The following is a 72,089-nucleotide window of genomic DNA, read 5'->3' as shown; positions in this document are numbered from 1 at the left end:
GTGTAACTTTGCTGTCCCCTCAAATGAACTCAACACATAGCCATTAATATCTAAACCACTGGCAAAACTGAGTACACCCCTTAGTGAAAATGTCCAAATTGGGCCCAAAGTGTCAATATTTTGTGTGACCACCATTATTTTCCAGCACTGCCTTAACCCTCTTGGACATGGAGTTCATCAGAGCTTCACAGATTGCCACTGGAGTCCTCTTCCACTCCTCCATGAAGCCATCACAGAGCTGGTGGATGTTAGAGCCCTTGCGCTCCTCCACCTTCCATTTGAGGATGCCCCACAGATGTTCAATAGGTTTTAGGTCTGGAGACATGCTTGGCCAGTGCATCACCTTTACCCTCAGCTTCTTCAGCAAGGCAGTGGTCATCTTGGAGGTGTGTGTATGGGGTCATTATCATGTTGGAATACTGCCCTGTGGCCCAGTCTCCAAAGGAAGGGGATCATGCTCTGCTTCAGTATGTTACAGTACATGTTGGCATTCATGGTTCCCTCAATGAAATGTAGCTCCCCAGTGCCGGCAGCACTCATGCAGCCCCAGACCATAACACTCCCAGTCAACACTGGTTGACTGTAGGCAAGACACACTTGCCTTTGTACACCTCAATAGGTTGCTGCCACACACGCTTGACACCACCTGAACCAAATACATTTATCTTAGTCTCATCAGACCACAGGATCCAGTAATTCATGTCCTTAGTCTGCTTGTCTTCAGAAAACTGTTTGCAGGCTCTCCTTTGCATCATCTTTAGACGAGGCTTTCTTCTGGGACGACAGCCATGCAGACCAATTTGATGCAGTGTGTAGCATATGGTTTGAGCAGTGACAGGCTGACCCCTCCACCCCAACATCTGCAGCAATGCTGGCAGCACTCATGTCTATTTCCAAAATACAACCTCTGGATATGAAGCTGGGCACATGCATTCAACTTCTTTGGTCGACCACGATGAGGCCTGTTCTGAGTGAAACATGTCCTGTTAAACCGCTGTATGGTCTTGGCCACTGCGCTGCAGCTCAGTTTCAGGGTCTTGGCAATATTCTTATAGCTTAGGCCATCTTTATGTAGAGCAACAACACGGGCGCTATTAACCCCTTCTTCGGCTGCTAGCAGGCATTAAAAGTGCCCCACTAGCGGCTGAAATGCTCTGTTAAAACGACGGTAAAGCACCGCTAAAACTAGTGTCGGTTTACCGTTAATAGACCCGCTGCCCCAGTGTGAAAGTACCCATAAGGTGGTGATCAGAGAGAGGAAAAGGGTTGTTGGAGAGATTGTATGGAGCGCATAGGTAGAAGAATACAAGGTCATTGGTGTTGCTATCGGAGTGAGTAGAAGCATGTACCCATTGCTTCAGGTCAAAAGAGCAGGAATGTTCATATTAACAGGGATGTTAAAATCGCAGAGAAGGATTGTGGGAATTTCAGAAGAGATAAAGTAGGGTAGCCAGGCAGAAAAGTAATCAAGGAAAGTTGATAATGGTCCAGGGAGTTTGTAGATCACAGCAATTCTTAAGGAAATTTGAGAGAATAGACAGTGAGCTTCCATGGATGAGAGGGACAGAGAGGGAGAAAAGTGGAGAACCTGGAAGTTGCTCTGTGGGATAAGACGATTCCCACTCCATCTCCATTGCCTCCACTAGGTCTAGGGGAGTGGGTCCAGAGAAGGCCATCATGGGAGAGGGAAGCAGGAGAAGAAGTGTCAGATTCATGAAGCCAGGTTTTGGTGACAGCCAGTAGATGAAAGGAGTTAGTGACAAAAAGGTCGTGAACAGCGGTGAGTTTGTTGCAGACAGAGTGTCAATTCCAGAGGGCCAAGAGAAGCGGAGGCTGGTTTTGGGAAGAAAAGGAATGAAGACTAAATTACGTAGATTGCGACTGCTGCCAGAGCATGTGAGGTGATGGGTGCATTGGGTAAAGTTAAATAAGGGAGACCAAGGGTTTGGTGATATATCTCCAGAGGTTAGAGGCTCTGTTATAGGAGAGCTAATCTCAACTGAAAGAACATGATAGATTAGGGGATAATTAGTTGATTATAAAGCAATTTTTTGTAGATACATTTGTGTACATTTGTCATCTATAACATTAATGTATATTTTCATGTTACTATATACTTACTTTTCTTTAAATTATATTATAGATATGCTTTCCTCTTCAATATACACCCCTGGAGAAGGAGATATCTGGACTCTGAAACGCGTTGGGTGCAAGAGGATCATATCTATTATACTAGTAGATGGTGACAATGTTATAGTAGTACAACACATTTACTTTTATTATGTCTATTTTACTCAATATGTTTAACAAATAATAAAATCTTTTATTGAAATACTTCTAAATACTTTTGCTTTAAGTAAGTGTGCCTTAAAAGTCCATTATAGGGGATCTTTTTCACTTTGGAGCTAATATAAGAGTATGATTTATATGAGGGGATATGCCTCAGCATCCTGGGGGTTTTATTAGCATGTGGGATTAGAATTAGCATGAGGTGATGAGTGCAGTAATAAGGAGAGGACAGAAGGGAGGGTGATATATACAGATTGTGGGGTGGAGAAGAGGGGTGAAGGAAAGAGAGTTTAAGGAGAGAGGCTGCAACTGTGAAAAGGAGAGGTAAAGCGTGCATGTTTCAGAATATATCTTTGACTTTCTATGTCTTTTAAGGCTCTATTCACACTTGTGCGACTTGGCATAGGACTTTGGAACACAAAGTCTCATGACAAGTCGCAGCCCATGTATTTCAATAGAAGTCATTTGAATCTATGCAATTTTAAAAAGGTTCCTGCACTATTTCAATGTGACTTGAGTGTCACAGACTGCAATGTAAACACTTCAAAGTAGCATGAAAGTCACATCTTAATATTATCAATGCAACAGTTGTGCAACAGTCAAAGCCAAAGTCAACAGCCAAAGCCGCATCCAAGTCACACCCATCCAAAGTTGCAATGTAAAGTCGCAATGGAGTTGCACAAGTGTGAGTGAAGCGTAAAGCCTGTTCGCACTATATTGTTGTGGTAACGTGTGCATTACTGTGCCCTTTGCCACAGCTTAAAGCAACATACATTACCTAATGTTTGTCAGCGCACTAATGTGCATTGTGGTGCACTTCCTGAAAACTGGTGGGGTGCGATAAAGTGTACAGTATTGCATGTTTCACCACAACACGTAGGAGTCTATTTATAAAACAAAAATCACTTTGCAAATGCCTCATCATCCATGCAAACATAGTAAATTATACCCATAATGTTTGTAATATTTGTGTAATGTCAGTTTGTATCTGTGGCGAATGTAACATTCCTTAACCTTCAATTTTAAGTGAAAAATAGTTATAAGAGCAATCAACCATAAGAGTTAAAGAACATTTACCAGACAGAAAATAGCCTAACACTGTAGGCTAAGACAATTCAACCAGAGGGGAAATAATATGAGGGAGACCTCAGCCTTGATGTACTTTCTAGGGGATTCCTGTGTGAACAGTCATGCTCTGCCATGTGTGAACGAGGTGCTCTGCCATGCAAACCACCAGTGGCAGTGTGAAGTGAAATATTTAGCAGAGGTATTTCTAGCACTGCTGAGTGTGACAGTTTAGGGAGCCGACACCAGCTGGTGCCCTAACAGCCAGAGACTCATCCCAGCCAAGTACATCTGTCAGTTGCGGATTCTGTCAGATGAATGTAAACAAAAGCATATCATAAAAATAATGGCTTGGGGTCCCCTCAAATCATATGAGGTTCATCAAATCTTATATGGATTTTAAGGGGGCTCAACAAAAAATAAGAAAATTAAAATGCAGTGGGGTCCCCTTCAAAATCTACACCAGACCCTTTGAGTCTGGTATTTAATTAAAGGGAGACCCAAAAAACATCGGGTCCCTCCTAAAACCCTATGTTGATAAGGACAATGGCCTCTCCTCCCACTCAACCCTGGCACAGTGGTTGTGGGCCTCTAAAGGTGGGGGTTTATCATAATCTAGAAGCCCCCTATAACTATAAGGTGCCCCCACCAGATACCGCCCCACAAGTCACAAACAAATGCGAAGAGTAATAAAGCACACACACACACACACACAGTTCTGACAAAGAAAGAGGAGGAGGCGCCATCTGAGTGTTGTATTAAAAGCAAGATTTTATTGACACTGAATAAAAAACACTCACAGAATATCAAAAAGAAATGTTCTCATTTGGTAGTGAGGGTCTGCTTCTCATCTCTGTCCTGCAGGCTCCACTGGGTGGCTGGAAGATGTAGGAGAAGGGCATAGACACCCTGTCAGTCTAGAAAGTCAATGCCAGCCAGCATGGAATGCAACGGCGAAAGTGACGTCACTAGGAGGAAGTGAGCGCCGGATGTGGGTCAGGTGGTGTGATTCAGGGTATGTGCTTGGAGCTTCAGCTCCTTCTACAGGCTTCCACACACAATTTTGACAGGTCCTTTATTTAAAAAAAAAATACATGTCCTATGATATAAATCTATCATCAATCATGTTATCCAATCATAATGGCTCATTAAAATAAAATAAAAACCTACTCCCCACTGACATGACTGAGTGTTTAGGTGCCCCCACCAGATACCGCCCCACAAGTCACAAACAAATGCGAAGAGTAATAAAGCACACACACACACACAATTCTGACAAAGAAAGAGGAGGAGGCGGCATCTGAGTGTTGTATTAAAAGCAAGATTTTATTGACACTGAATAAAAAACACTCACAGAATATCAAAAAGAAATGTTCTCATTTGGTAGTGAGGGTCTGTTTCTCATCTCTGTCCTGCAGGCTCCACTGGGTGGCTGGAAGATGTAGGAGAAGGGCATAGACACCCTGTCAGTCTAGAAAGTCAATGCCAGCCAGCATGGAATGTAACGGCGAAAGTGACGTCACTAGGAGGAAGTGAGCGCCGGATGTGGGTCAGGTGGTGTGATTCAGGGTATGTGCTTGGAGCTTCAGCTCCTTCTACAGGCTTCCACACACAATTTTGACAGGTCCTTTATTTAAAAAAAAAAATACATGTCCTATGATATAAATCTATCATCAATCATGTTATCCAATCATAATGGCTAATTAAAATAAAATAAAAACCTACTCCCCACTGACATGACTGAGTGTTTTATGACACTCGGCAAATAACATCTATGGGTCCCCGCCACTAAAGTAAACTAGGGGGTGAGGTCTACCGAATGATGATGTTAACCAAATATGGTCATGTCCATATTTGGTCAGTGACATTATTATGTGTAATGTGAGTAATGTGACTATGGTAGGAACATGGGGGTTCAAGCTGGGAAAGGTTCTGATGTGAATGGTGTGGCCATTATAGGGAATCTGTAATGCAGGCCTCAACTTCTCTAGCCATTCTGCACTCTGCCAAAATCTCCTGGCCTGGACGGTCCCTCTGCGCCTTGAAGGACCTCTATAAGCAGTATATCAATGTATTTATCTGTTGGGAACCTAAAGGATGAGGAATAGAGATGTCCCTTGCAGCAAAGAAAAATATGTGCAACAGCACTAAACTGGAACTTGCAGGTTGCCAACCTTCATAGAATTACAGTGCATATTATTGTCAAGAGTTTTCCCACGCAGAAGTTGGGAATGCTATATCGTGACCTCTTCAGAACAAAGAATGCACTGGGCACTGAGTACAGCATACTTCAGCTATCATATTTCAAATTCCATAGACATTGGCACTCATAAAAAAATGTTTTCAAGTGATGACATGATAATTTGATCTTCACCTCTTGTCCAACCTCTTCAAGTTAGAATATTTTCTAGCAGTGCATTTGCCTAAGAAGTCCATGAATGTTATCCAAGGCCAATCTTTCATCACATCAAGGTAAAAAAAAAAAACAATAATCAACGCCGCTTTTCAGTATTTACAAACATATTTCACCTTTGCACACTGTTATTTTTGTACAAGAAGAACTGTTATATCTAATTTGCTTGTGACCATCTATTTAAATGAAATAGGCAATACAATAGGATGCTGCCATTGAAAACACAAATGTCATTTGTCAGTGCTTTTCCAAGAGATATATACTGCTTCTGAAAGATTGGAAGTTTAAAAAAAAACTCAGCAGCACTGAACCAACAAAGTTTGATATTATTAGAAGGGCAGATTGAAATTGTATTAATAAATGCCTCAGCAGACTACAAGCTGGATTTACTGTATATTTTGCGAATCAGACAAGAATAAATGATTGAAAGCCTCTTAAATAAAAAGTACTGCAGTTAAAATTTCTGTCAGACAATTTATGACATACTAAAGCATAAATGCAATTTTTATAGAATGACATTTCTCATAAAAGCTAGATATGTGTTTTGAATTTCTCCCCATCTAGAAGTAAGTCTTGAAAATATTTGCAATGTCAAAGCACTTAATGGTATGAACAGTTGAAGTATATCAGTGTTCTTCTTTGGTGGAAGTGGAAGAAATAATGGGATAGAATTCACATCTAGTGGATGAGCTTATAACAGGGCATAGCCAGAAATTAACTTCCGCAAGCTTTGTTGTTTTAAATTCAGAATGTCTACTACCAATATACACTAACAGGACTATTCAATACAATACCGCAACCCGCAGCTGGAAGAGTCTGGTCTGTGAGCACCATGATTCCATATTGGCCCCCCAAGCAGATATATACTGCATATATATATATTTCCCCCCTTAAGTAGATATGAATTCCCTGTATCGAATACGCATTGGGGAGGGGACGGGACGGCACAAGGAGCAGTCTACCTGCCATAGGAGGAAACGCACATCACTCCCATACCTTTCCGGTATCTGATCTTATTGGTTATTGCTGGCAATAGAGTGGTGCACTAGACACACTTTATAAATGTGAGTACCCTGTATTAGGATTTGTTTGCTTGTGTTCATTAAATTGTTTAACCCTACTACACTATCAAGCGCTTTTATTTTTGCATAAACTTAGGTATTTCACTGAGGAGCCCTGGATATAGTTTTTCCCTTCTGAGCCCAGAGGAGGTTCAAATGCGTGTTTAGACTTGGCTTAATTGCTAAGTCACACGCTCTAAGGTGAGCGTTCACTACCCTGTGTATTGAGTAGAAGCACTCTGTCTGCACATGAGCACTTTATTACTTGCTATATATATATATATATATATATATATATATATATATATATATATATATATATATTTTTTTTTTTTTTTTTTTGCGTATATTTTATGGACTTCTATGAATTTTACGAATCTGTATGTTTTGAGCATTGTGCATTTTGTGCATTTGAGTTTCCACTCCCTTATTTATTTAATTATCTATTATTTACACTTCACTATTGGTCAATATTTGTGTGTTTCTATGTTATATATACATTTGATATCAAATCATTGGGTGTATAGTGCATATTACATAGTACAGCACTTTTCAATTCATTTATTTTACAATTTGTTCTGATTTTAGCCACTGTTTCCTATATTGATCCTATTAACTTTTACATATTTTGATATTTTTGATGAGATCATATTTATAGCACGGCATAGTATTTACTCAGCAGATATATACTGCCAGTGCACTGGACTGTTGTAAAAAAACTGTTCACTCTGATAACTATATGATATTAAAGTTGAATTTTATGAAAGGAAATTCAAATTAATTATACTTACCTGGCTGTCCACCCCTGTACAATAAGCTGTGCATGTGCAGAGTGACATGCTTTGTCTGTCTCTTCTGCATAAAAGTAGAACTATAGACAGAACTATTTTTTTCATTTTTGATAGAGCAAGGAAAGGTTATACTTTAACTTCAATAGAAACATAACAAATATGTCTGTACAAGAAAAGTGTCGGGCTTTTAGAATTTATTGTTGCATGTGGTTGTTTAAAGCGGCATACACATGAGCGGAATGTCCAACAGAAAAAGTCCAACGGAAGCTTTTCATCATCTATTCCGATCGTGTGTATGCCTCATCGGACTTTTTTTAGAAAATTCTGATGGACCTAGAAATAGAACATGTTCTAAATATTTCCGACAGAACAAATTCCTATCGGGAAAACCGCTCGTCTGTATGCTGTTCCGACAGACCAAAAACAACACTTGCTCTGAAGCAAGTACGAGACGGAAGCTATTGGCTACTGGCTATTGAACTTCCTTTTTCTAGTCCTGTCCTACATGCTGTACGTCACCGCATTCTGGACGGTCGGACTTTGGTCAGACTTTGGGTTGACCATGTGTGGGCAACACCGGTTGAATGGAATTCTGTCGGAGTTCCGTCGGAGAAACCTTCAGTGTTTATTCCGACGGCAAAACCGGTCATGTGTATGCGGCATAAGAATGACTAGATTGAAGATAGTTGTACACTGAAGTTGACCTAGCCTGAAATATTTCTAAGTTAACAATAATGCTTAAAGTGGATGTAAACCCTCCATATACCCAGTGAAGTGAAGAGCCTCAGATGATACACAGAGATGAAACAAATCTTCTTACATAGGTTTTACTTGTTTATCTGCAGTCTTCTCCTCTCTACACCCCTTCAAAAGGGCAGATTGTGTTAAAAATCTTTTTTTATCTGTCAGGAACACAGAAGAGGGGGTGGAGAGGCTGCAGTTACAGTGTGTGACACCCCCTCCCTTTCACACAGCAGAAGAACTGTGTTCTGAATAGGCAAGCTCCGTTCTGAGCTTTTCACCCCCTCCCTCCAGACACAAATGTATCTTATGTGTTGGGAAAGCTTCTCAGAAGTGACTCATGCTGATGGAGGAATGAAGCACCAGAGAGAAACTACACTTATAGCTTTGGAGAGGAATAAGTAAACACTGCAGATACAATATATGTGCTTTGCTTGGATTCCATGATCGAGGTTTACATTCACTTTAAAGTTTTATCCAAGACATAATACAAATTATAAAATATTGTATTTAACTAAATATATTTACTACATTTCTCTAATACATGTAAATTTGTATATTTCCTCATGTCCCATCTCTTAAAGTTGTTCTTCACTCAAAAAGTGAATTCCCGCTGCTTCGCTTCCTACCCCCCAGCCGGTACAGGGTTTTGGTTTTTTTGGAGTTGGGTAAGTACCGAGTTTTATTGGTGCCTGCTCCTACTTCTGCTATCCCTCCTTAGGTGAGGATGACATCTCTTGACATGCGCCCTCCCTTCCCACAGCCTCCTGGGGCACATCAAATTTCCAAGAGTCTGCAGGACCATTAACAAAGTAGAATGAGCTCACACATGCACAGTGGAAAGCTAGCTGTGGTTCCTCAGGAGGCCACAGCTTGCTCCCATATCCAAGATGGCAATGCCAGGGACCTGCAGCAGGAAGACAATGCTGGACCCCAGGCACTATTAATTAACTGATTTTTGCAAAGTATTTGTAGCTGCTGATTTGGAAACAGGTACATGAATGTGGGGCATGCATCACATGCAGTGTGTCCAAATGAATTCTCTGTCCTCAGTGCAACTGAGCTCACTCCTGCTGCAGCTATCACACAGACAGTTCAGCAACTGAAAAGTATTGTTACTGGATGGATGAAGCCTGATGGGGATTCAAAGACACTTTTTGCCTGTCAGATCTGCTCTCCTTGACAGCAGGTAGTGAGAGGATTCCTTAGCCAATAGACAGCTTTCTGTTGACTATGGGATGCATTCACTGCCTGCTTTCAATCACAAGGAGAAAGCTAACATGATGTAAATCTCGTCCCTCTCCCTCCCCATCAGGCCACTACCAGCAACTACACCACATGCAGCAGCTACACCACGTACAGAGACAAGCATGCTACCTGTCTCTGTACACCAAGTTAGAGTTGGTCTTAATGATATCAAGTTTCCTTACCTACAGACTGGATTTAATTATTTTTTTAACTGCCATAGTTGCATGTGACAGTAAAGCTACCGAAAAAGATAGCATGAACTTTTGAATCTGGTGTAGGCAAATTTAAAGGAGCATTACTATCAGAAAAGTGTCATAATCATTTTATTGAATTCCCCCGAGTGTCTCTCTTCTGCACTGAAAATCCAACAAATGTTGTCAGCCCTGCCTGCTGGACAACAGGACTTCAATTACGCCTGCCTCACGTTGTTCCACTTTATATGCTGTTTCCCAGCAATGTTGCTGCCTTGACTCCCAAGAGCCTGTCAACTCCAGGGGGGTATAATAATAAGTGTCTAAGACAAATTCTTTCCCAACTGGTGCCATTGCTCATAGCAATCAAGCAGCTTTTAACTTTCATGTTTCTACACAACTAACAAAATGAAATGTAAAAACTGATTGGCTCCAGTTGAGACAAAATTTGTCTCAGACACTTAATAAAGGAGTGATAAGTGAATCACAAATAAAGGAGTGATAAGTGAATCACAAATGCAACGTGATAGTGATAATGGCAAAGAGTCCATCAGATGGTAACCATCAACATATAAACAGTCAAAAATAAAAGCGTTGGCAGCAAATATCCCTAAAGGAATGGATGATGAGGACCTAGAATCTATTAAATTGAGGACATCTTCATATGAGCAGTCAGGGACATCAAGAGTAGTGTTGACAGCATGTATCATAAAAAGGAAATGAATGGGTACTCTTACCGGAACAAATGGATCTGGTTGTGAGCGACACCAGATCAATCAAGCATGGATAGAGACAGCTCTGGGTATCCTGGGTATCAGGGAAACTGGAGCAGGCTTCGATATCTTCGAAAGACAGAATCCATCCAGTATGATCACCGCTACTAGATTGACCCTTGGGCCAGTGATGGCCGGACGAGTGAGATGAACGGGTTCATGGTGAAGGTTATGCAAAAAGAAAAGGGCTCCAAATGGTGCAGATCAAATAGCAATTCGGGTTTTTATCTCCATGAAACCAGCATACAATGGCATAAAATTGTGATAACATATTAAAAAAACAAAGCAATGTGGAGAGCAAAGACGCAAAGCCCTACGCATTTCGTCCTAATCGGACTTCTACAGGGGCATCCTTTTCGTTAATGCCTAATGGGTTTGTGGGTAGCTATTTGGAGTCATAGTTCTGAGGCTTGCATACATCATTAGGAATTGAGGTCATAGCAGTTCCCCCTGTAAGTATTTCAAAGGCCTCCTGATGATGTCACAGATAGTAAAACAACAGATTTTCACTCTAGAAACAGGGATAAAGAAAATAAATTAATGCTAGAAGATGCCATTGAGACAAAGAGTGTGGTTTTGGGCACAGTTTGGTAATGCTTGGAAATACATTTAAGGTGCAGACACCTTGAGGTGCCTGCAGGTACACAGATCCTCAATTTCTCTTTAAGTTGACATTATGTTTCAGATGCTAAGCACTGTCCTGACCTTTCAAGTGTCATTGCGATACAGACAAAAAGACAGATTAGTCATATGAGATTTTAAAAGCATGATAGCCCTGGCCTAGGGCTTCAAAAGTAATTTTTTATTACCGCAATAAAATCTTATGTAATCAGTCACATTGCATATATCATCATACTTTTAATGTGAGTTGCTACATAACAGTTTTTCAGAAGTGTGAAAATATTATTTTTTTTGAGTGATCGATCTCCCATGATTGCATAATTCCACAATTTATTCATGTACCAAAAACTATTATCATGTTCTCTTCTCCTCCACATACTGTACTTGGAGGTGAGCGGGAGATTAATTGCTTAACAATCCCTCTTTTAGATTCTTGGTCCTTTTTTTCCATTTAGGTATAACCCATGATATTAATCTCATGAGAATAGTTTCCTAACAATCACCTTAGAATCTCCTGCAGTAGCAGAGTGATTTTTGCATTAGGAGATTTTTCTCATTCTCTAAAATTAAAAATCACTTGTGTAGCCCTAACCTAAATGTGCACATATACATATGAAAAAATAACACATTCATAACAGTAAAAAAATGATAAAATGTAATGAAGGACATTTTTTTTACAAAGCACATGTACAGTGGGGATAATAATTATTTGATCCCCTGCAGATTTTGTAATTTTGCCCACTTACACAGAAATGAAGGGTCTATAATTTTTATTATAGGTGTATTTTAAATAATAAAGACAGAATTTCAACAAAAAAAACACATGGTACAAATGTTATAAACTGAGTTGCAGTTCAGTGCAAATATTGTTGGTTGTACCAACCAACAATAACGCTGTCTCCCAGGCTACAGTATGTGCTCATGTGGTACACAGATTAATCTTGTCAATTTAAGAAGGTGTTCCTAATGACAACTTGCTATGTGTATAAAAGATACCTGTCTACAGAATCTCTTTCTTCAATTCAAACCTCACCATCATGGGCAAGACCAAAGAGCTGTCAAAGGATGTCAGGGACATGACTGTAGACGTGCACAAGACTAGAATGGGCTACAAGACCATCTGCAAGAAGCTTGGTGAGAAGGAGACAACTGCTGGAGTCATTATTTGCAAATGGAAGAAATATAAAATAACCATCAATCGCCCTCAGTCTAGAGCGAGATTTTGCCTCATGGGGTAAAGATGATCATGAGAAAAGTGAGGGATCAGCCCAGAACTACACGGGAGAAGCTTGTAAATGATTTCAAGTCAGTTAGGAACACAATCACCAAACAAACCATTGGTAACACCATACGCCGCCATGGATTGAAATGTTGCAGCATCCACAAGGTCCCCCTTCTCAAGAAGACTCAGGTACAAGCCTATCTGAGGTTTGCTAATGAACCTCTAAATGATTCAGAGAAGGATTAGGTAAAATTGCTGTGGTCAGACGAGACCAAAATTGAGCTGTTTGGTGATAACTTGACTCGCCGTGTATGGAGGAAGAAAAATTCTGACTATAACCCTAAGAACACCATCCCTACAGTCAAGTACAGAGGTGAAAACATTATGCTTTGGTGCTGTTTCTCTGCTAAAGGTACAAGCTGACTTTGCTGCATTAAGGGGCAATGGACTGGGCCATATTTCGTAAAATCTCAGATGAGAACCTTCTTCCTTCAGAGCACTGAAGATGGTTTGTGGATGGGTCTTCCAGCATGACAATGACCCAAAACATACTGCCAAGGCAACAAAGGAGTGGCTCAAGAAGAAGCACATTAAGTAACTTTGATTGCCAGGAGACAGTCAAGAAACCTTAAGGATTTGGAGAAGATCTGTAAAGAAGAGTGGACCAAAATCCCTCCTGAGATGTGTGCAAACCTGGTAACCAACTACACGAAACGTCTTACCTCTGTGCTTGCCAACAAGGGTTTCTCCAACAAGTCATGTTTTGCTTGGGGATCAAATACTTATTTTACTCACTAAACTGCAACTCAAGTTGTAAAATCTGTATTATGTGTTTTTTTCTGGTTTTTTGGCTGATATTCTGTCTCTATCATTTAAAATACACCTATGATAAAAATTGTAGACCCTTCACCTCTTTGTAAGTGGGCAAACTTGCAAAATCTGCAGGGGATCAAATAATTATTTTCCCCGCTGTAGGTGGACATAGGGGCCACCAACCAATAATTTTCTAGTTGCTTTAATCAAATCACATATTGCTTATTTAAACTGTGCTTAATTAAAATGTCAGTGCCTGGTTGTATGGAAAATATTATCAGCAGTTTTTTAGGAAACTGCTCCCTGAGAAGCATTAAGAGCTCAGGATTTAAGCACAACTCTGACCAAAAAAAAGATAAAAATGTATAGCCCGATAAAAGATAATTATTTTCGATATTCGGGATCAATCCAGAGATTTTACCCAGAGTACTTTTTTTTGCCACTAGATGTCCTCAGTCGGATGACCTGCATCATTCAACTCAGTTCTTCCGAGCCCAGGTAATCCAGGGCATCCAACCTATGACTGGACATCAAAGGGATAAGAGGTACACTGATGAGCTTATCTCTGACTATTCTTTCTATCAGCATGTTTCTTGTCAGTACACAAATTGATAGCTTCCATGTACAGTTTCTTCTCTCATACTGCATTCCTGTTGTAAAGGGACTCTAAGTGGCTGATATCAGGTCAAATTCAAGTACTTGCATTGCTTGCATTTAGAAAAAATACATTTAATGGTGTAATAATAATTACAAAGCTGCATTCATTTCTGTCTTTTGTATCTGCATACGGTTCAACTTTAAGGGTCTACTTTTATAAAAAGTGCTTTACCCATATGCCTCATATGCTATTATTATTGTGCATTAGAGGATTGATGAATCTAATTGCGTGCATTATTACAATACTTTTCAAGATAACTAAAACTGAAAAAGTAAATAGTCTCCTTGCAATGAATAGGCAGATAAGTAGGTCTTAGAAGTAGGTCTTAGAACAATTTATTTTATGCCACTGAGGTATACAAATACATTCACTGATTCTTCAGTCAAATGTAAATTAAAAAAAAGGAAATTAAATTTAATTTGTATTGGATAGACAACCTTAAATGTCTCTGTGCTGCTTCAAACTTTTTTTCATAATAAAAAAAAATATCTGTCTCAGTGATTAATCCATTTAGTTTATTCCCTATTATAAAGAGGCAATTTTGTGTTAGTAAAAATATACAATATTACTTGTACAGTATTACTTGTACAGTGTGTTGCATTGCACCCATATGGTGAAATTGTACCCAAAAGAACTGCTATCTAATAATAAATAGATTGTGTATTGCCGTTTTACTTTGTGTGTGTGTTTGAAGGCTAAGGTTATTAAAATATCATTTGGTTTGATTAGTATTTTCTGTCATTTTGCACCCTTATCTTCAGTCTGGTACAGCTGTAGAGGTCCTTCTCCTGCACTGTAATTGTTTATTCTGATTTCTCTGCACTCTGCAAGCTTCTCACAGTGTGTATTGTTAGTTGCAGCTTGTACTAATACAAATAAATAAATAAATAAAAATCCATTTAGTGGGACATGATTCTTTTAATAATGCTTGAAGTGAAATATTAAAAATGCTAAATTCCTTTAAATAACATGAGGGATACCCTTAATCATAATGTTAAGTGGCACACCTTGTATAGAAGCAAAAGTGTCCCAAAGAAAATAATACCATTTCAATTGCTGCCCAGCAAATTAAATGTTCCTGTCTGCCTCCTGCTGTTAGTAAACAAAGGGAAATTCCATTGGTCATACCAGGCTCTCATCCTAGTTTATGATTAGGTATGGGTTATAAGGGGATGCCATAAAAAATACAAAAAAATGTCCTCTGTGAAACAAAGAAGCCAGAGGTTGATTTAAAATGGTTGTAAAGGGAGAAAGTTTTTTTTTTACCTTAAAGTGATTATAAACAAACTGTGTTCTTCTGTTTAGTGTGGTCAGCTTTTAATAGGAAAGCAAGGGGACTAGCAGGAACACCATGGATTTCACACAAAGGAAGCGATACAAAGAGAATAGATTTCTCATACAAGTACAAGGTACAGCAGGCACATATCAGGAATAAGAAATGCTGGGGTAACGAACGTTTTAATATACCCATGCAAGCCCAAAAAGAAAAAGAAAATCTAGTGTGGTCTTGCATAAGTATTATTTGAACAGTGTGCCTTATTTCATAAAACATAACTAAGCCACCACATTCTAAAAATGGCAAAGAGACTTTTCAGAGATGCCTTGTGAAAAAAATATCTTCAGTTCACAAGATTATTAAACATTTCCACTGATGTATTAAAAACACATGTACAAAGCAAACCCATTATAATAAGAAAAGACAGTACTGTCATAAATAACCTCTATATTATGCGTCCTCCACCTTGCATAAACAAAACGTTGATTATATAACTATAAATAAAGCAACTTGTAGAGTGAATAGGCTTTTTTTCTAGTGCATTAAAGGCTTAGTCCACCTTTCCAATTATGTTTCATGTTACAACCATAATTAGGGTAGAACATGAAGCATGGTCGTTTTCCCCAAAGCCTCACTCTCAAAATGTCTAACACTTAAAGCGGTTGTAAACCGCTGAAGAAAAAAAAAAAAAAGCCTGTAAGACAATGGCATAATGTGCTAGTATGCATCACATACTAGCACATTATAAAATACTTATCTTAGAACGAAGCCCTTCCAGTGTCACTCACTCACAGCTGAGACAGCTGACATCTTCTCCCGGTGTTTCTTCTGGGTTTGCGGGCTCCGGTGCACATTTTAGGAGATATTCAGAGTGCATGCAGCTGATGACGTTACTCCCGCGCATGCACACGGGCTCTGAAGGCTTACGGTGCTAGACCTTCAGAGCCCATGCCGGAAATGGCAGTTCCCATGCACATGCGCCGGAGTAAGGTCATCGGCTGCATGTACTCTAAATATCTCCTATAATTTTGCAAGTTTAGGAGATATTTACAGTACCTACAGGTAAGCCTTTATTATAGGCTTACCTGTAGGTACAAGTGGTGTAACAGAGTTTACTAGCACTTTAAATGAATCACGGGGTGCTTCTCCCTGGACCATCCTGTATATAACTTAACATAGTGGTGTATTGTTCCATCCATATAGCCATACCAATGCACTTGGTATATAAAGTAACTTCAGATGGCTACACACCACAAAAAAAAAAAAAGTATGAAAAAAACATGTAAAACACATGTACAGGCAAATAAGGTGCGGGGTGCATAGAGGAGTTAACGAGTTTTGCATTAGTTCAGCGCTTACTCTATGCACCCCCTGTAATTTATTTGCCTGTACTTGTGTTTTTACATGCTTTTTCAATAAATTGGAATTTTTATGCAGTGAACCAATCAAAGTTATTTTATATATCCTGGATTTCAGCTGAGGATACGAGGATAGTGTGGGAAATCATATAGCAGACCGACTAAGAGCAGTGTCCATTTCTTCACACCAATGCACTTGTAGTTCATTGTGTACTTCCTCCGGCCTCATATCAGATAGTTTGTACCTCTTTACACCACTTGGGGCTGGGGTAAACTATAACAAACAGAAGTGTGTTCATTGCACTCATGTTGCACTGATCATAGCTGCAGTGCTCTACAGGCTAGAATGCAATATATAACAAATTTACATATTTTTATGTGGGTACACTCCTAAAATTTTGTAGCAAAGGGTGGAATATGCCTTTAAATAATCTCATATGTCAAATTTCTCATACATTTATAATGTCTAATTAAGCTATGGTCTACACCTCAGAAACTTCTGATATGGGAAAAAAACTAATTCATGTAATATTAACACAGTGTCAAATGGAGAATGTTTCTCATATAACGATCAGTAGAACATAAATCCACATGCTATGAAATACAGGAACAGATTGGATAACCATCCCCTGAGAATAGACATGAAGAAGATTCATGTATTTTCCACAACTGGGTTGCAAAAGATGATGATATCTACAAAAAATGACATTGCAGTGCCTGGGAACATGATTTTAGTTGATCCAAATGAGCTGACAATCAAAGACAAGTGCACTGATGTTGGAGAATTTGAGACTGGAGTGTATTTTAATTATGTGTTTCTGTTTCAAATAGGAAAAGAAAAGGTAGTTAAAAAGTCACATAGGTAATGATCGTCAGCACTGAAAAATTTCATATTTAACAGCTGTCCAAAGGCAAAGTGTTCATGTCTTCTAACAGTGGCAGGGTTTTGAAACTTTTATGAAGAGTTGGTTAATACAAAATGATCTGATCTGCAAACGTGAATAGCTGGTTGCTTCCAAAGCTATTCAGATTGAATGAATAAAACAAATACACTAAGTTCACATGGCAGCTGGAAACTGTAAAAACTGAGAATATATTCCACTGGGCAAGACTGAATGCCATAATTGAGGAGATAGTGCTCAAAGACCCTGTGCTTGTACTTTTAAACCCAGGAAACCTATGATTCCATATTCATTCCTCAAATCACCATGGCAAAAAATCTGCATTACATGTTTCTTTAATGCTCAGTGTGTTTGAAAGCAATTTTTTCAAGCATGGAATTTCAGCAGCTTTCTATAAGACAAATGTAATGTATTGGGGGTTTAGAAATAACCTGACAATACCCTTATCTAATTGAGCAAACAACCAGTGCAATAAATACTGATATAGCATTAATAAGAAACAATCCCGGGGCCCCATACAGCCTACCTACAGGGCCCCCTTCCCCAGCTGAAAGTGACAGGACAGTCCCTTTTTCTGTTGCATAGAAGAAGGAATAGGATGCACTTCAAGGCGTCCTGCCCATTCACATGCTGAAGCATAGTAAGTTTACTATGCTTCCGTGATGAATGGACACAGGAGTGAAAGAACCTTACTGTGTTCATTCAGGAAAGGAAGAGGCTAGTAAATTACATATTTACTAGCCCCTTTCCCCACTCTCCATCCAGAAATATCACCCTGTGTGCCCGTAGCAGCTGCCGGCAGGAGAGGAGGGAAGCCGGAATGGCATAATGTGCTAGTATGACAATGGCATAATGTGCTAGTATGCATCACATACTAGCACATTATAAAATACTTACCTTAGAACGAAGACCTTCCACTTTCACTCACTCACCGCTGAGACAGCTGACATCTTCTCCCAGTGTTTCTTCTGAGTTTGCGGGCTCCGGTGCACATTTTAGGAGATATTCAGAGTGCATGCAGCTGAGAGGAGGAGAGGAGGGAAGCCGGAAGCATTGCAGGGGAATGTGGCACACAGGGGGGCCCCGGACAGCAGATGGAAGGGATGCATGTGCTTGAACCAGTGCAACTGGAGGAAATAAGAAGAGGAGAAGACCATACAGTGGTTTGACAGGACAGATTCCACTCAGAACAGGCCTCGCCATGGTCGACCAAAGAAGTTGAGTGCACAAGCTCAGCGTCATATCCAGAGGTTGTCTTTGGGAAATAGATGTATGAGTGCTGCCAGCATTGCTGTAGAGGTTGAAGGGGTGGGGGGGTTCAACCTGTCAGTGCTCAGACCATACGCCGCACACTGCATCAAATTGGTCTGCATGACTGTCATCCCAGAAGGAAGCCTCTTCTAAAGATGATGCACAAGAGAGCCCGCAAACAGTTTGCTGAAAACAAGCAGACTAAAGACATGTATTACTGGAACCATGTCCTGTGGTCTGATGAGACCAAGATAAACGTATTTGTTTAGCGCTGGTAGATTTGCGATCTACCATATGTTAGGTAAATTTAGTAACTTGTTCGTTAAATATGTTAAGTTTGCCTCTGTTCCTTGGCTGACGTTGTGTGTTTCCAGACTGACCGGTGGGTGTCGCTGTTATCACTAGTCAGTGTTGGAAAGGCAACGTGTCGAAGCATATGTATGCTCTTCTGTCCCGGAGACAACTCGGTGGAGGTGGTCCTCTGAGTTGCATTCTGGGCGAGGGTATTTATGGGACAGACGCCATATTAGGGGGTCGTTTTACAGCCACCTGCTGGCCCTATTGACCGACAGGTATGCGTTAGAGAGCAGTCTTGTGGTCCTCCGTTCCGGAGGCCCACGCTTCTATGGTGCAGGGGTGGGCCCAGAAGCTTGTCTGGGGCCTACCGCAGCAGCCGAGGAATGGTCCTGAGCTGTCTATCCAGAAGAGAAGAAGCTGGACAACTGAGGAGATCCCAGGGGAGGACCCGTCATGGAAGGATCACACAGCATGCTGGTCTGGAGAGGGGCCTGGTGACTCGGTTGGAGGACGTATCCTAAAAGTAACTATACAGCATAGTGTTGCCGGATTGGCTTAAAGATTCAAGCACTGTGACTGACTTTCACTACAAGAAAAAAAACGGTACATCCTGTGGCAGAGGACCGTACAGGTTTATCCCAAACAAGTCTGTGGCAGAGACTTTTGTTCATGCTGCGTACTGGCTGCTAGGAAAGTGAGAGAGGCCTATCCAGGCGAGCAAAGAGTGTATCCCACGAGGGGAGCGCATTCTATTATATTATCCAAATTCTACCAGGACATTTGTCAAGAACCTTATAAGAAGATATTTGAGTTTCTTCTGCAGTTTCCCTTCTGCCTCTTTCCTGCTACTTCCTCAGTAAATCGTTTAATAAAGCATTGAAAACGTATTCAAGTGTTGGTGCGTGTATCGTCCAGAGGTAAACTCAATGGAACCCTAGACCCGGTGCCGGTAAAACAGAGGGAAGGAGAGTGAAGGTAACAAGCCCGCTTAAACCAGCAGGGCGACCTAGTGCTACATGTGGGGGCGTTGGCCGGGATTTGTTGACTGTCAATTCTCGCAACCCAGAGAGGTGTTTTACCGGGAGTTTACAGAGAGAGCTGGACTTTGAAAAAATCCTTCAGGAAGAGAAAAGGTTAAACTGCAGGACTTTATTTCTAAATGCGTAGACGGTGGGTGCCAGTGAAGGCCCGGGAGCTACGTGACTAGAAGAACAAGCGGGAGGAGTCTACTCTACTTGTTACCGCGTGGGACGCGTGTGTGTGTTTGGCGCCAGAGGAGAGGAAAGGCCTCGTGATCGTGCTGAGAAGATCAGAGTGTGGTCATGTCTTTTCCGGCGATGCAGCCAATGATGGGACCAAGAATGTTCCCTGTAAGCACCGTGATGAATACTGTGCTATCTAGAACTCTGCTCACAGATACTGGAGTTTGTTTGAAGCCGCAGGGGAGGTTTGTCCTGTACACCTCAGGAGATATTGATGGACTGGGTATGATCTGCCACCGATGTGAAGGATTGGCCGTACATCTCCGTCCGTTTGGCTGATGTCCGCAATGTGGAGAGTACTTGTTTGTGGTGGAGCAACCTACCACATCGCCCCGTGCTTATCGGATAGATTGGGCAACAGTTATCGCCACAGTAGAAGCTGCTACCGATACGGAGAGAGAACGACAGGCCACCACTTCGCCTGTTGTTGCTGACAATGTTCCGGAGAGAGACACTGCTGCTGTTGTCTCGTCAGGGGACATTACTTTGATTTCTGCGTCCACTACACCTACTCCTGTTGTGCCTACTCAAAGGAAGGTGGGATATGTGAAGGCTTCCCGCGGCCGTGGTCGAGGCCTACCCCAGAGGTTACCTGAACTGGAGCTACCAGAGTCCACGTCAGGAACGGGTAAGCCACTAATGGGGAATGTATCTGGGACTGTGAGTAAATATCTACCAGCAGAAGAGTTGGGAGACTCGGAATTAGAATCCATGTCGGATCTTTCCGGGGATGATGACCTATTTGAGACTATGTCACAAGAGCTGTTTTGGTCACAAGGAGAAGATGTTGCCTCTGCTATAACCCTGAATGGTATGCTATTTCCCTGAATGGACAGCCCTGACAGCCCTGAGTTCTGGGAAGACGTCACCCTGTGTGGAGCCACACAGTACTGTTACTGGGACTTTGCCAAAAGTTGCTAGTTCACTACAGACACCGGCTGGGTCTATGGTGAGCAAGTGATTGGATTCTTGTGTACCGCCTGGTATGGGGAGAGACAGATCTTTGCCCAAACTTGCACGTTTGCAGAGGATGTTAAACAAGCATGTCACTGCCGAGTATGGTTTGGAGTTCCCCTATGTGCCCCAGGATATAATGCAGGTGATTGAAACTAATGGGGAACTTTGGTACAGTGAAGCTGTTTGGGACTATTTGTCTGTGCCTAAGCCTTTCCGAAAGACTGGATGTTCTGCTAAGATGGATGTACGTTTTAGTGGATGTTTCATGCACTGGAACTTCGGTCGGCACATCTATGCTGTCAAAGTGGTTATCTGCAGGCCCGGAAAAGATGATGTTGTTTATTTCATTACCACTGTGGATAAAATGGGAAAATCACTGACATTGCCAGATCCCCGGTTTTATTGGTAATTCTGGACAAAAGAACTTTGCAAGTAGTTAGCTAGTTAGTGTCAGTGTAAAGAAATCTGCGTGGTCAAGATTTACATATGCTGCTCAGTGTTTTAAATCCAAGGACTTCTTTTTGCTAGCCGGATTTATTTTTTTTCTTTTATTGAAGAAATCATAGTACAGGGATGGACTCCTTAAGTTTATTCCAATATGGATAAAAGGAAGAGAGGCTCATTTTCTCTAAAAATGAGGCTTTGCTCCTAATATTGAACAGTGTATACATATGCGTGTGTGTTTAATAAGTTTTCCTTTTCAGGAATTATAGGATTTCCTATCAAGCTGGGAGGCTTTTCAGCTAAGATAGATAGTGAGGTTATGCACAATTGTAGGATGGTTTTGTTTGCGGATGTGAACATAATGTTTTATAGATGTAAGTCTTATAGTGTTTTTCTACTGTCTTTTCCTCTCTCTGTGTCTATCCAAGTTATAAGAAACTCAAATGCTTACTCCTAGGCTTGGGAGTTACTGTTACTGTTTTTGGACAGATGTTGGGGACAACGTCTACTGTAGTGGGGGGAGTATGTAGCACTGGTAGATTTGCGATTTACCATATGTTAAGTAAATTTAGTAACTTGTTCGTTAAATATGTTAAGTTTGCCTCTGTTCCAGCTTGGCTGACGTTGTGTGTGTTTCCAGACTGACCGGTGGGTGTCGCTGTTATCACTAGTCAGTGTTGAAAAGGCATCGTGTATGGATGCTCTTTTGTCCTGGAGACAACTCGGTGGTCCTCCGAGTTGCATTCTGGGCGAGGGTATTTATGGTACAGACGTCATATTAGGGGGTTGTTTTACAGTCAGCCACCTGCTGGCCCTCCTGACTGACAGGTATGCGTTAGAGAGCAATCTCGTGGTCCTCCGTTCCGGAGGCCCACGCCGCTACGGCACAGGGGTGGGCCCAGAAGCTTGTCTGGGGCCTACCGCAGCAGCCAAGGAATGGTCCTGAGCTGTCTATTCAGAAGGGAAGAAGCTGGACAACCGAGGAGATTCCAGGGGAGGACCCATCATGGAAGAATCACACAGCGTGCTGGTCTGGAGAGGGGCCTGGTGACTTGGTTGGAGGATGTATCCTAAAAGTAACTATACAGCATAGTGTTGCCAGGTTGGCTTAAAGGTTCAAGCACTGTGACTGACTTTCACTACAAGAAAAAAATGGTACATCCTGTGGCAGAGGACCGTACAGGTTTATCCCAAACAAGTCTGCGGCAGAGACTTTTGTTCGTGCTGCATACTGGCTGCTAGGCAAGTGAGAATGGCCTATCCAGGCGAGCAAAGAGTGTGCCCCACGAGGGGAGCGCATTCTATTATATTATCCAAATTCTACCAGGACATTTGTCAAGAACCTTATAAGAAGATATTTGAGTTTCTTCTGCAGTTTCCCTTCTGCCTCTTTCCTGCTACTTCCTTAGTAAATCGTTTAATAAAGCATTGAAAACGTATTCAAGTGTTGGTGTGTGTATCGTCCAGAGGTAAACGCAACGGAACCCTAGACCCGGTGCCGGTAAAACAGAGGGAAGGAGAGTGAAGGTAAGGATAGGATTGGATTTAGTACTATGGTGTGCCAAGTGGTGGATGGTTTTGGGACTACTGCAGGTTACGTATGGCAGCTTGCGGGACCGTAATGCTAATGTACAGGTGTACAGCTTGAATGGGAAATGGGCTCTCCGTAATTCAAACAGCTCTATTAAGTTGTATGGTGATGTGCCTGGCTGTGTGCACACTGCATTATTCTCCTGGGGGCTCATAAAGGATCCTAACTTGCGTTTCAATGATATTGCTTACAAATGGATCGCACGTGATGAATGGATATACAGCAAGGAGTTTACACTTTCTCCTAATATCAGATTATCGATCAAGTGAGGGCAAATATCATCCCATCCTGCTCCAATCCCAGCCCAAAGGGAGCTGACATATTGATCGGGAGTTGCATATTGGGAAGCTGTTCCAGAGATATTATCCCTACCCACCTGTGGGCATAAGCGTGACTCGGCCCATCTGGGGGCCGCCACTACAGGTGAGAGGCTGGGGGAAACGATCACCGTGGTCACTGCACATCGCACTTGGGAACAGGATTGGATGAATTATTCATAGACGTTTATTTTTTTCATCACTGCACTAGCACTTTTTTATTTTCTTAGAAGACTTTTTCTTCTCTTATTTTTTGGGAGTGTTATCAGAAGTCGCACTCATATGTCTTTGGACTACACCGGAATATTTTTATATCACTTTATTTCAAGATATGAACTCACAATTAATTGAAATATTTTTTCTTCACTGAACAATATTTTATTTATTTACACGTTGCACTATATTAGAAAGTATAATTATATGTTTGTTATATTTAATTATTACATATGTGAATTGCATGCTCGTGGAATTTTTGCACATTATATTTGTTATGAATTTCATTATTATTATTATATGCACATTGCACTTTGGTAGAAATTTTATATTTTTCCAGTCGCATTGAGTTTTGCATTTGTGAATCGCATACTCGTGAAATTTATCAATCTTAGTACTATTCACTACATGTTGCAATTTTGTTTGAAGATTATAGTTGTGAAGTGCCTACTTTATGTTTATTGTTTCTTTTAGCTATATTTCTGGATCACGCACATTGCACATTGCAATCGCACACGTGTGAACATGGATGCCATCATGATCATTCTTTAGTATCCGGTTGTTTTTCACATGCAATATTGATTGGATAATTTTGGAGACACTATTTATGATTTATTTAGTACACTGTGTCACGTAAGGTTGGATTCTCCATCAAATTGGGTGTGAGATTGAATTACCTTTTTGTGCTTGCACTCTATATGTACACACTGTTGTAGGGAGCCTTACCTGTTTACTTTTACTTTGGACGTATTAATTAATAATTTTTTTTATGTTGGGACCGAGGTAGCGTTACATATTTTCTATCATAGAGTGAAGGTAACAAGCCCGCTTAAACCAGCTCCACCTAGAGTTAGTGCTACATTTGGTTCAGATGGTGTCAAGCGTGTGTGGCGGCAACCAGGTGAGGAGTACAAAGACAAGTGTGTCTTGCCTACAGTCAAGCATGGTGGTGGGAGTGTCATAGTCTGGGGCTGCATGAGTGCTGCCGGAACTGGGGAGCTACAGTTCATTGAGGGAACCATGAATGCCAACATGTGCTGTGACATACAGAAGCAGAGCATGATTCCCTCCCTTCGGAGACTGGGCCGCAGGGCAGTATTCCAATATTATAATGACCCCAAACACACCTTCAAGACGACCACTGCCTTGGTAAAGAAAATGAGTGTAAAGGTGATGGACTGGCCAAGCATGTCTCCAGACCTAAACCCTTTGAGCATCTGTGGGGCATCCTCAAACAGAAAGTGGAGGAGCGCAAGGGCTCTAACATCCACCAGCTCCGTGATGTCATCACGGAGGAGTGGAAGAGGACTCCAGTGGCAACCTGTGAAGCTCTGATGAACTCCATGCCCAAGAGGGTTAAGGCAGTGCTGGAAAATAATGGTGGCCACACAAAATATTGACACTTTGGGCCCAATTTGGACATTTTCACTTAGTAGTGTACACACTTTTGTTGCCAGCGGTTTAGACATTAATGGCTGTGTGTTAAGTTATTTTGAGGGGACAGCAAATTTACACTGTTATCCAAGCTGTACACTCACCACTTTACATTGTAGCAAAGTGTCAATTCTTCAGTGTTGTCATATGAAAAGATATAATAAATTATTTTAAAAAAATGTGAGGGGTGTACTTACTTTTGTAAGATACTGTATCTTATTACAGAAAGAGCAGTTTTAGCATCATTCCAGTCCAGTCTTCTTTTTTATCCAAAAAGAAGTTTTTATTGAAAAACAAGTACATACAGTCCAAAGATTCTTCAGGTAAGTTATACAAAATAAATGTGCACAGTTCCAGAGATACATTTGAGCATGTACAATGATATAATCCCCACAACCATATACTGCATTTACTATGTCCATCTCCTCCCTGAACCCTCCCCTCCATCCACAGCTGGCAGGACTTTCAAGCATTATTCAAATCTAATGCTGGGTATAAAACTGTGTCAACCATTGTTAAAGCACAAAAGCCTGTCCATGACCAGGTCCTCTGGAGCTAGCCCAGGAGTTCCAAGCCACGGCTCCCACAATTTTTCAAATTTACTTGAACAACCCCTGTGTTGGTATATAATTTTTTCCATTCTCAGTGTATTACCTAGTACGGCAATCCATTCTTTGACTGAAGGGGGCGTTTCAGACTTCCAGTGCACCATGATCAGCTTACGGGCCATAAAAAGGGCCCTACCGAGAGCCTCCCTGACATGTGGGTCCCACTCCAGTTCATCCAGTACATTCAAAATGCAGTGTCTAGGGTCCAAAGGAATCAAGACCCCAAACACTGCACCCAGCACTTCCACCACCCCCCTCCAGTATTTATGTAATCTGGGGCACCTCCACAACATATGTATTAAATCACCGTGATCTCTTTTACATCTAGTACAAGTTGGTGTGGAAAGCAGACCCATATTATGTAGCCTATGAGGTGTATAATACCTTCTCAGGAGTGCATATAGTTGCGTTAGTCTATGTGTTACATTCAGTGAACATATTGAAACTGACTGAAGAGCCTCCTCCCATTGATCCTCATCCAAGGGCCCATCATCCAGTTCCCACTTTCCTTTTGCTGTCAAGGGGTGTTTTATAAGGTATTTGTGGAGTAAAATGCTATAGCTCTGGGTAATGAAGCCTTTAGAGGTATCAGCACCCTTAAGTAAATCGATAAGAGGAGTCGAGTCAGTATGCCATTCCGAGGTTTTTGATTGGGTTGTAAATGCATGCTTAAGTTGCATATAATAAAACAGCATGGAAGCCGGCAGTCTATACAGATTCCTCAAAGTGTCAAAAGATCGTAATTTCCCATCGCTTATAATTTGCTTTAAATAAAAAATACCAAACCTCTTCCACCTCTCCGCATGCTGTAGTTTAGCCATCTCTGGATAGGATTCATTTCCCCAAATAGGACTATATTCATTAATACCTATCGCCTCCTGTATATACTTAATTTTGTTCCATACTTTTTGTATAAGGGCATACGTGGGGAAACTTTTATGAGGCTTTCCAAAAGTTGAGGCCTCTAGGGCAGTTGGAACAGACTTCCCACCTACCACATGGAGCATTAAACACTCTGAAGCACTAGGGATTCTGACTGTAGGGTCCCCCTCCATGACCATGGTACCTATCAAGTGTTGCATTTGCGATGCCAAGTAGTAAAGCCATGGATTCGGTAATGCAAGACCACCTTCATCTTTGGGGCGTTGTAGATTTTCTAGTTTAATTCTAGGCGGACGGTTCTTCCATATCAGTTCACGGAAAATGGCATTCACAATCCTGAATATCTTTAGTGGGATCACCACCGGTGAATTGTGCAGTATGTATAGCAATTGAGGCATCAGTACCATTTTAATTAGATTCACCTTGCCTGCAACCGACATACACAGAGCATTCCAGGTCTTGACTCGTAAACGAAATCGTGCCAGCAATGGGGAAATATTTAACTGACTATATTCCCTTATCTTAGGGGAAACCTGTATCCCCAAGTATTTAAAGGAATGGGCAATAGGTATATCCCCCACCTTCTCTACATTGAGTAGATGTTCATCATCTATCGGCATTAGGGCTGATTTGGTCCAGTTTATTTTAAGGCCCGAAAATTCCCCAAACCTAACCACCGTATCCATTGTGTTTCTTAGTGATTGGTCCGTATCTCCCAAAAGAATCATGGTATCATCGGCGTAGAGCATCACTTTCTCCTGTCTATCTCCATAACAGAAGCCGGTGATATCCTTGTTATCTCTAATCCGTATTGCCAATGGCTCTATGGCCAGAGCAAATAGCAGTGGGGACTTCCAGTCCAGTCTTCAGCGGGGCTTGAATTGCAGTAATGTCTCATACTGCACATTAGGGATGAGCCAAACACCGCCCCCCCCCCCGGTTCGGTTCGCAGAAGAAGAAATGTGTTTGAACATGCGAACACCGTTAAAGTCTATGGGACACGAATGTGAAAAATCAAAAGTGCTCATTGTAAAGGCTTATATGCAAGTTATTACCATAAAAGGTGTTTGGGGACCCGGGTCCTGCCCCAAGGGATGTGTATCAATGCAAATGTTCGGGAGCAGGGATTTTAATAATGCTTAAAGTGAAACAATAAAAATGAAATATTCCTTTAAATATTGTGCCTGGGGTGTCCTTAGTTTAGTATGCCTGTAAAGTAGCGCATCTTTCCCATTTTTATAACAGTGCCACAGCAAAATGACATTTCTGAAGGAAAAAATGTAATTTAAAACTGCTTACGGCTGTAATGTATTGTCGTATCCAGGCAATATAGATAAAAATACCTAAAATACAAAAAAAATGGCGTGGGTGCCCCCCCCAATCCATACTAGGCCCTTTAGGTCTGGTATGGATATTAAGGGGAACCCCGCACCCAAATTACAAAAAAAATGGCATGGGGGGCCCCAGGCACTATATACTCTGAACAGCAGTATCAGTGTTGCCAACCGCCCGTTAATTTACGGGCAGCCCGTAAAAAGCACCCCATTTTCGGGGCGCCCGTGAATGCCCGTTACGGGCAGCCGGTGCCCGTAAAAAATATGGCTGCGGGCCGGCCATGCAACTGCGCATGCGCCGTTCCGAAGCCTGCAGGACTCGGGAAATATCGTACGAGCTCGGCAGGCCGGCGCATGCGCAGTAATGTAATGACGCCGCCTGGCGCCATTTTTGAACAGAAGCCGCCGGCCGCCGCTCGTTCTTCAGTTCTCGGCGGTTCAGCGGGGGGGAGCAGGAGGAGCCATGTTACCGGGCCTGGCCACGGCAGGACGTCAGTGAGTGAGTGAGTGACAGAAGTAAAAGCCTCTGACCATCTCCTGTGCTCGCAGCCTCTGCTCTGACCATGATCTCCTGTGCCCACAGCCTCTGCTCTGACCATCTCCTGTGCCCACAGCCTCTGCTCTGACCATCTCCTGTGCCCACAGCCTCTGACCATCTCCTGTGCTCGCAGCCTCTGACCATCTCCTGTGCCCACAGCCTCTGCTCTGACCATCTCCTGTGCCCACAGCCTCTGCTCTGACCATCTCCTGTGCCCACAGCCTCTGCTCTGACCATCTCCTGTGCCCACAGCCTCTGCTCTGACCATCTCCTGTGCCCACAGCCTCTGCTCTGACCATCTCCTGTGCCCACAGCCTCTGCTCTGACCATCTCCTGTGCCCACAGCCTCTGCTCTGACCATCTCCTGTGCCCACAGCCTCTGCTCTGACCATCTCCTGTGCCCACAGCCTCTGCTCTGACCATCTCCTGTGCCCACAGCCTTTGCTCTGACCATCTCCTGTGCCCGCAGCCTCTGACCATCTCCTGTGCCCGCAGCCTCTGACCATCTCCTGTGCCCGCAGCCTCTGACCATCTCCTGTGCCCGCAGTCTCTGACCATCTCCTGTGCCCGCAGTCTCTGACCATCTCCTGTGCCCGCAGTCTCTGACCATCTCCTGTGCCCGCAGCCTCTGACCATCTCCTGTGCCCGCAGCCTCTGACCATCTCCTGTGCCCGCAGTCTCTGACCATCTCCTGTGCCCGCAGCCTCTGACCATCTCCTGTGCCCGCAGCCTCTGACCATCTCCTGTGCCCGCAGCCTCTGACCATCTCCTGTGCCCGCAGTCTCTGACCATCTCCTGTGCCCGCAGTCTCTGACCATCTCCTGTGCCCGCAGCCTCTGACCATCTCCTGTGCCCGCAGCCTCTGACCATCTCCTGTGCCCACAGCCTCTGACCATCTCCTGTGCCCACAGCCTCTGACCATCTCCTGTGCCCACAGCCTCTGACCATCTCCTGCCCGCAGCCTCTGACCATCTCCTGTCCGCAGCCTCTGACTTATTCCTACATCATGTCTGCAGTCTCTGAGGGGGAGTCGGGAAAGGAGTCAAGAGTGGGAGCGCCGCCGGGATCATGGGGTCACGGGAGAAGGCAGACGTGTGTGGACTGTGGAGAGGAGACCATAGGAAAACCAGAACCACCAAGCTGGAGCCATCTGACTGAGCCCTGCACGATGCACCTGAGAGGAGGTCAGTGACAGCACCGCCAGGCCAGTCTAGGGGGGTTGCTGATGTAAGGGGGAGTGAATACAATAATGTAAGGGGCACTGATATAAAGGTTTCCCCCTAAATTAGTAACTCCCCTTACCTTAGTGTATTCACTCTGCGGAAGGTGGCCTCTGGTCACCAGAGTGCCCACCACAGCAGAGTTCCTGGCATTCCCCTTTACATCAAAGTCTGCAGGATTGCCCCTTACAGTGCAAAGGGGAACTCAATCTGCAGACCCTGATGTAATTGGGAACTCTGATGTAAAGTGAACACAGTGGAATCTGATATAAGGTGGTCTCTGGTCACCAGAGCCTCCCCTCTACATCTGAGTTCCCCCTTAGATCATGATCTGCAGCGTTCCCCTTTACATAAGAGTTCCCTTTCACTGTAAGGGGGATCCCTGCAGACTCTGATGTAAGGAGGGAACCTAGTGCTAGCTGGGTTATAGTAACCTGACCTTCATGTCAATGGAGAAATATGTTTTTTAACTTTTGTTTAGCTTAAACACATTGCTAATAGCACTAGCTATATGTTTATAGTTCAAATATGTATCCTTGTACTGTTTAGCACTGAAAATAGTAACTTTAGGTACTTTTTTGCAGCGCCAGTAAAAAATGCAGATCTGCCAGTAATTTTCATGATTTTTGCCAGTAAAAAAGTGGTGCCGTTTGTAAATTTTGTCATCCTGCCAGTAAATTTCACTTCAGGGGGTTGGCAACACTGAGCAGTATATATACTATATGGCCTGCCCTATATACTGTGCAGAAAATTGGACCTTAGGTGTTAGTGGGGGATGGGAGCATTTTATACAAGTGGCTTAACAACCACTTTAACCTCCCTGGTGGTATGATTATGTCAGATTTTTTATGCTGAAAGCGGTACAATTGTTTTGCATGGAAATTTGGCGTTTTATGTTGTAGACCTATAATTCTTATGGGGCGTACACACGGTCTGACTTTTCGGCTACAAAAGTCCGACGGACGCCGATGGACCAAATCCGGCGGACAATCCGATCGTGTGTGGGCTTCCCCGGACTTTCAGCGGACTTTTCCAGTCGCAAATCTAACGGACTTTAGATTTGGAACTTGCTTCAAATCTTTACGTCGTAACTCCGCCGGACCCAGAAATCCGCTCGTCTGTATGCTAGTCCGACGGACAAAAACCCATGTTAGGGCAGTTATTGGCTACTGGCTATCAACTTCCTTATTTTAGTCTGGTGTACGTCATCACGTACGAATCCATCTGACTTTTGTGTGATCGTATGTAGGCAGGTCCGTTCATTAGAAAGTCCGCCGCAAGTCCGCCAAAAGTCCGTCGAAAGTTTGTCGGACAGGCTGTCGGACTTTTGTAGCCGACTTTTGTAGCATGTACGCCCCATTAGGAATAACTCACTTAAATCTGTCCAAACAAGAGTCTAGTAGACATCCTGGATATGATAAAGTTTGAAACACAAAATCATAAATTATAATATAATACATAATAATAATAAATAATAACAAATAATAATATAATAATAATAAATTGTATTCAATAAATTTTAGTCAATAATATAATCAAATCAAAAACACTGAAAATGTTTTTGTCCAAACAAGGGTACAATATTACCAGTCAAATTGCTTCAGTAAACATCCCGGGTATGATACATTTTGAAACATGGGACTGCACAAAGTCCGACGTCACAATCAGGACAATGGAACCTGGTATCCTTTCGGATTTTCTTTCTACTGTCATTACGCTTTGAGCAACAAACCACACACATCCTTGTGGATGCTGACTTTTTCTCAGTTGGTGGGATGTAGTCCATGAAGTGACGACCAGTCAGGCATTCCAGGTTGACAACGCCAGCAGCAAGACATCCAGGTCTATTCACAGCCATTGGTGTTTGGTGGTTCAGAAAGATCAGTTCGGCAACTTTCCAAAAGTCAGCATGAACCACAGGCTTGTCTCTCTTTTTTTAACAGAATGTAGGCATTCCATAAGCATTGCTCAAGAAGATGCCTTAAGATCTTCTTGTAATACTTTTTTGTTGTTTTCTCATTGCTGGATAGAATGTCTTGGCTTGGTTGGCTCTGGTGTTGTTGTAGTCTATCACCACTCATGGTTTCGTGATGTCTTTCTCACCTTTTGTGCGTACCATGACAGTGGAGATATTATGGATTGTATTCATTAGGCACACATCTTTTTTGTCACGCTATCGCAGTGCCATCATTTTGCCTTTCTGCCAGGCAACCATTTCTCCAATCTTGAGCTTCTTATTGCCAAAGATTGGTGGCATGTCACGTTGGTTAGCCCTAACGGTTCCATAGGCATCCATTTTGTTCTGCAGAAGGAACTCATAAACTTTAGGAGATATGTAAAAGTTATCTGTAGTTACACAATAGCACCAATTTAGCAATGGCTCAATCAGTGAAAGAACGGAAGTTGTTGCCATTCCATAATTACTGTATTTTGGGTTGAATTTGGTTAATTTCCCAGTGTATAGGACAGAATTCCAAATGTAACTAGTTGTCGATTCACATAGCATGAAGGGTTTGACACACTGGGAAATCAACTGTTGATGATCACTTACTGATTCCCCTTGCTGCTAAAGAAATTCGAACAGGATCCTTGTGTGTGTGTCCCCTCCAGGGTAATTCAGCTAGTTATGATCAGTTCACATTAGACACCCGCTTGAAGTGCTCAAAAATAAGTGTGTTGGAGAGGTAGAAAAAAGCTCAAAGTGCATTAACTTTTTAAACAGATAAAAGTTTAATAAAAAGTTGCACTTACAAAAAAATAAATAAAATAGCACAATAGTGTAAGCATGAGGTTTTTTGCACTCATAATTTTATTTCAGGACTCTTGTTTTTCAGACTTTGTTTCACTAGTTTGTTTCAAGTTTTTTTGTCATTTTTTATCAAATGTTTACACACATTTGGTATTTGCATATAAGTCTATGAACTTATACATTTTGTTTTGACAGCACACTTTACATTTAATACCACATGACCTAGCAATGATCTGGAACAGGCATGAAGGACTATATCAGATTTTTAGACTTCACTGTTTGTGTGCTGGTTCCAAATCAGTGACTTGCCAGATAGTGAAGAAAAGATCAGAATGCCCTAATGCCCTTTATCTTTAACTACTTGCTTACTGGGCACTTAAACCTCCTCCTGACAAGACCAACTTTCAGTTTTCAGCGCTGTCACTTTTTGAATGACAATTGCGCGGTCATGCAATACTGTACCCAAATGAAATTCACACAAATAGAGCTTTCTTTTGGTGGTATTTAATCACCACTGTGGTTTTTATTTTTTGCTAAACAAACAAAAAAAGACGGAAATTAAAAAAAAAAAAAAAAAAAATCATGTTTCATAGTTTGTTATAAAATTTAGCAAACAGGTAATTTTTATTCTTCATTGATATGCGCTGATGAGGCGGCACTGATGAGCATTGATAGGCTGCACTGGTGGGCACTGATAGGCTGCACTAATGGGCACTGATAGGCACAGATAAGATGGCACTGATGGGGACAGATAAGGTGGTACTGATGGGCACAGATAAGGTGGCACTGATGGCCACTGATAAGATGGCACTGATGGGTCCTGATGGGTGGCACTGATGGGTGGCACTGATGGGCACTGAAGAGCACTGATAGTTGTTACTGATAGGTACCACTGATAGATGGCACTGATGAGCACTGATGGGTGGCACTGATAGGTGGCACTGATGGGCACTGGTAGGTGACACTGATGGGCACTGGTAGGTGACACTGATGAGCAGCACTGTTGATGAGGCACTGATTGGTGACATTGATAGGTGGCACTGTGGGCACTGGTAGGCGGCACTGTTGTGCACTGGTAGGTGGCACTGGCAGGTAGCACAGGTGGGCACAGATGAGCTGATGGCTGCTCCCCTTGATCGGGCCCAATGTCCCTCTGACAGCCGCTGGCGGTCTGCTTTTTTTTCTCCTCACGCTATCAGCCGATTACTAGCTCTGTTTAAATCACATGATCAGCTGTCATTTGCTGACAGCTGATCATGTGGTAAGGGGTCGGGATTGACCCCTTACTCCAATCTGTGATCCAGCGAGTCTCATAGACTCGCTGATCACAGAGTGCACCGTGCGCGCCCTGCAGGGGGGGCGCAGGCTGCTCGAGCACGGGAGGATGTCTATTGATGCCCTCCCGGCAAAGTAGGTCCACGCTGTAACTGTCATTCAGCTATAGCATGGATCTGAAGTGCTTAAAAACCAGAAGTGGCAACTCTCATATTCCTATCCTCACAAGTTCACTTTAGTATGCTTTAATTTACTCTAGGCATACAGTCAGTGCTGTGTCTTGGCCTAGGCAGACAAGGCCCAGGTCTAGGATGGCACTTTGCGGGGGGGCGTGCCCCCGCACGAAAAAAGTCCCCCCACGAGTTCCGACGGCCGCACAAATAGAGTTCCCCATAAAGCGGCATAAAGTGAATGGCTCGGCTGTGCTCGGGTGGGGGGGGGGGCGGTCTCAGTTCACCTCGGCTGTGCTGTGCTCGGCTGTGGTGGGGCGGGTGGGTGGTCCCCGCTCAGCTCACCTCGGCTGTGCTCGGGAGGCGGTCCCCGCTCACCTAGGCTGTGCTCGGCTATGCTCGGGTGGGAGGAGGTGGTCCCCGATTAGCTCACTTCAGCAGTGCTCGGGCGGGGGCGGCGGTCCCCGCTCAGCTCATCTCGGCTGTGCTCAGCTATACTCGGGCGGGAGGGGGCGTTCCCTGCTCAGTTCACCTCAGCTGTGCTTGGCTATGCTTGGGTGGGAGAAGGTGGTCCCCGCTCAGCACACTTTGGCTGTGCTCGGCTATGCTCAGGCAGGAGGGGCAGTCCCCACTCAGCTCATCTCGGCTGTGCTCAGCTATACTCGGGCGGGAGGGGTCATTCCCCGCTCAGCTCATTTCAGCTTTGCTCAGGCAGGGGGGTGGTCCCCGCTTAGCTCACTTTGGCTGTGCTTAGCTATGCTCAGGCGGGCAGTCTTGACTCACTTGTCGGCTTGGCTGGGCTTAGCGGAGGGGACGGTCACAGTGATGTATCATGTAAGTAATGATGACCAGCAAATGTATTAGAAGAAGGATGCTGACCATGTCCTCAGCCCCTGACCATGTCCACAGCCCCGCAGCCCCTGACCATGTCCGCAGCCCCTGACCATGTCCTCAGCCCCGCAGCACCTGACCATATGCACAGTCCTGCAGCCCCTGACCGTGTCCGCAGCCCCTGACCATGTCCACAGCCCCATGTCTGCAGCCCCTGACCATGTCCGCAGCCCCTGACCATGTCCGCAGCCCCATGTCTGCAGCCCCTGACCATGTTCGCAGCCCCTGACCATGTCCATGCCCACTAATCATATCCGCAGCCCCTAATCATGTCCCTGGCCCCTGATCATGTCCGCAGCCTCTGATCATGTCCCCAGCCTCTGATCAAGTCCGGAGCCTATGATCATGTCCCCAGCCTCTGATCAAGTCCGGGGCCTCTGATAATGTCTGCAGTCTCTGACCGTCTCCTATACCATGTCCGCAGTCCCTGACCGTCTCCTGTATCATGCCTGCAGTCTCTAACCATCTCCTGTACGATGTCTGCAGTCTCTGACCATCTCTTGTATCATGTCCGCAGTTTTTGACCAGCTCCTATAGTATGTCTGCAGTCTCTGACCAACTCCTGAGGTGGAGCTCTAATAGGAAGAGGTGGAGCCTAAAGAGGAGGGGGTGGAGTTTACATATGAAGGGGTGGGTCTTAAACAGGAAGAGGTGTGACAAATTCAGATGGGGGTGCCCGATTTTAGTCTTGCCTAGGGCAGCACAAAATCAAAATACACCACTGCATACAGTATATAGAAATACAATGAATTAAGTTATGTTATGTACAGTGTTTATTAAAGATCATCAACTGTATTTCTAAATGCAAGTAGTGTAAATACATTAAAGTGGAACTTTATTTAAAAAAAAAGGAATTGGTGAACCGGCAGGATTTTTAATGCAGAAAAGACATACTTAGTAGTTGATTTACTAAAGGCAAATAGACTGCGCACTGTGCAGTTAAACTCTGCAAGAGCAGTTGCTCCAGAGCTTAGTAAATGAGCAGAAGCTCTGATGACTTCCACCATCCGAACATGTACAAGCAAAAATGCATTTTTTTTTATTTTCCTTGCATGTGATTGAGTATTCTTTGCAAAGTGAATTTTTACCTCATTTACAAAGCTCTGGGGCAACTGCACTTTTCAAAGTGCACAGTCTATTTGCCTTTAGTAAATTGACCCATTATAATTCTAGTAAATTGACCCATTATTATTTTTTACCTACTGGTCTGCAGTGCACATGCAGCTCCAGTGTACAAATTTACTAAGATGAATGAACTAATGTGCATGCTTGGTTATAACATCATCTTAACCCAGCCAATCAAAACAGCTGAATATTGGGAAGCTGGAAGAGAACTAGCCAATGACACTAGTGTCCCGGGACACCAAAGTCTATTGCAATTTCCTTTACAGCAGCACTCATGCCAAGAGAGGAATAAAAGGCATTTAGGGCCAGTAAGGTGTCTAATGTGTATATGCACATGTGCTGACAAAGAACATGCTCACAGGAGGAGAGCGTAACTAGGTGACCTCATCAACTGGCTTCTGATCCTTTGCTGTCCTATTCTGGGCAGGGAAGTGAGCTAGCTGTTTTGAAAGGATATTGAACATTAAGTCACTGAGCTAGCTGTCCTGTCTGGCAGAGCTGTTCAAATATCAGGACCGAATGGACAGAAATAAAAATATTTTGTTAAATAAAACAGTTCCCTTATATGTACGGTATTTCAATGGTGTATTCAGCTATTTGCCTACTGTTTAACGTTACAAAAAAAAATTATAATATAATCATCACTATTGTTTCATTACTATGTTAGAGATCCACGCTTAGGAGGATAGAGGTTGCAGCCTCCCTTAGTTAGTCCCCAATGGGGACTATACAAAATTTTTTTAAAGAGAGTAAGGGGAATGGCACTACCCTAGTATGGCACTTAGATGTATAAATATAAAATATATATATATATATACCCCTGTGTACTGTTACTTAAACCAAATATGTGAATCTGTACAGATTGTGCAGGTCTCTAGGGAGATATATTGTGAGTATGTAAATTATGTTTAAAGGTGCAATATAGCTTGATCAAAAGCTAGAAGGTGCATCCACCTTAATCATACCTCCCATTAACATGTGAACCAGTAAAGATATCAAACCTCTGACTTTACCATTGTGAGACAGTAAGTGACGAAAATGTCTTCACAATTGCAGTCTATGAGCAACCATACAAAATAAATTAATTCACATCTAAATCTTATAAACATCAACAGTGGCTATCAAACCATATGTGCAAAAACACAGTGATATTATGGTATATAAGTGTTCACTTTAGTAGTCCAAATCCCTAAACGGGCAAACTGGGCTTATGGTAAAAAAGTAAAAAAGTGCTTGTATAAATCAAAAAAGTGCTTCTCTAAAGCAAAAAATGTACGTGTATATGAAGGTTAATTAAATCATATAAGGTGCAGTTTCATATTCCGGCCTGGGACTTCCAAAAACCTTCTATATGCAGGTATATTCCACAGGGATAAAATCCAGTGACATCTGTGTGCATTAGATCTGGTGACTCAGGTGCTCCCCCAATGTGTCCCCACTCACCAAAAGTAGTCACCCCTACAGGGGTAATGCACATAGAGCGGGTAGCTGCAGATGGATTTGCTCCTCAGGTAGCCTTGTTAGTTCTCTGCACCTCCGTCAGACCGTGTCTACGATCCAGAGCCTCCCAGCATGAGTTCTGAGTCCGGGCACCTCCAGTTGTTTCACCTCACCACAGGTTCCTTTCCTCCCAGGGAAAACAAGGGACTTCCATAATGTAGTATACTCGGTTTATTAAAACAATTTTTAAACATCTAAAAACAATAGCAATAGATTCCAGTAAGGCAAGGACGCAAACGGTGGAAAGACCAGGAAGCCGGTCCTGTAGCATGCGTACCACCTGCATTCCAAGCCGAGCCTTCCGGGTATGACGTAAGAGCGTGGCTCCGCCTTACGCGTTTCATCATAGGACGTTTTCAAAGACGGTACCATCGCTCCACGCTCAACATCTCATATAGACCTGTGGGCTCCGTACTACCTCCCCTTCACTGGCGTTAAACAAATCAGCATCTAGAGGCGGTAACGAATACACCAACCAGGGGATGATCTCTAAATACATAGACGGAGCCACTTGTGTATATAAGTTCACAGACATAAGCATTGTAATGCCTGGCAGTTGTAAAATATTAACTATATGCGTACAACACATAATATCAAGTGCATATGATCCCCCCCTTAGATCAAGCCGCATGGCTAATCTGAATATGATGAATCATAGTGATATACATCTAGGGAGTCAGATACACTCAGACCGTATAAACTTGTACCAGGAGAAATTAAAAAATAAAAAATACTTAAAAAACATCATAAAAATGACATAAATGAAATATCGTCAGTGAGGATACTCTTCCTACCAATATGTATACAGGTAGAGATTGGCCATAACTCTACGCTAATCGAATATGCTCCTATATAAGGGATACCAATGCCCTATATGAATTTAAAGGGCTAGCTCCACGTATCCTTCGCATACCTAATTGGATGCAAGGTGACCATTATGTTGTTTTTTATGATTATCAACCAGAGGAGCCTAGACTAGCCTTGTGGTTGGTATATGAGGATATATGAGAGTATAATGTACAGAGAATATTATTATATAGGTGGATATCAAAAAAGGGGGGTTACTATGCATATATAGATCCATGCTGCTATATTGAGTGTTACTACGCCACGCCCCATTCATCCACAGACTCTCCCTGTTCTAGCTCATTGCAAATCCCCATGGTCATTTTTATGCGGGAATACACATCCAGCCCGGAAAGGGATGACCTCCAATATAATGGTAGTAAGCAAATCTCAGTTGTGCCAGTTAAGGGCTAACAGACTGCAGCACTCTGCATGTGAAATTATATCTATCACCACCCTATCGGCCACTTGAGTCTCTTTGGTGGGCCTCATCAAAATGTTTAGACAGGCTGTGATTGGGAAAACCTTTTCTTATATTTTTAATATGTTCCCTAATACGGACAAATAGGGGGCGAGTGGTTCTACCCACATACTGGAGATGGCATGGGCATTCGATAATGTATGTGACGTGTGTGCTCCGACATGTGATCAGTTTGTTGATATGGTATGTTTTATGATCAGTAAATGATTTAAATAAGGTCTTCTTTCTTGGTTGTCTTTTCGTGACTTTACAGGGTAAACACCTTTGACATCTAAAAAACCCTTTAAGATCAGGGCATATTTTGATTGGTCTCGGAGGGTCTATAGCATTACGTACTAGATGGTTCCTTAGACTGGGTGCCTTTCTGTACACAAATTTGGGTTTTGTGGGCAGGATTTTGGATAGAATGAGGTCTTCTTTAAGAATCGGCCAGTATTTCTTCACTATTCTTTCAAAGTCTTTGAACTGACTGTTAAACCCAGTTATAAAGGCTATATCCGTATGTTTCTGTCTGTGGACAATTAATAAAATGACATAAAATCGCATAATAAATCGCATAAATCGCATAAATAAGTGTTGACACTAAAAAACATTCAAGTCTTAATAATCAGCATCATGTGTATGTGAAAAAAAGTGCATAAAAAATCCTTTTCAATTGGTATATACTAAATGACAAAAAAAATCGCATGTGAAATCGCATAAATAAGTGTTGACACTAAAAACATATAAATCTAGATAATCATGTGTTGGTGCAAAAAGGGACATAAACACTACTTCATGTGAATAATTCTAAATAAAAATACATAGAATAAATCAGAAATAACCATCAAAAACATATCCTTATAAATGGTGCAAAACGTACAAAGTGCCAGTGCTTAAAGGTGATCTAGATATCGCAAATAAAACACATCAATCCAACGCAATATGGATAATAAATAATATAAATAAATGTCCCAATAATGGTGATATAAAATATATTGTGCTGGCCTGCGAAACAAATGACCAATGACATGCTAGTAAGTGCAGCAAACTTAAAGTGCCAGTGTAAAAGTCATTGAAGGTGCAAAAACAAGTTCAGGTGTATTCAATAAAACAACAGTGGGGTGTCTGGGATGCAATTCACTCAGTGTCCTCTTCGTGCATAAAACATTAGTGTCATTTATGTCATTTTATTAATTGTCCACAGACAGAGATTTACAGCTTTCTTCTGGTTAGTGCAGCACCTCCCCCCTTATACCTCAGTTTGATTTTGGGCTTATGTCTGACCCTTGCTTCAGTGCATGCAGCTGTCCAGTCGCATATGTGCGTTTTTACTATTTTTTTTTGAGTTCTTGCTTTCTTTTCTTTTTCCAATTGGGTAGCGCAGGAATATTCTTATTACATATCCGTATGTTTGTTCTTATTTATATTTTTATTCTGGAGTAGGATGTTTCTATCCATATCCATAATTTCCATTTTTAATTTCAGGAGTCTGTCAATTGCATAGCCTTTTTCTTGAAATCTTGCGATTAGGATATCAGCCTGATTATTGAAGTCTTCACGTGTGTTGCAATTACGGCGTATTCACAATAATTGTCCCTTAGGGACATTAGCCTTCCACCATGGGTGATGGCAGCTCGAGGTGGGAATGTACCCATTCCAATCGGTGGCTTTGAAGAATGTACGGGTATATAGCATGTCCCCTACTTTAAAGATCTCCAGATCCAGATAGTCTATCTTGTCATGGCTCCACTTTCCAGTAAACGTGATACCGTATCTGTTTGTATTTAAGTCTTCAAGAAATTTGTTAAAGCTGTACGATGTGCCATCCCATAATATGATTAGGTCATCTATATATCTCCTATACATCTTGATCTGGGGTATATCTTTGCTGTAAATGTACTTCTCCTCCCACATATCCATGAATAGGTTAGCTACTCTAGAAGTGTAGCGAGCTCCCATTGCGACACCCTTTGTTTGTACGAAGTACTTATTGTCGTACCAGAAATAGTTACATTCCATGGCTAATTTTAAGCCCTCTAGAATGTAACTAATTTGTTGTTGTTTCATCCCCGTGTTGGCATGTAGTGCTTTTTCGACCCCTGCCAGGCCATCCTTTTGCTCAATACTTGTGTACAGAGAGTTGACATCTATTGTCACAAGCAGCCAGTGTTCTACTCCTCTTATCCCTTGGAGCTCTTGGATAAGTTGCATACTATGCCGTAGGTAAGATTTGCCCTCCTTAACCAAGGGCTTCAGATATTTGTCCAGGTATTCTCCAAGCCTGGAGAAGATCGAATTTATCCCACTTATAATGGGTCTCCCTGGAGGTTTCTCCAGTCTTTTGTGAATTTTAGGTGTATAATACAACACTGGTGTTTTGGTAGAATTCGAAATGAAATACTCCGCTTCTTTGGGATTTAAAATCCCTTTACTTAGCCCTTTTTCAACATATTTCTTCAGTTTCTTCTCATATTTTTTCTTAGGTTTTCTGTTAGTTTCCTGTAGGTATTTTCTACGTTTAGGAGGTTGTTCATCTCTTCTTGATAATCTTTTTTATTTAGGACGACCAGTCCTCCCCCTTTATCTGCAGGCCTTATTACCACCTCATGCTTTTTCCCTATTTCTTTAATGGTTTTCCAAATATTCAGTGTTTTCTTATTATTATTCCCCATAGTTTTGATATCTTCCTCCACCATTTTCTTGAAGGTGTTGATGCATTGATTTCCTGGTGTTTTGGGGTTGAAAATTGAGTTGTTTTTAAGATTTGTCTGGATGAACTCTGACTCTGCTCTCCTTTCCTCTCCTATATTCATAGCAAAATGTTTTTTTTAAGTTAAGTTTCCTTAGGAACTTTTGAAGGTCTATATAGACCTCAAATTTGTCTAGAGGCTTATCTGGTTCATAGTTAAGCCCCAGTTCAAGCACCCCTAGTTCCTCCTGTGAGAACTGTACATTACTGAGGTTGAAGATCCCTTGGCCTAATAGTTTTGTGGTCTTTTTCTTCTTCTTGCCTCCTCTTCTTCCTCTTGTCTGTTTTCTCATCCTGTATTCCTGTATGTGGGTCCCATGTTCCTCCCCTGATGGTGGTCTCTTCTGTTTACAAGTTGTAAGTTGTCTTCGTACCTCTGGTGTGTGTTCAGAGCTTCTACTTCCCCCATACTCTGGTAGTTTCCTCCTGGGCCTCGTCCTCCATTCATATTCCGCCCTTTCCACCCAGAGTTCCTGTAAGGAATACAGGGTCTCCATCTCCCAGATGGTTTGTCCCGACGGGGGGCCCTGGGAAAATCCCTATTTTCCTCATATTCTCCTCTGTATGGGGGGCGATACCCCCTCTGATCATAACTCCTTAGTGCGGAGAACCTGTTGTATGTGGGTAGGTTATATCTATTATTTGATGGGGTTCTGTAGTTCGGAGGTTCTTGGTAGTCATCTCTTCTGGTGTCCCTTCTCCCCAACTGTCTGTTGGGGGTATACGTCTTTCTTGACTATAAGGTGGATTGATAGTTGGTTCTATTCTCCGGGGAGTGGCTCCTAGCATACCCAGTGGTGGGATTGGTATTGGTTCTTCAGAACTTTCATCCATCGAGAGATCTTCTAATTCATCTTGTTGTTCCTCCAAGGGTATTTGCCATTTATACACTTTAGAGTTTTTATAGTCCATTACATCTCTTTTAAATTTTTTCTGCTTTTTGGTCTGTATATCGCTATCATATTTTTTAATGGAATCTTGGAGGTCTTTCTCCTTGTCCTTATATTCTTGCAGATGGGCAAAAGGTAGGAGTAGATTTTTTATCTCTATTATGTTCGATTCAATCCCTCTCATTTTGAACTGTCTTCTCTTTATGATATTCTTGAGTAATTCCCCCTCACATTTATTGAAGAGGGCATACCAGTCCTTCATGAGGTCAGCGTTATCAATACCGTCATTAGGGTGTACATCCCACCTTAATCTTCTGGGAGTCATTTTCTCCGTGACATATATTTCTAAAGTGGAAATGTCCCACCACACCCTTAATTGTTTTTCTAGGGTATGTTTCAGTTGTTTCATCAGACTATGCATATCTTTATTATTAGTGACGTGCTCTTGGCTAAAAATAGCCTCTATATCTATATTCCTAGTATTCAGATATCCAAAGATGTCCATAGCAGCAGATGAATCACACCCTAAGGTGTTCTGTGTAAATAGTATGTTAGAGATTACATGTCGGAGCACACACGTCACATACATTATCGAATGCCCATGCCATCTCCAGTATGTGGGTAGAACCACTCACCCCCTATTTGTCCGTATTAGGGAACATATTAAAAATATAAGAAAAGATTTTCCCAATCACAGCCTGTCTAGACATTTTGATGAGGCCCACCAAAGAGACCCAAGTGGCCTCATCTTATATGGTATTGATTTAGTTCAAGAACACTGGAGGGGGGGCAATAGGGAAACTTTAATTTCCAGGAATGAAACCAGCTGGATATACCAGCTGGGATCCCTTGTCCCAAAAGGACTGAACTTAGACATTGACCTGAACTGCTTTATAGCAAACCCCTGAATACTAGGAGTAAGACGAATATTTCAAGGTATGGTCAGGTATAGGGATACACATCTAGCCCTGGGACACTCCAGCTTAAGGTTTAATACCAACCTGCATGACATGCTGGTTCACCCACATTTAATGGGAGGCAAGTTAGGGCCTTAGGGTGGTGATAGATATAATTTCACATGCAGAGTGCTGCAGTCTGTTAGCCCTTAACTGGCACAACTGAGATTTCCTTACTACCATTATATTGGAGGTCATCCCTTTCCAGGCTGGATGTGTATTCCCGCATAAAAATGACCATGTGGATTTGCAATGACCTAGAACAGGGAGAGTCTGTGGATGAATGGGGCGTGGCGTAGCAGCTCTCAATATAGCAGCATGGATCTATATATGCATAGTAACCCCCCTTTTTTGATATCCACCACTCATATACCAACCACAAGGCTAGTCTAGGCTCCTCTGGTTTATAATCATAAAAATAAAACATAATGGTCACCTTGCATCCAATTAGGTATGCGAAGGATACGTGGCGCTAGCCTTTTAAATTCCACATAATGGTCACCTTGCATCCAATTAGGTATGCAAAGGATACGTGGAGCTAGCCCTTTAAATTCATATAGGGCATTGGTATCCCCTATATAGGAGCATATTCGATTAGCGTAGAGTTATGGCCAATCTCTACCTGTATACATATTGGTAGGAAGAGTATCCTCACTGACGATATTTCATTTATGTCATTTTTATGATGTTTTTTATGTATTTTTTATTTTTTAATTTCTCCTGGTACAAGTTTATACGGTCTGAGTGTATCTGACGCCCTAGATGTATATCACTATGATTCATCATATTATTCAGATTAGCCATGCGGCTTAATCTAAGGGGGGATCATATGCACTTGGTATTATGTGTTGTACGCATATAGCTAATATTTTACAACTGCCAGGCGTTACAATGCTTACTGTATGTCTGTGAACTTATATACACAAGCGGCTCCGTCTATGTATTTAGAGATCATCCCCTGGTTGGTATATCCGTTACCGCCTCTAGATGCTGATTTGTTTAGCGCCAGTGAAGGGGAGGTAGTACGGAGCCCGCAGGTCTATATGAGATGTTGAGCGTGGGTACCGTCTTTAAAAACGTCCTATGACGAAACGCGTAAGAAGGAGCCACGCTCTTACGTCATACCTGGAAGGCTCGGCTTGGAACGCAGGTGGTACGCACGCTACAGGACCGGCTTCCTGGTCTTTCCACCGTTTGCGTCCTTGCCTTACTGGAATCTATTGCTATTGTTTTTAGATGTTTAAAAATTGTTTTAATAAACCGAGTATACTACACTATGGAAGTCCCTTGTTTTCCCTGGGAGGAAAGGAATCTGTGGTGAGGTGAAACAACCGGAGGTGCCCGGACTCAGAACTCATGCTGGGAGGCTCTGGATCGTAGACACGGTCTGACGGAGGTGCAGAGAACAAACAAGGCTACCTGAGGAGCAAATCCATCTGCAGCTACCCGCTCTATGTGCATTACCCCTGTAGGGGTGACTACTTTTGGTGAGTGGGGACACATTGGGGGAGCACCTGAGTCACCAGATCTAATGCGCACAGATGTCACTGGATTTTATTGCTGTGGAATATACCTGCATATAGAAGGTTTTTGGAAGTCCCGGGCCGGAATATGAAACTGCACCTTATATGATTTAAATAACCTTCATATACACGTACATTTTTTGCTTTAGAGAAGCACTTTTTTGATTTATACAAGCGCTTTTTAACTTTTTTACCATAAGCCCAGTTTGCCCATTTAGGGATTTGGACTACTAAAGTGAACACTTATATACCATAATATCACTGTGTTTTTGCACATATGGTTTGATAGCCACTGTTGATGTTCATAAGATTTAGATGTGAATTAATTTATTTTGTATGGTTGCTCATAGACTGCAATTGTGAAGATATTTTTGTCACTTACTGCACAATGGTAAAGTCAGAGGTTTGATATCTTTACTGGTTCACATGTTAATGGGAGGTATGATTAAGGTGGATGCACCTTCTAGCTTTTGATCAAGCTATATTGCACCTTTAAACATAATTTACATACTCACAATATATCTCCCTAGAGACCTGCACAATCTGTACAGATTCACATATTTGGTTTAAGTAACAGTACACGGGGGTATATATATATATATTTTTATATTTATACATCTAAGTGCCATACTAGGGTAGTGCCATTCCCCTTACTATTGTTTCATTGTCCCCAATGTAATTTCTTTTGAATGAGAAAGATTCAGCATCTATGAATACTTCAGTTATCAAGTGTTAATGTTTTTACCATTGATAGCTTTATAGACTAAGACATATTTTTGAAAAAATCGTAGGTTTCCCCAGGGGTTTTTTTAAGCAGCAAAACATAAATATAAATATATAAATAAGGTAAGTCACATATTCAAATGAATTAAGATATACAATAGATTTATTAAAATTACAGACTCTGGTTCACGTTTGACAAACAACGACATAAAACATCACTTATGGCCAAAGGCCCCCAAGAGGGCATGTATCCAATTGCATATACAGAAGTTGATATCCACATGGGGTATTCATGTGGATATCAACTTCTGTATATGCAACTGGATACATGCCCTCTTGGGGGCCTTTGGCCATAAGTTATGTTTTATGTCGTTGTTTGTCAAACGTGAACCAGAGTCTGTAATTTTAATAAATCTATTGTATATCTTAATTCATTTGAATATGTGACTTACCTTATTTATATATTTATATTTATGTTTTGCTGCTTAAAAACCCCCCCCGAAGAAACCTACGATTTTTTCGCATCTTTGTTTTTGGGTTGTGCAGCCCCGGGTACTCTCGTACATGTGTTCTTTCTCTTTTTTTGAGACATATTTTTGCACCTCCATCTTACATTTCTATTCAGTGTTTCTGAAAGCTGTATTTGATATTCATTGCATATCAGCCAGGAAAGTTTCCCTGGAGCACAGCTTAAAAAATACATTTTAGAAACATTTTACTTTTATAGATCCATATGGTGGTTAAAAAAGTTAAGCGCAAGTTAAATTTAAAACTTAAGGTTTTACAGTGTTTAAACCAGTATTGGTATAAAATCAATTAAATAACACCTGATTCCACATCTGCTCAACAGTAATTAACTGGCCACATGTTTCATACATTTCATAAATTAAAATTATCAAAATAATGGCTAAAGTAGGAAAAGCAGGAGGCACATCTTAAAGGAACTTGAAACAACCACTATCTGCACTGGCCACATGTTTCATAAATTTAATATAATAAAACCATTTAAATGATAGCAAAAGCAGGAAAATCAGGAGGCATGGCTTAAAGGAATGTGTCAGTACACTTTCTTCTTTGCCTGATAAGTGTTGAAAAAATTAAATCTAACCAAAGACATCAGATGCAAGTCAGAAGAAATAAATCCTATTAATATTCACACTAGATCCAACCTATAGTGAACAATAGTAGTATAGCATAGGGATACGGTACAGTGTAATATGATATAGCATAGTATACTGTACAGTAGTTTAGTATATTATAGTATAGTATATTATAGTGGTCCCAGATGGAGTTCAGAATGCACACCTGTAACTCTGGGACCTTTGGATTGTAGACTTATACTCATCATAAGCGGACCATAGAAACAATTCTACTGATAAATGTTATTTTACCTACAGGCACAAATGCATTCTCACTCACATCTTACCATTTTACATGTCTATTTGCATTTCCCATAATCTAGGAGCCTCTGTCTTTTTAAAATTTTTACATATTTTTTTTTTTATAGGAAATTGGTAAAAAAAATTAAATTAAACTTTATCCTTAGTAAAAGTTGTCAGGATTGTTAAATGTGTCTCCCTGCATTGTATATCAGCCTAAATGCAAAAAATATGTAAATGTCAAAATTAAAATGAATATCCTTATAAGCTAAACCATGGCAACTCTTTTGACATCAGCATGAAATAAGATCATTTCTGTGTTGTGCTATAATGACAGTCTGTACCTGGAAAGCTTCATTTGGATTACATGCAGTAGATGGATAGGAAACAAAATATAACCCCTGCAAAGACACTCAGGAAATATTGTAATGGCTTATTGTGAAATAATTTGCAATGGGCAAAGGGCTAACAACATTTATCATGGAACAGAAAGCTTAAGTTAAAGGAAAAAATATTAAAAATACTAACCTCCTCCCTAAAACAAAAAGGAAATATTTGCACATTAAGATTTAATGTACCCATGTCTTCATAAAGGTATAACTGAATGTCATAAAAAAAAAAAAAAAACAATGTGAAATGAATAAACCAAGTTACTATATGTGCGTTCTATGCACTGTTTTTTTAAAAAAAATTCTATATTAATGGTTTAAACATTGGTTAAAAACAGCTGGTTGGAATATATCTTGAGTGCAATGTATTTTGAACCACAAAGCATGATTCCAGCAAAAACGTTCTAGCTTTCAATTTTCTATGAAATTTAAATGACTTAGAATGAAATTATTCTTTTTTTTTCCTGTTCTGATAACCCTTATAAGAAAAGGAAATGAGGGAAAATATTTACGGGGACACACAAAGGTTCATCACCTCTCAAACTATTCTAGGGAATTTTTCTTTTTCGTAGTCTCTGACGTTGTACGGGACAAATTTATTTTTCTTCCTGTTCTGACAATCAGCTTATGGACAGGAAAAATTCAATTCCTTAATTGGGAAAATAAATGGTTTTAACAATTTGACATACTGTATGTTCTAATCCTTTCATGCTCTATCAAAAAAAATAGAAAAGTTTTGGTTGGAGTTGGCTTCTGGGTATCTGTAAACACAAAGGGTGAATTTACTAAAGGCCAATAGACTGTGCACTTTGCAGTTGCACTCTGCAATTGCAGTTGCCCCAGAGCTTAGTAAATGAGGGGAAGCTCTGCTGACTGCCATCATCCAATCATGTGCAAGCAAAAATGCTGTTTTTTTTTCTTTTCCTTGCTCGTGATTGGGTATTCTTTGCAAAGCTAAGCCTTACCTCATTTACAGTACTAACCTCCGGAGAAGCTGCACTTACAGAGTGCAATTGCACTTTGCAACGTGCACAGTTTTTTTTGCCTTTAGTAAATCCACCCCAAAGAGTTTCAGTGGCTGTTTTTTCACTGTATACTTTTAACTGGAGAAGATCATAATCTCATTGAAAACTGGGATTGTCTCCCTTTCCCAACCTTTTGTAAACTCATCCAGATTTCAATATTACTTTTAAAGAAACTGGGGAAAATGAACTGGAACAGCAGGCAGAGAAAGTAATGTTTATAAGTAAAGGCGTTTTCCAGCAGTGTTATGATACATACTTCCAGATTACAGGACTCCAGAGGAGCACTTCCCTTGGATGGATGTGTCAGGATGGACAAGCCAGTGGACAAGATGGCTCCTCTGGGTGGACTTCTGTGCATCTTCACAGGCTAATCCACATTCGTTCTCATAGACATAGGAATTGGACACATGCTAACACTTATGCGCATGTGAATATTCCTGCATATTCAAATGTGCACACCCATGCACATACACATGCACGTGGGTGTGCTCATGTGCACCTGTGACAGGTAGAGGTGCCAAATTGGCTATATAAACTGAACCAGTGCTCAGGTTTAGTGCTGCTATGTCTTCAGCCTTCTGTATCCTGAGAACCTGTGATCCTGTATCCTGTTTCCAGTTACTGACCCAGCTCATTTGATTACTCCCAAAACTCTGCCTGTACTGACTTTGGCTTGCCTCTTGACCACTGCTTCTGTCTGCTCCATTTGCTACTGTTCCACTGATTGGCCCCCTGACCCAGCTTGTACCTTGACCATGCTCCTGACGATGCCCCTGTACCTGATCTGTCTTGCCAGTGTATGACCTGGTTTGCCTGACTCTATTATTCCTCCTGCTGTTGCCAGGACCTACCTGTCTACTGGCTGTGTCTGCTTACCCACTGTCTGCTAACAGTATACGCTTTGCCTGCCTCCTATTGCCAGTACTAGGCTGCTTCGGTCTGCTGCTCACCAGCTGCCACCCTGCCTGCCTAATTCATTGAAAATCTCTGGTGACTATCTTGCCTGGCGTGGACACCTGCTCTGCTAACAAGACTTACAGGTACTCATACTCTACTGCACAACCTGTAAGAGAAACCTACTCTTTCCTTCCTCAACAGGTACCTTCCTTTAATGTTGCTCCTAAACCAGCGGGGCTCTGTCCTCACCCTACTCCCACACTGCGTGCACACCAAATGACTCTAAAATTATTCTAAAATAAAATACCCACTAAAATTTTGTGGGATTTCAGTATCTAATAGGATTCTTGTCCTCCCCAAGATGGCTGTCTGGTGCCCATAGCAAGGGGAAGTATTCTTTAATAGGCTCCTGACAGCCTGAAGAAATGACACCTTCAGGCTAGAGGAAATACCATAACACAACCTTCACCTGCCTACAAATTAAACATTGGTTCCTTTTTTTTCCTTCACTCCAGTTTTGATAAATAAGCCCCAAAGCTCATTCTGAAAAGGATGACTCAGTTGTCAAAAGCATATTTTTTTTGTCAAATGTTGTTTGTCAGAGTGTGTTGGTAGTGGTAATCAAAATGAGGTTATCCCATTAAAGGCTGCGTTAGTTCTAGAACCACATCTAATTTTATATGACTGCAATATTTTTTTCCTCATATTTCTATTAGCTAGCACTTGATGCATGGAAAATGCTGTTGGGTAAGTGTGTTGGCAGACTTTCTAAACTAGAGCTTTGTAAACAAGAGCTGCAAGCAATCAAGTTATGTCTGAGCAGAGATTTGCTCACACTAATAAAGGTATACTATGCTGCGGTAGTGAAGGGGAATCTTCAAGGTACTTTTATAAAAAGCTACATATGCTCCTTCAGTAAAACAAGATGAAAGGACACTTTCAGTAGTATTTTTATTTTGTAAGGCATTGCACAGAAATTAAGATAAAAAGGGTGGAGTGGTTTAATAATAATAGTGCTTTAATAATGTGTCTGTACCAGGCGCTGCTTTAAACTCACTTGATAGAGCTGATTGCTTAGGATCCTAGCTGGCTGCCTTCACATGACCATTTTTTTTTTGTGTATTGGGCTACAACAAACTTTACAGGGTTTTTCATAGAGAAAAATATACCCCATATAAGAATTAATAATTGTCTGGCTGTCTCTGGCTTTCGTATTTTCTGAGACACTGACTTGAATGAAGCATGCAGATTGGACAGTGAAGTCATAATTTCAGATTTATGTATCCTATCTAGGTCTGTGGGGTCAATTCACTAAAGATTATTACATGTGATATTAGTGGTTTTAAATATCACAGTGGGGTTGATTTACTAAAGGGAAATCCACTTTGCACTACAAGTGCACTGAAAGTGCACTTGGAAGTGTACTTGTAAGTGCAGTCGCTGTAGATCGCTGTAGATCTGAGGGGAAGCTCTGAAATAAGGTAAAGCTCTGCTGATTTTATAATCCAATCATGTGCAAGCTAAAATGTTGTTTTTTATGTTCCTTGCATGTCCCCCTCAGATCTACAACAACTGCACTTCCAAGTGCACTTGCAGTGCACTTCTAAGTGCACTTGCAGTGTACTTGTAGTGCAAAGTGGATTTGCCTTTCGTAAATAAACCCCCAGTGTGTTTTTTTTTTTTTATCACTGTGTACATTTTTGAGGGAATGAGTAGGGTACTACATAACCCTTACTCATTCACATAGGGAGGCCAGAATCTGAGAGACCCACCCACAGGCCCCCACAACCACCAGACGAGGATAGTGGAGGAGAGTCTTTTGTCCTCATCAACATAGGACAGGGTGCTTTTCCAGAGGGTTCCCCTCCTGCCACGGAACTCCCCTCATGTTGAGGGCATGTGGTCTGGTATAGTTCAGAAGGGGGGCTGTATTTGCCCCCCTCTTTCCTATCCTGTCAGGCTACATGCTCGACTAATGGTCTAGTATAGAGTTTGGGGGGGGATTATGCTTTTTTTGTTTGTTATTTTTTTGTGCTTGACTTAGCCCAAACCTGGGGGGTCTAGTATGGATTTTGAGGGAGCCCCCAAGGGCACTCACTCCCTTTTGTTTACATTCACCTATCATCTGGGAATCCCCAGCTGACAGCTAAACGAGCCGGGATTAGTCACTGGATGTTAAGATGCTGACGAGTGCCTGCTCTTTGATAACCAGTAGCCATGAGCTGTCACATTCAGCAGCAGTAGTACTACTGCTGTTAAATGTTACACTTTCCGCTGTAGCCAGAGGTCCAGTCTGCGATAAAGTAAGGCATTAAAAAATGTCTTAAATACCACAAAATAAAAATGAATGCATGCTTTAATTAATGAATCTTTTTTAGTGTATTGCTTACTTCTGAGATAAATACCACAGTTATTTTAATGGAAAAATCCACGTGGTATTTATCTCTTAGTGAAATGACCCCTATGTCTGAAAAAGGTCTGAAACCATAGGCATATCATGATAGTCAGGAAACTAGTATTTTCAGGCAGAAAGGTCAGTGATGTCACCCTGTATGTTTTTCTTAAAATAGTTTTAATGTAAGCTGCTACATGTCTGACAGTAAAAAAGTTAAAGGATTGGGGCGGAGATAGCCTGAGACAATGATGGACGCGCAGTAGCGGAGCTCCAGCATCAGCGGGCACACAACGGCTTATACCAGACCATCTAGGCAATATTTTTGCATCCTATATCAGCGCTCCAGCTTGCTGACACTGGAGGTACACACTCCCAACATGCCTAGAAGCAAGAAGGAGGGGAACCATCCCCAGAAACTCACAGAGTTTTTATCCTTCGGACCTAAACAAAATGGTTCCGGCTCCTCATTCACCCCGTCATCTGGAATCTCTAATCGTTCCTAACAGAAGGGGAAACCGCAGAAAAGGAGCAGCCCACCTGAATGCTCATATACCTCACCAGCTACATCTTCCTCTGGTAGCCCGGAGAAACACGATTCAGGATGGATGCTGCGGATGAAGAAAATGAGGTGGGCTCTCTCCATGATTCAGGGGATGACACTAGGGAGCTTCCAGACTCCATAGACCAATTTCTCACTAATATTCAGCCTCTGGGCTTCTGGACACAGTGCTTAAAGAAATGCTAGTATCATTAAGAAGCTCACTCCACTCAGACATGGTGTCCTGTGTACATAAATTCAGCATGGACTTACAATCTGTCTCGGATAGAGTGTCTCACGTAGAGAATAAAATGGGGGAGTATGCATCCACAATCAATGATTTGGTGGGCGCTAATGAAAGTAATGAGGAAGACATAGAGGCGATTAAGGCTTAAAATGGCAGACATGGAGGACAGATCCAGAAGGAATAATGTCAAGATCAGAGGTGTCCCAGAAACTGTCTAGCAACAGGATCTGTGCAAATATGTCTCCCAGCTTTTCACTGCAGTATTACCTGATATGTCAACCCTTGACTGCACAGTGTATAGAATACACCGTCTCCCTAAGCCTGCCTATCTCTCTGCTAATGTACTGTACCCAGAGATGTCATTTTGAGACTCCATTTTTACCACACTAAAGAAAGGCTAATGGCAGTGTCCCGACAAGAACCCATCACTGTACTCCGACTTACAATTCTACACAGACTTGTCTCAGTACACCCTTCAAAAATGCAGGAACCTAAATACTATTACAAAATGGTAATAAAGTGTATATATATTCCTGCGCTACTAAGTTGGAAGAGAAAGATATATAAAAACTGCTGTAAGCACCGAATAAGGGTCAGACCATACCTGTAAGGAGATAAAAACAAATGGGGGTTGGTGCTACGCTGTTTAGAAGAGAACCAAGTAATCAGATCAAAAGAGAAAGAATACTGCTAAAAGTAGCAGTACAAATAAATTAGCAGTGTAAATAATAACCACAGTGTGCGGTGAAGTGACTGGTAATAAAGAGCAAAGTGAAAAATAGATGTGGAAACACAACAATAATTCTTCTGTAGACAAAAAGGGGTGTACTGCTAAAGGTAGCAGTACACATACAAATGCATAAATAAATGAACAGAAATAGATCAATAATGTAAACAATATCCACAGTGGGTTGTACGGTGACTGATTTCAAAGTGCAAAGTGCAAAATAAAAAATGTTGAGACACTAGAATATTTCTTCTATAAATAAGATGAGTGTAAATATTAATGTGCAAAACCAGCAGTCTTCCAGTGCAAAGTGCAAATAAGTAAGTGTAAAATGGCAATACAGTCCTTTCTTCTGTGTGCAAAGGACATCAAGGTGCAAACACAAGGTGCCAAGGAATAATAAACTCCTCTTTGTGCAAAAACACACACTGGTAGCAATGGCCTCTTACAACAATGAGGATACTCACATAAAATCATAGAATAATGCACAAAACTCCACGGCGAGCTCATCTGCCAGCGTCAATACAGGTGCCTTTCCGTCCCTATGTGTGGCGTCACGGTCACGTGACTTCATCAGGGCATTTTTTTGGCCATCAACGCCAAAAACCCTAACCATCCAGCCAAACGAAGATGACTATGGAAGGAAGCTCTTAAACATAATTGTCACATGTTATGTGTTCAAGAGATGCACTTTCACAACCTGACCCCTCATAAATGCATACACCCCAAGTTTCCATTCATATACAACGCCAATGCGGAAGCAAAAACAAAAGATGATAGCAGTGAGAGACACAGCAGCTTTCCGGCTCCACAAGGTCATGTGTGACCCACAGGGTCAATTTATAATCCTGGTATGTGAGATAAATTCCAGTACCTACACTGTGGCAAACATCTATGCACCTAATACCAAACAAATAAGGTTCTTCCACAGGATAATGAGGAAAATACATTTGATACAGAAAGGTTTGTAGACACTGAAATATTTTGTTTCGGAATTTTGTTTTCGTCTGAAAAATACATTTATTTAGTTACTCCCGAAATTCATTTTTATCTATTTTTTTTCGTTAAAAAATGCATAAGTCCGAAAATCCAAAATAATTAAGGTTGAATCTGTCATTGAATGCTTACGGTGTCTGTCGAATGTTCTAAGAAAATTTTTCGGAGCAGCTAAACTGTACGCCGCTGCAATCGTACATTTCCGGTCAAATGTTCTGCCTACAAGCTATAGTAGGATTCTAATGTTGTATGACACTAGTAATAATTGTATTTATTAATTATTATTACTAGTCAACCAACATTAGAATTCCTCTATAGCCTATGGGCGGAGCATTTGACCATAAATGTCCGCTCGCTGCGACTGCTTCGTCGAATCTTCATGTCGAATATTTTCTCTCTATGTCGAAAAATCTTATAATAGATTTAGGTTAGGCACATTCGACCTTTTTTGCCATTGTCTCTATAATGTCAAATCTTTTCTCTCTATGTTGAATCTTTTCTCTCTATGTCAAATAATCTTTGACTAATAGAGCTAAGGTTAGGCACATTTGACCATAGGTTCGATAAACACAGATCACTATTGTCAGCGTCATGTCGAACCTTCTACCTATATCGAACTGTTGTCGTAACGAAAACGAAAATAAAGCATTTGTTTATGTCGGATCTTTTGGTTTTCGGATTCTGCACGTTCATTATCATTTGTTAAAACGATAACGAAAATACCCGAAATTCAGACGAAAATGCATTCGGATGAAAACGAATGCACATGTCTAAAGGTTTGTTGATACTATGCTGGGACTTCAATATCACCCCAGACCCAACAATAGACTCTACCTCCAAGCCTAAGAAGTAGGCAGCAGCATACTGAGACATTAATCTCACAAACTGATAAGCTCGAAAAACAAAACATGACTCATACATCCCAGGTACTGACTGATCAGCTAACACATCTCCACAACGAACTTAGGCTACTCTTTCTGGAGGACTTTGAAAAAGCCTCAAGGAGACTTAAATTGTCCTACTACACAAGTGGTAATAGATCAGGGAAAATGCTGGCTAACAAACTTAGGGGCCACAGATACAAAACCCAAATCCCCTTCATAATACATCCCACCACACACACAAAACAGAACCATCCTCAAGCCATAGCAGACGCCTTCAGCCAATACTACGGTTCACTCTAATATCAAAGACGATCCTACTGCAACACAACCGACCCCAGCTATTATAGAAACATTTCTTGAGAAAATCAAACTCCCCGAACTTACACATGAGCACCTTGATAACCTAAACTCTCCTATTACTGCTGAGGAGGTGAGAAAAATCATACTATCTCTCCCAATTAACAAATTCCCAGCCCAGACGGATTTACAAGAGAATGTTACAAAACGTTCCAAGACATCCTAATCCCGCATCTAGTTGGAATCCATAGCTCTGCTGCTGCCTCCTCCTCATTGCCCTACTGAAACCAGGGAAGGAGCCTGATTTCCCACAAAATTCAACGCCTATATCATTGCTTAACAATGATATTAAGATATATGCAAAACTATTGGCTATGAGACTGGTGGACATCTTACCCTCTCTTATTGATATCGACCAGTCTGGATTTACCAGAGGATGACAGACAGCTGATGCTACCAGACGTTTGATAAGTGTGATACATCTAGCCAGGGTGCACAGAAGGCCTTCTCTGCTCCTAGCATTGGACGCAGAGAAGGCGTTTGACAGGATACATTGGCAATTCCTGGCACAGGTGTTGAATAAGTTTGGTTTCGATGGCTCTATATACAAAGCCATAATGGCTCTTTACACCCACCCATAGGCTCAAGTTTATATCTCCGGGGCACTGTCTACCCCTTTTACAATTACCAACGGAATTAGACAGGGCTGCTCTCTTTCCCAACTCACTAATTTTTAATCTCTTAATAGAGCCACTAGCCTCCTACATATGATCACACCCACAGGTGATAAGAATAAAGGTTGGTACCAGATCCCACACCATAAGTCTCTTCGCTGATGACATAATATTAATGCTCACAAACCAAGGAATTTCTCTCCCCTCCGTGCACGAAGCACTGTGAACATTGAATGTATTTAATGAGGTATCATACTATAAGGTGAATTAAACAAAATCCTATTTTTTGAACCTAGGCATCCCAGAAAAGCTCAGACACGATCTGGCGCAAAAAGTCTATTACATTTGGAAGAAAGAGGGCATCAAGTATCTAAGCATAACCTTGACTCCAAAAACAGAAAATCTTATCTCAGCAAATTATACACCTTTCCTAAACTGGAGAACTGGTTAAACACATTAGCACAGAACAAACTATCGTGGTTGGGCAGGCTTGCAGCTTTTAAGATGCAGATACTACCTAAACTGCTCTATCTTTATAGAACATTACCAATCCCAATTCTCAAATCTTATTTTAATTCATTACAACCAATACTAAACAAATACCTCTGGCAGGGAAAAAGAGCTAGATGTGCTTTTAGCAGGATGATTAAACACAGAAAAGCAGGGGGAGTGGGCCATGTACATTTACAAGATTACTACTTTGCGACACTTTTGCACAACTCCAACACTGGCTAATAGAAGATTCCAAAACACTATGAAATAGAACAAACGCAAATCCCTAAAGGGACCTTACATGACTTTCTACTGACTGCGCATCACAACAAATCTCTAGACAAAAAGCTAACACCCCCTATTTTAGCATCTGTAAGAGCATGGATTAACCTCTGAAATGATCAAAAATGGAGTGCTACAGTGACTCCCCTAAAATGTCCCATTAATGCACTTACCTAAGTAATTCCAGATATTAACCTATCTATTTGGAAAGAAAAAGGAATTACCTAAATGAGGTCATGGAAGGCTCGACACTTAAATTGTTTGCCACACTGCAGCAAGAATACCAACTACCCCGCACTGTGTGCGACCAGGAGTGAGAGACTGCAGCCTATACAGCATGAAGCCGGATCGCCCGCCTCTGAGGGATCTCGGAGCCCAGACTTGCCAGTTCTGCAAGTGGACCGGTCTGCACTTCAAAGCAACTGGAAGCTTCTGCGCTTCAGCTCATCCGGAGTTGCAACACAGTGTGGCGGCGCCATCTTCACCAGATAGAGACATCAGGAGGAGATTCCAGACAGAGCCTCACAGCTTTTGAGTCTATTGGGGTGAGAGAGCACCTGCCCATTTCAGTAGAGTGCACAGTATTCTGAGTGAGTTCTTTTACAGACTGCTGGTGAGACTTGCAGTTCCATGGAGGTGAATCTACTTCTTCACAGGCATCATACAGCTGAAATCTGGGGTTTGTTTGTTCCCTGTGCTGTAAGGTCAGTACTGTATTACACTCACATATAAGGAGGAATCTACAAGTGCTATATTTCTTCAGTTATCAACATACTATTTATTCTACCGTTATTTCTTCTCCTTTGCTTTGTGGATTACAAGTACTGCAGTTTAAACTACAGGATAGCTGAAGATATCTGAAGTCAAATAACTTTTACCATCTTCCTTTTCTGCCAAGCACTGCTGTTCTACTTGTAGTTTGAACTCTGAATTACAACCTAGGGGGAGTCATTGAGTACATGTTAGACATTACATTGTGTTATGGAATGTGAGGAATATAGTACTGCAATTGGTGTGTGTACTGAGGCAACAGTGGGAAGGTATTTAATATATGTCTTGAAAGATATTGAATATTTATCCCATTGTACACATGTTTACATATACTCCCAGTGTGATTATAAAGTTAACAGTTCCGCATATTTAAATTAAGTGATACCAACTGTCAATTATTGCTTGAGTTTATTCATATTGTTATTGTGTTCTTTCTGAGTGGTTCAGTGACATTGTGTGAGTTTCTCATTGCTAACATCCTATAACAGAATGGAACCCAAGGTGTCAGAGGTAAGAGAGGATCTGCAGAGTCAGGGTAGTCAGTGGGGTATAGAGTCAATCAGCAGCCCTCATGGGGGTACCGCTACAGGTATATCACTTATTTACTCAGGCCTACAAGAGAAGAAACTTTGTATAAAATCTCAATCTATGTTAGCTTGGGAACAGGGACTAGGGATAGAGTACATATCTCAACATCGGGAAAGAACGTTATCTATACCTCCACAAAAAGCACCAACCTATGGGAAATGCAACAAAAGATGTCACCCAGATGGTACTTGACCCCCCACCGCATAGCAAAAATCTTTGGAGATGCCTCACCAAGTTGTTGGATACTGTGCGGAAACACGGATCCAAAGCACTTTAATCTATATCTTATGTCACTGCCCAAAACTAAGAACACTGTGGTCACAGGTTGAGGGAATAATGGTGGATGTCACAGGTCTACATCAAATAATATTCCCAGGGATGGCAATTTTATCACTAGAAATACATTCTATGCCTCCACCCTTTAGAACTGTGATATCCCATATACTACTAGCCACCAGGTTATCTATTCTCCGACAGTCCCACTGATCTTGGATGTAATACATACTACCCACACCCATGGTACATATGAGGTTCTACACTCACTCCTCAACCACAGGGAAATATGAACATGTGTACAAACAATGGGCTCCATGGTGAGAATGGTACGCTCAGAGAGTATAATATTGATGAAATACTGAAAAGAACTAACTAACCTAGTTAAAAGAAGCAATAAATGGACATCACTATGACTGATTTTTATGTTTTATGTTTCTGTTGCTTACCATAAATTTTGTATAAAGGTGGTCACTGTACTTCAGCCAACAGACATCCTGGGAGATAAACAGTAAAGTGGTTGACAAAACCCAATGGAGTGGAATGTCCACAGTGACAAATTAGAGTGATCGCAGGTGGATGTTTATAGAACCCTTGTGATGAGACATAGGGCCTATGCAATACCTCTAAAACTAGAGCGTTGAAACAATTGATACCAAGAAAGCGGATACACACTATATTTAGAGCCTACATGGAGTTTAAGCGACCAAGGAATACTCATACTTGCAATGTAATGTATATTATGTTGATTTTCTTTTCTGTCAATTTAAACTTAATAAAAATTATTGAAACGAAAAAGTTAAAGGTTAAATGTTAAGGTTAATTTTTTTTTAAAAATGTGACCTATTGCAAGCTAGAATAAAGACTGTTTCTTCACACATTCATTGCTTTTTTTATACTATTATACCAAGTTTGTTTTGATTAAGGAGGTCTGAAAAATTCTTTGAAGCTTGGCAGGTTTTCCAAGCCACATAAAACAAGGTGTAAGTGAGTTCCTGACACTTGAATCCGATCAGCCTGAAACATTGCTTGATCCAAAGCAAGGTCTCTAAGAAACTATTGTTTATGGACATCAGACTGACAGATTTTCTTCTTCAAAATGTCTGAAATACATCCTCTGTTAACTCATGCATTACAAGAGGAAACATGGTGAAGGATCTGTAAAACAAAAAAACAAAAAAAAGCACACAAAAGAAAGGATTTAGTTTATTCTGGCTACAAGTGCATTCAAATATCTATATATCAATGGCTGCTTTTATAGCAATAGATCAATAAAGATAGATTAGATTAGATAGGATTAGATAGATAGATAGATAGATAGATAGATAGATAGATAGATAGATAGATAGATAGATAGATAGATAGATAGATAGATAGATAGATAGATAGATAGATAGATAGATAGATAGATAGATAGATAGATAGATAGATATAGTGACCTTTGTATAAACAATTTAGAACATCCTAAGCACTTTGCCAATAATTCTGCCTGATTTTTATGTCTCATTTATGCCTGCATTAATCATTCTAAAAAAGGTGATAACTTTTCCAATTTATGCCTCCAGGTCTTTTTTGCTTTAAAGAATATAGCAATATTTGCCATAAATGATCAACATAGGTTTATAGCTGTATCATAATACTTTATGCAGTTGAAAAAGATTTTCATAATGGAGACTTGGCAAGATTTCATTATCTTTAAGTAAAAATAGCTCAGACAGGACTGACCTGATTCAATCATGAGTCATTTCTAACAGTCCATCCTACCTATAATATATTTTTTATTTCCCCCTTTAATTAGTTTTAAGGGCAAATTCACTTTTAGCTCCCCTTCCCCTTTCCAGTTTAACCCACACTCCACACCACAAATGACTTACATCCATTTAACCCTAGTCTGGGGATTATTACTATGCAGTCTTTATGTGAAAAAAGCCTGTGCTGGGTCCTGTGCCACTGCCTCATTTATGCCTGTAACTGGTCCATTATCAGTTATATCATGTTAGGGACCCTCAAGTCTAGTATGTTAGTTCTCAGGACAGACTCCTTGGGGGTTATTTACAAAAGGCAAATCCACTTTGCACTGCAAGTGCACTTGAAAGTGCACTGAAAGTGCACTTGGAAGTGCAGTCGCTGTAAATCTGAGGGGTAGATCTGAAATGAGTGGAAGCTCTGCCGATTTTATCATTCAATCACGTGCAAGCTAAAATGCTGTTTTTTTTTTTTCCTTGCATGTCCCCCTCGGATCTACCGCAACTTTACTTCCAAGTGCACTTTCAGTGCACTTTCAAGTGCACTTGCAGTGCAAAGTGGATTTTCCTTTAGTAAATAACCCCCCTTGACTGTTTGTGGGGTGGAAGAAATTGGGTGCCAGTCAGACACGTTAACAGAGTTTATTGTAGCCAATAAACCTGAATAGAAAGGGTAAATGGCACAGGATATCCAAAAAGGTCAAAATGCAGGCTTTGTATCTTTACTCACATTCAATACAAAAAAGGATCTTTAAGCCAGACCAGCACTCTGTACTATTCAGACTGTAGAGTAGATTTAATGTAGGACACATGCTTCTTGGATGAACCACCAGAAGTTCCTTCAATGTGCACCAGCAGTAGTGTCTATCCAGCCCTCAGAAACACTTTTCCATTTTTCAGCAAGCAAAGTTTCATCCCTGTTGCTCCAATCCAGCTAATCTCCTTACTTGTACCTCTTCCCCTGGATATAACCTAAAATCAGAACAGCTGGAAGGTTCAGGCTTCAGACTTGGGATTCTCTATAGCACAACACACACCTCATTACCATACAGAGCCTCTGAGGCAACAGAGCCTTCCAAGGTCACCCCCCCAAATGTTTATACCTTTACCTAGCATACACCACTGATAATAAACCTTCCAGTTGTGGGCAGGGATTATAAATATTCATAATTCAGGTTAATTGGATTTTCTTACACTATTGCCGGAGACATTGCCCCACAGCAGGCAGCAGCAAACAATAACACTGAACTTAGGAAAATCAGAACTGACCAACTACAGCCCTATGGCACAAAATTTAGGCTGGGGACATTACTGCTTAGAGCAGGGTTGCTACACTAGCAATGTTTTTGCCATCTCAATAAACATGCATTTCCTGTGTATTTACCTATTTTACTCAAGGGTAACCCCTCTGTGGAAGTATAACACCCTTCTGGGTGAAAAGGTTGTGGAGCATAATTGAGAATCCTAGTGGGAGGAACATACCACTGAAATCCTTTAAGAGCCTTGCAAAACAGATATGCAATTCATTCTGGCATCAAGAATGCAATCTGAAATTTCAGTTTTGTGTGGAATTGGTATTTAAGTCATCTGTTTTTACATCACCATTGAGAGTTAAAAGTAACCTTGTCACAGGAAGTGACTTTCATTCTTATTTAACACAAAAAACTCATAATCTGCAGAAGGAAATATTTGAATTGTATTTCTGGCAGCCTCTGTGAGCCAACATTTTATATTTGCATATCTATCTGACAAAACAAACCTTAGCACTCTGATAGATGACCACACAACCACATTCATAAAAACAACTGTCAAAAGTGAGAATATTATTCATTTTCTGTAGCATAAATAAAAACATCAAATATCCTATATGGAATTTTGGCTTTCTTTTGAATAGTTAAATTATATGAAGATGTTGATGAAACTTTGTTTGGGAAGGGAATTCGGTGCACTAAACTTGTACATACATTGTGCTATTAATAGGTAGAGTAAAGCTGAAATAAATCTGTGCTGAATACACAGATGAATTACATACTGTAAATGAGATTCAGTTTACCTCCAAAAAGTTTGTATTTCTTTCCATTAATTTCTAAAATTTACACAGCACTACCATACAGCACAGCAAGCCTAAAGAGTTAACTTTTCTCTTCTGTAATGAAGTGCTAAAACTAGTTCTTTGTACCAGTTGTCATGTTTTTTTTTTACTTTTTTTTGCTTTTTCGTACTGGTTTTCTCTCCCCAGTCTGAGGTCTGATGTATGGCGAATTACAAGAGGCTGATACCAAGTCATTAGAGTCTAAGATTTGCTAATGTTCCTTCAGCTCTTATGTTCTTAGACATGTTATTTACGATTTCCCTCTGCATCTCCTCCATTAAAACTTATGTGGCACTTGCCATCTTTGCATAGTGATTGGTCCATACCTTCTGCTTAGATTTTGAACAGTCTTTGCCAACGATAGGCCTTCAAGTGGTTGTAAAGGCAGTGCTCACAATTACTGCCAGCCCCTCTGCTATGACAAAATATACTACACACTTTATTATTATTATTTACTAAAACTGGGGAGTGCAAAATCTGGTGCAGCTTTGCATAGAAACCAATCTGATTCCAGTTTTTTTTTTTTTTTTTTGGAAAAACTTACTTGAACAAGCTGAAGTTGGAAGCTGATTGGCTACCAGGCACAGCTGCACAAGATTCTGAGTGCACCAGTTTTAGTAAATCTACTCCAGTGTCTTTGTTTTTTAAAAATTCTCCTGCTAAATACCTTATTCCACCTCGCCAATCTGCGGTCACATGACGGCCTGCCGCTCTCCTTCTCCAGCTGTGGTTAGTGTATGAACTATGGAGGGAGGGACTGAGATCCCCCTTTGACATCTGCCGTGCAGTCATGTGAGCACAGATTGGTGGAATAAGGTATTTAGCAGGAGAATTTAAAAAAAAACAAAGACACTGTGTAGTACATTTTGTCATAGCACAGGGGCTGGAAGTAATTGTGAGCAGTAACTTTACTGCCACTCAGAACAGCGGTAGGAAATGGGGGGGGGGGGGCTCACACACAGGAGCTGACAGGCAGAGAGGGAGGGGGGAGAGGGGAGAGAGGAGAGCGTAATGACGGAGGCACGTAACCTGACCAAGGTATCCATGATTACTGTGGTCAGCACATACAGGGCGACACATGAATAGCCTGCAACCAGGGTTTTTACAGCATAGAAAGGGAAAAATAACACAGCACAAGCAAAAATAACAATCTCTTTAATATAGTTGTAGCGCACCACTCCCTTGGGAGCTGCTGGTAGTTCATTCCTTTTCGTTAGTATGGTTCTGTTACCCCCCTTTCTTGCACTAATGACACAGCAGACAGCCCAGAACAGTTAAATATGAAACTTTATTCTTTCCCTTAATTGCATGGCAGAAAGAATGTGCAATATGTACAGTCTGTATCCTCAGGAAGTATGAGCTGCCTCTAAAAACTTGATTCTTACAGGAATTGATTCCTGTAATGGTAGTTCTATCCTTTTCCCTTAATGAACCGACAGTGCTCCTCTGAAAGACACCTTGGGACTCAGATTTTTAAAAAGTGCCAGGTCTCACCTACCTATCTTGACTCCCTCGATCCAACCTGGTCAGTTCAGGAAAAGTCCGATCTACCGCATCCTCTTGACAGTCACTTCCTGCTCCGCATGTTCAGAACCATCCCAGCCTATAATGTCTGATCCATGACTCCTGGAGATTCTTTAGGAAGCTTAGTAAGTGAACCATCCAACACTGAGGTCTCTGAACCCTCAGGCCTTCAGGTTCAAGATCTGGTGCTATCCAGCGCTGAGAGCATTACACCCCCAGGCCTTCAAGCCTGGACCCCTGAGGGTCACATTCTTGCTGCTTCTCTGGATCACATTCCCATCTCCAGCCACCTCCTTTCCCGCATGGCACGTTCCCCTCCCCCGAGGGGAGAGAACCAGAGCTGCACCAGCCCCTACATGCTGTCTTTACATTGTTAGTAAGGTTGAATAAAGACACCAGTCCATCCAGTTCAACCTGAGTGAGTGTCTGTTCTCATCTGTAAATCATCTTTACTGTGTCCCGGGACCCCGAATCCTGGGGCAAAAACAGCAACCACAACTTCCTGATCACCTTTCTGCCCTTCTTCTTACATGCTCTTCTCCTTTTAACTATCAAAAGTGACAAATGGCCTCACTGGCCAATATAAAAGTTCAAAAGTGGGGGGAAGAAGGCCTGAAGAGTGAGCAAGAAGGTAAAGTTGCTATTTTCCTTTAAACCTTTGGGGATCCTTAGACGAATTAAAGAATGAGTGCACTTATTCTTTTTGGCCCTTCACCTGACCTAACCTAAACCCTCCCTCCTCAACAGAGATATACTTAACTATCCACTGTCCTGGCTGACCCTATTATAGCCCCAAAATCTTCTATGACAATGTTACTCCAGTCCTCAAGTACCCCCAACAGGTCATGTTTTCAGGCTCTCTATTATTTTGCACAGATGATTTGATCAGTTTTACTGCCTTAGTAATTACCACAGCTGTTTCATCTGAGGGAAATCCTGAAAACATGACCTGTTGGGGGTACTTGAGGACTGGAGCTGAAAAACATTGTTCTATGGGACAGTGATTCTGTGGGACTTTTATCCAGGACATATAGAAGTCCAGGGGGCACTAATCTGCAAGCAGAACCAGAATAGTTAAGATTTACACTTTTTTTTTTAAGTGTAAATCTTAACTACACTACTTGATGTAAACAAACAGTGGAACCGCTGTTTAAATGCAGCTGCAGAGTGGAAGGGTAGGTTGGGTTTGGTCAGGGGAAGGGAAAGGAGGGAAAATAATAAATGCACTTTGTTTTTTTGTTTTTTTTGTTTTTTTTTGAAGTTTAAAGTGTTTATTAAGGTATTAAAATAGACAACAATAAATTTGTGCTCACGCAGGGGCATATAGTGGAAAACAGATGTTGGTCAAATAGCAATTTGAAGTACCAGGTAGTATAACAAAGTATGGTCCACAGTAATTATTAATGTTTTAAACTTCAATGCGAAAATAGTGAACATAAGTAACAAGGAAGCCCTGTCCAGCATATCAAATAGATAACCTTCTGCCCTAAGCCACAGGCACCCCTTATCGAGTTCATGCTGTGCCCATGCCCAAAGGCTTCCGGTTACTCAACAAAATGAAAGTTCTAATCTACAGCTCCAGGCTGGTATCATATCATACATCTGGGCTTCTAGTAATGACATAACAGTTTCAAGGACCAACTATCATTACCTAATTCTATTTGGCTAAATTCTAGTCCTAATCAAAGGTGGGTAAAGCAATTTATAGAAACTTGTAACTTAACCAAAAATCATGAACTTGGTAGATAATGGTTATAATCATATAATTGCTGCTTCTCATCTCACCAGTATAGTTAGGTGAGGGAGAAGAGTCTCATAAAGAACATAAATAGAAGAGAGAAATAGAGAAAGGAAGAAAGGAAGGGAGGGTTAAGAGAGTAGATTAGGGGAACAGATGTCTGGGCTTCGAGGAGAGCCGGGTCAGGTTGTCAGATAGCCGTTCTAGGGAGCTTAACCACTATTCCGTGGAATATTCAGTAGTTAGAGGATCACGCCAATGTGACGGGCCCAAGGTTCCCATATATGTTTAAATTTCTCTGTTTTGTCTAGTATGATGTTAGATATTTTCTCCTGGTACATGATCCAGGAGACTTTCTGTTTGGCCTGGTGGAAGGATACTTTAGGAAGTTTCCATGCCCGGGCTATAGTAAGTTTAGCTCCTATAAGAATATAGTGAATTAGAATCTGATCGACTTTATGGAGTTTAGGGATTTTTTGATTTAAGAGTGCTACTGTTGGGGTTTGTGGGATTGCCCCGCCGGTGACTTTGTGGATTAGGTGGAAAATTTTGTTCCAGAAGCCTCTGGTTCGAGGGCACTCCCAAAAAATATGTAAGAGAGTACCCAGGTGACTACATCCCCTAAAACATAGAGGGGATGATTGAGGATAATATCTAGCTAATCTAGTAGGGACTAGGTACCACCGTGTCAAAATTTTGAGGTCTGCTTCAGTAAGGGAGACATTTAGGATCCCCTTGAAGGCTGATGTGAAGTACGTATGCCACGTGTCAAGGTCCCATTCAAAACCAAGATCACGTTCCCAGGCTACCATATAAGTCGCCTTCTCCTGTGGTTCCGCTAATTCTGTATATATAAGAGAAATTCCCCCTTTCATGTCCATAGCTGAGGAGCACCATTGTTCATAGGGAGTGGTAGTAAGAGGAAGCGATTCTTGAGGGAGAATGGAGAGTAGGAAATGTCTCAATTGGTAAAGGCGAAACCTCTCCGATTGGGGCATTTCAAGTTTTGATGTGCATTGGGTCAATGTGATGGGTCCATTAGAGTTACAAAGATGACCTATTCTATATATGCCTTTGTCAAGCCACCATTGGAACGCTCTTATGTTCATGCCTGGAGGAAAAGTGGGGTTATTAAAGATGTGAGCTAAGGGATGACATTTAGATGTTAGATTATTTAATTTATGCAGTGAGTCACACAACCTAAATGAATGTGAGAGGGTAGGGGAGAGGATTGGTGGTCTAGTTTTATGAGGGCGCCAAAGTAGATAGTCTATTGTGTAATTGGGAATGGCCTGCCTTTCCATCTGTATCCATTCCGGCTTTGGACCCCTAGAGTAAACCGCTGAAATTTGGTTGAGATGCGCTGCCTGGTAATACCACCAGAGATTGGGCAGCCCAAGACCCCCTCTTTTTCTTGGTCTAAAGAGTGTATTTTTGGGGAGCCTGTGGTTCGATTTATTCCAGATAAACTGGATAATTGAGGATTGTAGTTTACATATATGATATTTAGGGACCGGAATGGGAAGAGATCGGAATAAGTATCAAATACGTGGGAGTAGAGTCATTTTAGTCGCGTTCAGCCGCCCTAGCCATGACAATTTGTGTAATGACCATTGATCAAGATCTGTTTTTTGAACATGGGAGGGTAATTAAAGCGATAAAGCTGTTCTATAAGGGGGGTTAATTGAATGCCTAGATATGGGATAGAGTTAGAGCTCCATGCAAAGGGGAAATGTTCTTTGAGGTTATCAACTACGTGTAATGGGGTTGAGATGTTAAGTGCTATGGATTTAGCCATATTCACTTGCAGGCCTGATATCTGTCCGAATTTTTTAAGAAGTGATAAAACATTGGGGGTGGAGATGAGGGGGGAAGTGATAAAGAGAAGGACATCGTCCGCGAACAAAGCGCATTTATGAGAGGACTGTCCACATTTAACACCGTGGATATCTGGGTGATTTCTGATTGCTATAGCTAGATTTTCTATACCTATGGCAAAAAGTAAAGGGGATAAGGGGCAACCCTGTCTGGTCCCTTTGGTTATGGGGAAGGAATCAGATAGATGACCTTGGATCCTGATCTGGGCTTTAGGTTGAGAGTATAGCGCTGCGAGGAGGCTAATGAAGTGGGGGCCAAACCCCCATCTTTCTAGTGTCCCGAAAAGATAAGGCCATGTAATGGAATCGAAGGCCTTTTGTAGATCTATAGATAAAAGGTAACCTTCTTGGGGTGGGTTACCATCCCATTTTGATTGTAACAGGGAGATGACATCTACTGCTCTCCTTATCTGGTCCGGGCCCTATCTCCCCGGTATAAAGCCTACTTGGTCCCTATGCACATATGTCCCTATAAATGGGCCTAGCCTATTGGAGAGGATTTTTGTCATTATTTTCAGGTCGTTGTTCATGAGGGATATAGGTCTGTAATTACTGACCTGGCTCTGATCTTTACCTGGTTTGGGAATGACTGAAATATACGCTAAATTAGTCGTTGAATCTAATGGTGAATCTCTCTTTAGGGAATTGAAGAATCGGACCAGATAAGGAGATAAAACAGCTCCAAATTTTTTGTAATAAAGTGACGAAAAGCAGTCTGGACCAGGGGCTGAACCTATTTTACTTTCTTTTATTACCTCCATCACTTCCTCTATTGAGATAGGGGCTTCCATTATAGATCGATGGGATTCAGATATTTTGTGAAGGGGGATACTGTCAAAAAATTCATTGAGTTTTTGAGTATTCTCCTGGTTGGGATATGAGTACAGTTTTGAATAGAAAGAGTGGAACACCTCCAGGACTGTCTTGGGGTTTTTGTGTTAAGGACCCTGATAGGGATTTAATTTTGGGAAGAGCTTGGAATCTATGTCTGGGTGAAAGTTTTGAGGCAAGCTGTGGACCAAATTTGTCTGAGTTGAGATAAAATCTCCCCTTGACCCATTTTAAGTGTTTTTCTGCAGTTGATGTGAGGGCAGTATTCAATTCAATCCTGGAAGTGTCCACTTTAGCTAGTGAGGTTGAAATGGGGTGTTGTTTATGTTTTTTACAGGCGAGTTGGAAATTTTTTTGTAACTTTTTGAGATCTATTAGTTTTTCTCGTTTTAATTGTGATGCTAGCTGTATAAATTTGCCCCTTATTACTGTTTTATGAGCTCCCCATAAGGAGTTAGGAGCAACGTCAGGTGTGTCATTGAGGCGGAAATATTCCAACATGTCTTTTTCTATCATAGAACAATGTACAGGGTTGGAGAGAAAGGCTTCATTAAGTCACCATTGTGGAGGACTAGCTGGATGAAGGAAACCGCTTAGTTTGGTGGAGACCAAGGCATGATCAGACCATGGGACGTCGCTAATCGTCGCGCGAGATGCTAAGTGTATATCAGTGGTGTGTAAAAAAATATGGTCAATGCGTGCGTAAGTTCTATGGGGGGCTGAGAAGTGAGTGTAGTCTTTGGTCGTCGGGTTCAATTCTCTCCATACATCAATCATTCCCAATGAATTTAGGAGTTGAGCAATACAAAGGCTTTGATTGGGGGGTTGCTTAAGCTTAGTGCAGTTTTCTATCGATTTGTCAAGCATGTAATCAAAGGCAATGTTTGAGTCCCCTCCCATGATCACTTTTCCTTCCAAATGGGGGGAGAGAGCGGTAAGCATGGATGAGAAGAAAGCAGCTTGTCTCTTATTGGGGGCATAGTATGATATAATGGAGAGAAGTGTACCATTTATGTGGCCTTTTACCAGGATATATCTTCCTTCTGTGTCTTTAATAGTTTGAGTTAAGGAAAAAGGAGTGCGTTTCGATATGAGGACAGCTACCCCTCTTTTTTTGTCGTCCACATTAGCTAAGTAAAAGGTGGGGTAATTCCGGTGTAAAAAGGAAGGATTGAAGCTTTTCGGAAAGTGTGTTTCCTGTATGAGTACAATGTCCAACCTACTGGATTGGTAGCTATGAAAGGCTTTGCACCTTTTTACTGGTGAATTTAAACCCTGTGTATTGTGGGACGCTATTTTGAGAAATGACAGTGGGGGGGTTCAGCAGCCATGGACATTTTGTAGGGTATTTGGTGATAAAAAGCTGTTTCTTACCTGCTCTAGTAGCTTGAGTCCATTGTCCCAGAGAGTGTGATGTCGGCCTCGGAATGCAGGGTAACGGTCCTGGCCAGCTCTCCTCGAAGGCATCTGAGTGGGAGAAAAAGGGGGAGAGGGGAGGAAGAAGATAGAAAAGGTAGAAAGAAAGGAGTAGAAGAAATTGAGAAAAGCGGAATCCAGTGTATGAAGAACCCTGAATCCCGTATTGGCAGGAATAAACACCTGCCCTGAACCCCTGAAAATGAAGGGTTCAGAAAAACAAAAGCAGCCCTAATTAAGGCCGCGGTTCTATTGTCTCCAAGGGATTAAAATTCCTCTCGGCTACAATAGATGGAGTGGCATGTGTTTCCACTCCGGCCGCAGAGCGTTTGTAAAAATAAAGAAAATTAGAAATTGTGGGAGAAATCTCCCTATGACAACTACTTATTGTACATTATCAAGAGGAACATAATTTGCAGTCCAACTAACATTTTTTACAAACAGGTAAATGAACTTTGTATATTAGTTGGAAATCAGACAGATAAAGTATAAACTTTAAAGTATAAACTTTAACCGGGTCAGCTGCCTAATATGCTGAATGAATCTGCAATGAAGGGTAATAAAAGGTAAGAGTGGGGGGGGGGGAGGCAAGGTATGGGAGGAAAGGGAAAAGGGAATAGGGGATAAGGATAGTGAAGGTGGGTATGGGGACAATTAAGCGGGCTATAAATAATCTCAGGTTAGCGCCTCTGCCCGAGACCTAATGTAAACACGTTTGGGGCTTTCATGCATTGGAGGGATATAGTACTTCCAGTGCTTTAGGAGGTTCAGGCAAAATAACCAAAAGGCAAGGAGGGGGTTGTAGGGAAAACTGAGGAGATGTAATTGTAGTGGGTCTTCAAAAAGACTGTGGGTGTGTAGGAGGTGCTTCTACACAGACCAAAAAAATGGGATTTAGGCCAGTTGAGAAAATGTCAACAGAGTTCATCTAGGGGGCATGTATTCTCGTTGTTTCTTCGGTTGTTGTTTCACCCACAGTGGGGTAATGGGGCTGTTTGGAGGAGGTCTCTTGGAGGAAGCCGGTTGGTTCTCTGAGTTGTATGGAGGCAGGTCTTGAGATATAAGCCCAAGGTGGAGAAGCAGTTGCTCCCCCATATGGAAGTTCGAGAAGCTGTAGGATTTGTCTCTGTAATGAAATTGTAGACAAAAGGGGAATGCCCATCTATATTTAATCATTTTTTGCGAGAGGATGTCCAGAAGTGGTTTGAGTGATCTTCGTTTCTGGATCGTGGTTGGTGAAATATCAGCAAAAATTTGGATTTTGTTACCAAACAAGGTGATGTCATCTTTGTAGCGGGATCTTTTCATTACCTCTTCTTTTATACTGTAAAAGTGTGGTTTAACCACTATGTCCCGAGGACGTCCATCTTGGCGGGGTGGTTGTAACACTCTGTGTGCTCTGTCCAACTCAAGCTTGTTATCCGGGATGTCAGGGATAATTTCTTTGATTAAAGCTTGTATGGTTTCAGGGATGTCTGTGTTAGATTCAGGGATGCCTCTCACTCTAAAATTATAGCGTCTGCTTCTATTCTCCAAATCTTCAATTTTAGCTAGGGCATTTTCGAGTTGATCTTGCAAGGATTGAATACAGATGGTATGTTGGTTGGTACGTGCTGCAGACTCATCTACCGCCTGTTCAATGGCATCCATTCTTGCCCCTAGGCTCTGAAGGTCTGCTTTAATGGAGGTGGTAATTTGCATGGCATTTTGTGCAAGTCCTGTTGCAAGCATATCAGAAAAACAGTTAAGTAATTGTGCCATTTCAGGTGGAGTACTGGCGGTAATAGGGGAGGCTTGTGGGGAGTCTGCAATGCTATCCGGGGAGAGTAAGGGTTGCCGTTCTGCAGTCTGCTTAAGAGCGATTCAGTAGAAGCAGGGGATGCTATGTAGTTTTGGGCCCCCAGGAGATTACTCACTTGTGCTGTGGCTGGAGTGGATAAAGCTGGAGGGCACACTGAGCCCTGCTGATTCACAGTGTCTCCGCATGGAGAAGCTACAGCCGCCATCTTGGAAAGCACAGGGGGAGTTAGGCCGAAGTTCAATTGCCGGTTAACGTCCTTTTTCTGTTGGGATCCGGACATTTAAACTGATGCCCGGATCCGTGCGGGTGCGGGATCTGCTCCTCCTGCTGAGAATTGCTATACGAAGCAGTTGTGCCAGGCTCTGGAAGGCCGGAGCGGTGCGGAGCTCTCGGTCAGCGTGACGCTCCGGAAGTCCCGCGCATGCGCGATTGAAATGCACTTTGTTTTAAGGTGCATTTATCATTTAAATGATAAGTTCACTTTTAGTAACATGTTACAGCCATATTCAGGGTGTACCATGTTACTAAAGCACCTGCCCTCCACAATCTCCCATTCTGACAGAGGCAGGATCCTCTTCCCA

This window comes from Aquarana catesbeiana, linkage group LG01, assembly GCF_042186555.1.
Source record: "Aquarana catesbeiana isolate 2022-GZ linkage group LG01, ASM4218655v1, whole genome shotgun sequence".
Lineage (NCBI taxonomy): Eukaryota > Metazoa > Chordata > Amphibia > Anura > Ranidae > Aquarana > Aquarana catesbeiana.
Note: the sequence above shows the minus strand (reverse complement) of the source record.